General features: G+C 36.5%; 1 long non-coding RNA gene across 1 annotated transcript; it reads left to right on the forward strand.

Moving 5' to 3' along the window:
* Positions 1–13919: 13919 nt before the first annotated feature.
* On the forward strand, positions 13920–28065 carry LOC105733916 (uncharacterized). The gene is made up of 4 exons (XR_001111380.2): positions 13920–13975; positions 15922–15942; positions 16958–17039; positions 27628–28065. It is a non-coding gene; the product is annotated as an uncharacterized LOC105733916 (long non-coding RNA).
* Positions 28066–72089: the final 44024 nt, after the last annotated feature.

A 72089-nucleotide genomic window follows, 5' to 3' on the forward strand; every position in this document is an offset into this window, starting at 1 on the left:
GAGTAAAGCTAGCAATTTAACCCTTTATTGAAGTCACTGATTTTGTTCTACCCTGCAAGAGAACTTTGCCCATCAGAAAAACAGTTAAGACAGGTTTTGCCTATTTCTCTCCTCCCGGAAAATATAGTACCACTTTTCCCCATGTTTAAAAAAATGCATCAAAGAGAGAAACACCAGCTTGCTGACACCCTCATAATGGAGTACGGCCAATGCAATTGTTGATCTCTTACAGCTTTTTGAAGCAGTTAAGCTCTGAATAGGTCCACCCTTCTGTTATTTAGCCAGCAATCTGCTCCCTTCCAATGAATGAAATAAAAGCTGAGAGGCAGGATTTCATTTCTGTTCAGATTAGAAACCTGTCTCTTTAGGAGCTGAGTCCTTTCCTTCTCCATTAAATCTTCTAATACCAAGGAGAGAGAGAAAAAAATAAAATTGGATATGCAGCATAATGATCATTCCATCAGCTAGCAACTTTACTTTGTGAGTTTTTTTTCTTTAATTGAGTACTAGGAGATCCAAAATGTGAATGCTACAAGCAAATCCATTATTCTTAGTACTGCTACCTATAATTAACACCGCCCAATGGAATTTAAAAAATATTTATAAAAAAGGCAACAGAGTAACAATTACCATTATCCCGACTAAACTCCTCCTCTATGTTTTCATCAAGAGAGTGGTGTTGTTACTTCAACAGGCACAGTGTTGTGGTGACTTTTGTGATACAAATAAAGCAAGACTAAAATTTTAATTGTGAAATTTAAAAGGAAAGTAATTGCTTAGTGTTGGCTAATTCCATCTTTGTGCGATGACAGCAGCTGCGTTTCCCTGCCTTGTGTATTTTAACAGATGGCATTATTTCTTATGGAGTGTTACAGTAGCGACCGAGGTGACACTGCAGGAAAATTCTGTGACAGGATGTTAAGTAAGATATTACTGACAGCCCTGCGGAGCGGCGATGCAGAACTGCGTGTCGTGGGTCTATTCTCACCTCTTCAGCCCCTACCAAATGGTCTCCATTTGTGGCATGTGGAAGCAGAATGGAAAGATGAATGGAAAATCATGTCCTTTTTTTCGAATTCATTTATTTGCATTCCATTAATAGGGCTGGGATGGAGGCTGAAATCTGGAATAAAAGATGCATTTATCAATCCTGTATCATACTGTCATAACTTTCTACCAGAGGTAGGAAAACTAAGAGGCACCAGTAGGCCTGAGTTCTAGGCCAAGATCTGCCACAAGTCACTTTTCTCCAGGATTGGTTTCCTTTGCATAAAATGCTGGGTTTGGACTATGAAAACACAGTTTTTAGGGCCCGCCTTAGCTCCAACTTTCTGTGATACTGGAAGTCCTGAGCTTTGTGTTTTAATGGCAGAGAAGACAAAGCAAGTAAAATGCAAGATGGAAACTAGATTTTTCAGCATAGAGAAAAGATCAGTGGGTCACAGCTCAGGATCTCTGGTCATGGTGCAGCCATGAAACAAGTCGCTGAGCCACTCGGTGTCAGCTTCTTCACTTCCCTCGGAAGGCTGCAGTCAAGAGCTAATGCGATGCTGTCACTGAAAGATGCTCGTGAATCCAAGAAACATTGCACAGCTGACCTATGCTAAGCACTGTGCCAAGGACTGGGGATTCAAGGGTGGATAAAGTGCGGTTCTTATTTTGGAGGAGGATATCTAATGAAGGAGACAGATATGTACATGGGTAATTACAGTAAGTGTAGCAGAGACTTTGATGGGCACAAGTACCGGGTGATAGAAAAGCATACAGGAGGTGCAGCTCACCTGGCGGGGGCCACAGATGGCTTTCAGAAAGAAGTAGATTCTAAGTTAAGGCAAAGCATAGGTAGAGGCAGGAAGAACATATGACATGACCAGAAACTTCTTGCGTTAGGGTTCAGAAATCATTATGGTTTGCTTTTCCCTCACCACTGGTCTTAAAAGTAGGAGCCTACCAGCATTTTGGGTCTTGAAGATCAAGGAATGCTATTATTTAAATATTCTGCCTCCTTTCTAAAACAAATAAATTTGAATATCTGAGAAATGATGTTTAAGAGAATACTGTCTGCTTTCTCAGACTGTAAATATGAACTGGAAACATCCTCTCCAGAGCTTCCTCTTCACAAATGCTTGTGTGAGGCCCCAAGAGTAGTAGAGTGTGCCTTGAAGGCAGGTAAGGATAGATCTACTCTGATTGGTAGATGGAGAAATGGTGGTGGCTTTATATAATATGAAGTTTTAGCTTTTTAAAACAATCTTTTCTAAGAGAAGGGCTACCAACTTGCTGCTCAGTGACACATGAACCTGACTCATATCCTCTCCCTATCGGCTGCCCCTTCTCCATACTAACGTTTGACATTCTGCAGTTTTATTAAGATCACCCTCTAAGCAGCACACCAGTGAGAGAATCGTGGATTTTCTTCCTGGAATATGAGAGGAAGGACAGTTTGCCAAGTCTGCCGCTGTCTGTGCCACTTTCTGTGGAGCTACATGAAGATGTAAGAGTGACATGCTCGGTGAGAATGTGGTCAAGTGGTTGATATGATTTGGACGTTTGTCCCTTCCAAACCTCAGGTTGAAATGTGATCCCAGTGTTGGAGATGGGGCCTGGTGGGAGGTGTTTGCATCACGGAGGCGAATCTCTCATGAATGTCTTGGTGCTGTCCTTGCAGGAATTAGTGAGTTCTCACTCTATTAGTTCATGTGAGATCTGGCTGTTTAAAAGAACCTGGCATCGCCTCCTCTCCTTCTTGCTCCCTCTCTTGCCATGTGACACTCCTGCTTCCCCTTTGCCTTCCACCATGATTGTAAACTTCCTGAGGTCTCACCAGAGGCTGAGCAGATGTTGGTGCCATGCTTGTATGGCCTGCAGAACTGTGAGCCAAATGAACCTCTTTATAAATTACTCAGATTTTTTGGGGGGGGATTGATAACTCACTGTGGGATAATTCTACACCAATTCACTATACCACATAACTACTAATGATGAGGTTGAATAAAAAGGAGCACTGTGACTGCACTACAGCATCTCTAGAAGACATGACTGTAATGGATTAAAAGTGGCTGCAAGTTCTTTGTTGCAGCTCTCATCAAGAGCTGATGTGTATTTCCCCTTTCCTTGAATCTGAGCTGGTCCTATAACTAGTTTTAATCAGTAGAACATGGAACAGGAGTTGTTGCAAAATATCTGAGTCTGGACTTTGAAGGTCTGGAAGCTCCTTTTAGACTATTTCCTCTTGGAAGCCAGTCGCTTCGGAGCTACTACCGCTCCCTACGGTAGCTTTCTGATCTTTCTGAGATGATAATGCTGCAAGTAATCTCAGGCTAGTTACTTGGAGAAAGAGAATGTCATATAGAGGCGCACTGGGGCACTAGACATGTGAGTGAGGACTTCTTGGACTTTTACCAGAATCCATTCGCCAACCGAGTGCAGCCAAGGGAATGCTCTCGGTGAACACTACCTGGAGTAGAAGAGCCACTCAGTTGAGCCTTGTTCAAAATATTGACCCATAAAATTATGAGCAAATAAAATGTTTGCTGGTTAAGTCACTGTTCTGGGTACTTTTTACGATGATATAAAGGTGAAAGGACTGGACCACATAGTTCCAGAAAAGATGTTTTCAATAGTTCTGCTGATATTTGACCATCAATACCATAACCATCCAAGGCTATGTTGGACTTTACATGACACAGACTTCATTACTTCTATGATCACTCCAGAATTTTTAGTAAAAATTAACTATTGTAATAAAAAAGAGAAAAAGGTAATTGTATCAAAACTTACTTTGAAGCTGTAGTAATTATGGCAGTGTGGTATGGGGATAAGAATAGATGGATCAATGGAACAGAGTGGAAAACTCAGATCCACATGAGTGTAACGAACTGTTCGTTAACAAAAAAGCAAAGATAACATAATGGAGAAATAGTCTTTTCAACAAATGGTGCTGGAACAACTGAACATCCACATGCAAAAAAAAAGAAAAAAAGAAAGAAAAAGAATCTAGACACAGACCTTACGCCTTTCACAAAATGGATCATAGACCTAAATATAAAACACAAAACATAAAACTTCTACAAGAAAATATAGGAAAAATCCTAGAGGACCTTAGGTGTGATGATGACATCAGATAAAACAACAAAACATGATCCATAAAAACATAATTGATAAGCTGGGCTTCATTAAAATTAAAAATATCTGCTCTGCAAAAGACAGGGTCAAGAGAATGAGACGACAGGCTACAGACTGGGATTAAATATTTGCAAAAGGCATATCACAAAAATAAATGTAATGCAAAATATACAAAGAACTATAAAAATTCAACAATAAGAAAGCAAGCAATCTGACTGAAACATGGGCCAAATTAACAGACACTTCACTAAAGAAGACATACAAATGGCAAAGAAGAAGGTGAAAAGGTGCTCCATATCATATATCATTAGAGAAATGCAAATTAAAATGCAGCGACATACCACTAAACATCTATTAGAATGGCCCAATCTGGAAAAATGACAACAGTAAATGGTGATCAGAATGTGTAGCAAAAGGAACTCTTGTTCCTTTCTGTCGGAATGCAAAATGGCATGGCCACTTTGCAAGACAATTTGGCAGTTTCTTACAAAGCTAAATATACCCTTACACTGTGATCCAGCAATTACACTCCTTGATATTTACCCAAAGGAACTGAAAACTTATGTCCACCCAAAAATGTGCATGCAGATATTTATGGCAGCTTTATTCATGATTGCCAAAACTTAAAAGCAACCAAGATGCCTTTCACCAGGCAAATGGATAAACTATGGAACATCCAGAAAATGAAATACTAATTACTGCGAAGAGAAATGACTAATCAAGCCATGAAAAGGCATGGACGAAAGTTAAATGCATCTTACTAAGTGAAAGAAGTCAACATGAAAGGGCAACATCCTATATGATCCCACCTACATGACATTTCTTTAAAGGCAAAACTATGAAGATAGTAAAAAGATCAGTGGTTTCCAGGGGTTGGATGGTAGAGAAGAGGTATGAATAAGTGGAGCACAGAGGATTTTTAAGACAAAAGTAATCTGTATGATACTATAACCATAGACACATACCACTATATATTTTTTCTAAACCCAGAGAATGCACAACACCAAGAGTGAACCTCAGTGTGAACTGTGGACTTTGTATGAAATGCACCAATGTAGGTTTATCAATTGCCACAGACGTGCCCTCTGGTGGGGATGCCGGTTGCTGTGGAGGCTATGCATGTGTGGGAGTTGTGGGTATATAAAGAATCTCTACACCATCCTCTCAATTTTTCTGTGAACCTAAAACTACCTAAAAAATAAACTGTTAAAAACAACAAGCAGCAACAACAAAATTAATTATGGTCAAAACTATAGTCCTGATATTACGTAGCTATAGGACAAAGTGAAAAAAAAAAGAATATTAATGTTGTTTTCATGGTTTATTCAGCGCATTTCATTTAATTCTTCTGACAGTTCTCTGAAGTAGATTTTATTTCCATTTCAGGGATGGGTAAACTGATTCTCAAGGGCCACATAGATGCTATATTCAAAGCCATGTATTTTTCTTTTATTTGTTGCTTCCTAAGCAAGTTTGAAATCAGTCAAGGCAAGTCTTGAAATATCTCCCTATTAGTAATTTAACAGTTGTTGAACATGGAGTGGCATGAACTAGGCAAATCTCTCTCAGTACTTCACTAAAGCATATCCCCTAATCTATGCTATTGTAATCTTACCCATTGCTTGAACAAGAAATGGCACAGGTAAAATTGAATCTTTGGACCAAACTAAGTAAATTCAAAACTACTGTCAGTGTCTAGCTTGTCTGAAATTTATGTTCCAAATAATTGGCTCAAAAATTCACAACAGAGGTTTATGATGAAATTAGTTCTTTAAAAAGAAGCCTGTCATAATCAACAGAATCATCCTCTGAATTTTGAAAGTAATTATGACTTCTTAACTAAGGCTTCTTAGTTACTTTTCATGTTAGAGAAAATGTATCTTTTTTGGATCATGCTCAATAATGTGGCATGTGCAATTCTACTTTATTTTTACTATTATGATCAATTTCAGATCAAAATATCTTCCCTGTCCTAAACCTTGCAATGAATGCTTTCTAAGTACATTGCTTGTAGTGTGTGACCTAGATAATGTGATGACAGTCCTTTGGAATGATGTCAAGACTGCTCTATAAGTGTGCCCTTTAAGAACAGGCATTGCAAAATGACAGATTGAATTATACACAGCGTTTTCCTAGGTTACTATATACCCAAGCATCTCCCAAACCTACTTCAAAACATGGACCAATCTTGAGATGCTTCCTGCTTAATTATACAATTTGACCAACTGGGGAAGCTGGGCCAAGGAAGTAGTCTTAGGTCAAACTCTGAATGAAGGAGACAAGGAAATAATATTTGAGAAGTCAGGTAAGTCAAGCCATCATGTGCAGTAGACATGAAGACGGCACTTAATGGCTGTTACAAATATGGCACACAATTCAGTCTTCCTTGTGTGTTCCAAAATACAAGAGGTGTTAACCTGTGATTGTCAAATATTTTAATGGCATATCCATAAAGCATACTGTGGTACTTCTTCACCCTAGTGATGCCACTATTTCTATGCAGTTTGGTTCTGAAAATTGTCGTTTTAATGAAAATTAACATTAATGGATGTTAATGAGGAACATTTAATGTCTGTATTCAAATTTATTTATCTTGCTTCTTATTGTTTGGACATGTAACCTGCATTCATGATTTAAAAAATATTTTTCTGTTGAAAATAGTGTTATATTAGCATTTGTAAATACATTTTTATGTCTACCCAAGAATTTCTTTAGTAAAAATTTCTAGAATTAGAATGGCTGGGTGGAAGTATTAGGCATTTTGAAATGCATTGTGATATAGAGTATCTATTTATGAAGTGTCTGATATTGTTTAGGATAGTCATTATCTGCCATATTGGTTAAATTTACCCCATCGAGAAAATAATCCAGATTACCTTCAATATTTAAAGGCAGAGTTATGACCCAGACACTAATGTAAAAGACAGCTGACCTCCTTGAACTGACATTAGAAATGAAAATAAGAACTCTAGGATATTTCTTAAATCTTAGGGAGATCAGGATTAAGCATCATACAGTGCTTTCTGAGGGAAACAAACCTGGGTCAGAGTTGGAACAAGTCTCTGACAACATTAAGGCACCAATAAATATTTAACTTTAATGCTCATCTCAGTGCCAAATGTTGCACCTGGAGGTAATATCTGACTGGATTTGGACCAAAAGGATAAATGAATGAGCACTGGCTTTGAGCATTTGATTTACTTAAATCGTTCTTTTGGATGGCTCCTCCAAATTCATCCTATCCTGTAATTCTTGATTATGAATTTTCAATCGTTTTCTGTTTTCACCCTTACCCTTAGCATCTCTCATGGTTTCCAATCCACCTCCTCATGCTCAGGGCTTGTTATCTTGCTTTCTTCTGCCTCTTTCCCTTCCTTTCCATGCCACACTAATACTTTGCTTGAACACGAGTGATCCTTAGAAGATATTCATGACATATCTTTACCTTCTATTTTGTTTCTTTCTAAATATCCAAAAGAATGCTGACCTAAAATGAAATTCAGTTACTAAAACCACTAAAAAGAAAATGAAATAATGGTTTAATATTTGGATTTTTATCAAATTCTTCCTGCTTTCTGCTTCTCCTCTGTCTCTTCCAAAGTGAAGAGGAAAAAGAGTAAAGACATTGATCTTAATAGAAAGACAGCTCTGAGAAGATATGTTTTTATGCAATCACTCATATACTATTAAATTCTCATCTCACTGGATGACTCACATTTAAAAAGTAGCTTTATTGCTTTAAAACTGAGACATGCTCATTATTTAAAATATTCAAACGATTAGGGAAGCATAAAGGTTAATGTAATAATCACATAGAATTTTTTCATCAAGAAATGACCACTCCTAATACACTGGTGAAAACTCTTCTAGGTACCTCTTCATACATGCACACATGCACACAGGTGCCTACACACCCAATGTTTTGTAATTAGGATCACACTATTCAAACTATCATACACACACACACACACACACACACACTATACTTATAAACAATAGCGTGTATATTTTATACAGATTTTGAATATTCATGACAAAATATTCTACATTATCATTTTAATAGATGCAGGACATTGCCTTGTTTATTTCACTATTAATATTTGAGAGAAAGAATATTTATTTTTTATATTTTCTTCCTCTCTCTTTCTGTTCTCCCTCTCTCCTTCACTGATTCTCTTCTCCCTTTCTTTTCTCCTTTCTCTCTTGATGACTGCTAGGGGCCTACCAAAATGATGTCTAGAACAGGCACATGAATTGAAATTCTTGTCAATAAATCACATGTGTCTGATTTTCTGTTCCCTTTTTAATACAGATTTTGATATTATTCACCTTTGCCAGTCTACTAGTGTATTTATGGTTGCTTTTATTTGCATTTCTTTGTTTACAAGAAAGAACATCTTTTTATGATTGCTATTTCCAAGTTTTTCCTTTGAGTAATTGCCTGCTCTTGTCCTATTACATTTTTTAAATCCCATATAATTTGTTTGAACTCTTTGAATATTAAGGCTAATAATCCTTTGTCATATTTTTTACAAATGTCATTTCCCAGTATGCATTTTTATTTTAAAAAATATGTTGAATATGCTTTATTTTCCTCTTAAAATGATGTTTTAAGTTTATAGGGTCAGTTTATTAGTGTTTTTGATTTATGCTTCTGAGGTTTTATGATATGCTAAAAGAAATTTCTCATTGTATAATTTTTGTTGTTGTTGTTGTTGAGTAAGGTCTCTTTTGTTGTCCAGGCTGGAGTGCAGTGGCGTGACTACAGCTCACTGTAGCCTCCAACTCTTAAACATTCTCCTGCGTCAGCCTCTGAAGTTGTGAGGACTGTAGGTACATGGTGCTGTACCTGGCTAATTTTTAAATATTTTGTAGAGACAGGGGTCTCACTATGTTGCCAAGGCTGGTCTAAAACTCCTGGGCTCAAGCAATCGCTTATGGCTCTAATGACTTTGAATAATAATTAGAAATAGTTTTAAACTCCATTTTGCCAATTTTTCAAAATTATTATTTTGAAATTTTGAATGGGCATTTGAATACATCTTTAAAAGGTTTTAATTGAATTCAATATAAATTAATTTAGAAATATTTTTGTTTTTATAATGGAATATCTATTCAGGAGAACATTAATTAATTCATTTATTTATATATTTTTTTGACTGTGTCCTTTAGTGGACTGTTACAGGCTTGCTGGTAATTTTGTCAGTTTATTGCGATGATATCTAGTTGCTTGTTTATTTCTTTGATAATAAATGAGAAAGAGCATTGTTGATATTATTGTTGATCATTTTTCTTTGTGGACTTGGTAGTTTACGTCCTTTTGAATTAAAAAATAATTTGTAAGAATTATTTGCATATTAAGGTTAGTAACTCATGGTCATATGTTTTATAAATATTATTTTCCACTTTAATTTTTGTTTTTAAAATATGTTTATAGTGCTTTTAGTTTCCCAGTATATGGAAGTGCTTAATTTTATATGCTCAATTTGTCAGTCTTTTTGTTTACTATTTCTTGATTCTTGTGACAAAAGAACATTAAGTTTATTCTGTATGGTCAGACCTTTAAATTTTGTCCATCCTAGTGGGTGGGTAGTGGTATTTTATTGTATTGACTTTAATTTACAAGTCTCTAATGAATAATAATGTTAAGCATCTGTTTATGTGTTTATTTCCCATCTGCATATTTTCTTGGTGAAGAGTGTGTTCAATCAAATATTTTGCTCAATTTTTACTGAGTTGTGTTTGTCTTCTTATGATCGTTTTGTACAGCATTATTATATATTCTAGGTTACTAGCCTCTTTGTTGGGTATATATTTTGCAATTTTTTTTCAGTCTGTGCCTTGCCTTTTCATTTTCATTGCATTATTATTTGAAGAACAGAAGACTTTAAACTCAATTTATCATTTTTCTTCTTCCTTGGATTGTGATTTTTGGTGTACTACTTAAAAAAAATCTTTGCCAAGCTGAAGGTCTCTAACACTCTCTCTGTTTTATTCCACAGGTTTCATAATTTTAGCTCTTGGATTTGGCCCTAAGTTCTTATTTCAGTTAATTTTAAATATTTTGAGAGTTAAGAACTGAATTTCATTTCATTTTTGCACATAGCTATCAAAGTAATTGTTCTAGCACCGTTTACTGAAAAGATTATAGTTTCCCTCATTATATGTTCTTGACATGTTGTCAAAAATCAATTGACCATTTGTGTGTGAGTCTATTTCTGGGTTCTATTGATCTTTGTGTCTATGTTTACACCAACACCATACTGTCTGGATTACAGTAGCTTTTATAGTATGTCTTGAAATTAGGTAGCATAAGTCTTCTAACTTTATTCATCTTCTAAATAATTATTCTAAGACCTTTGCTTTGCTGTGTAAATTTTGGAATCAGCATGTCTGTTTCTCTGAAAAGGGCTGCTAGAATTACACCAGTTCACATGTTATATAACAATCTTACAACCGTATGCTTCTATTCTCGTCTCCTGGCCTTTGTGCTTCTTTCGTTACACACTTCTATATATATAACAAACTCACAATATATTTTACTATTTTTACTTTAAGCAATTATCTTTTAAGCTAATTTAGAAAAACATAAAACATCCTTCATATCCACCTTTATATTGACTGTTTCTTGTGTGCTTCACCCCTTTGCTTAGATCCAGATTTCCTGATCATTTGCTTGAAGGATTTTGACATTGCACCTTTTGCTTGAAGAACTTCCTTTAACGTTTTTTATAGTGCAGATTTGGTAGCTAAGCACTCTTTCAGCTTTCATACATATAAAATGTCTTTATTTTGCCAATGATTTTGAAAAATATTTTCTCTGGGTATAGGATTCTAGGTTGCAAGATGTTTTCTTTCAGTACCTTAAAGTTGTTGTTCCACTGTGTCTTGGCTTGCGTAGCTTCTGATAAATCTGATGATATTCTTTTCCCTCCACAAATAATAAATCTCTTTTTTTTTCCTCTGTATGCCTTTAAGATTTTCTTTGTTCCACTTTTTGGAAGCAATGAAACTGTGGGTTTGTAGTTTTCATCAAATTTTGAGAATATTTGGCCATCATTGTTTTGAATATTTTGTTTTTTTCCTCTTCTCTTACCTTTCTGGGATTTCATTTAAATGCATATTGAAATAATTGAGGTTGTCTTACATTTTTCTCATGTTCCCATGGTTTTTTCCCTATCTTTTTTCTTTTTCATTTCATATAGTTTCTTTTGTTATGTACTCAAGCTCACTAATGTTTTCTTCTGAAATATCCTACTGTTTATCCAATTTGAAATATTTTTAATCTTGTACATTGTATTTTTTCATTTTTAGAAGTTTGTTTTGTTTCTTTTTTTAAATTTTTCATATTTCTGCTTAGAGCACTTATGCTTTCCTCTCTGTAATTGAACATATACAGTATATTTATATTTGTAGTTTTATTATATTTTCCATTCTGTTATTTGTGTCATTTCTGGGTCTGTTTTTATTGCTCATTTTTTTCTCAGCATTTTGTGTTCAATTTTCCTGCTTCTTTGCATACCTGATAATTTTTTAAAAAGCTTTAATTTTTTATCCTTTTAAAATTGCACTGGCTAGGATCTCTTTTTTTCTCTCTTTTTCTTTTCTTCTTTTTTTTTTTTTTGAGACAGGGTCTTGCTCTGTCACCCAGGCTGGAGTGCAGTGGCACAGTCTCAGCACACTGCAACCTCTGCCTCCCCAGTTCAAGCAATTATCCCACCTCAGCCTCCTGAGTAGCTGGGATTACAGGCATGAGCCACTGTGGGCCCAGCTGTATGCCTGATAATTTTTATTATATGTCATATATTGGAGATTTTATGTTATGGGTTCTGATTCTTTCATATTTCTTTAAATATTTTTGGATTCTGGGACTTATCTAAGTTACTTGGAAGGCTTTTGATCTTTTTGAGGTTTACTTTTAAGCTTTGTTAATCAGGACCTGCATTTTGACATGAATTCTTTGACACCAAGGAGTTGTCCTGCAGTTCAATCCAATTCTGACACTATGTAATGTAGTGTCACACTGTGGCTACAAATGAAGTCCACAGGCTATCTGAACTTCTTCCTGACTTGGCTACAAATTCAGGGACTCCCACACCTCCAATTCCCCCTCACTCCCAGGATTGATAATTAGGTAGAAAGACATAATTCAGGATAGTGCTATACTTACCATTACAGTTTTGTCAAAAGGGCTGCAACTCAGAAACAGCCAAACAGAAAAGATACATAGGGCAGCATTGTGAGGGTGGGTGGTGCAGAGGTTCCATGCTTTTTCCTCAGGGAATCAGATGTGTCATCTTGCCAGCATACACATTTGTTAACCAGGAAGCACTCTAGAGTCTTAGTGTCCAAGAATTTTTATCAAGATTTCATTGCTTAGTATGTATCTTAGTTAGCTATGGCTGCTATAACAACATACTGTGGATTGTGTGGCTTATGCAACATACATTACTTTTCCACAGTTCTGGAGGTTGGAACATCCAAGATCAACGCACCAGCAGATTTGGTTTCTTGCGAGAGCTCTTTTCATGGCTTTTTGACAGCTCTCTTCTTGCTAGGTGCTCACATGACTCACATGTGCCTGGAGAGAGGGATAAATTTATTTTATTTTATTTTTTTCCTCATAGGGATACTGATCACATCATGAGGGTCCCACTGTCATGATATAATCTAAAGCTAATCACTTCCCAAAAGCACCACCTCCAAACACCCTCTCAGTGGGGTAACCAGTAAATATACCCCATACATTACATAAGGTAAAGCATAAGTGCTCTAAGCAAAAATATGAAAAATATTAAAAAAATAAAACAACTTCCAAAAATGAAAAAAACTCAATGTTTGAGATGGCATGAAGATCATTTAGTAAGGATTCATTAGTTATTATTTTAGTGTACTTCTAGATTCAACTTGCTAATATTTTATTTACATTGCTTTTGCATCAGTCTATGAATAGGATAGGTCTTTGTCAAATGCTTGATATACACCTTCATGAAATTTTCATACACAGTACTTTATTATTAGATAAATTAGCATTCTTCATTCTGTTTCTCTCCCAACCCCAGACCACTGTATTTTCGGCACTGTGTTGAGCAAGAGGTATTCAAAAACAAATATGTGCTGGTTTCTGCCTTGGAGGAACACACAGTCTAGTAGGAGAGAGAAAAGGAAATACACATTTACAAAATCATGTGAAAGTGAAATAATAAAGGCCTATTCCAGGTGACCTGGGAGTACAGGGAAGGATGTTTTTGGCATCAAAGTTATTCAATAAATATTTGTTGAACTGAATTCACCTTGTTCAGAAAAGGATTTTTAGGAGTGGTTTCATAGAGCTATTGACTTCTGATATTATTGATAAATAAAGAAATAGAAGCCAAGTTTTCTCCTCTGAGAAAAGTGAACTAGGTGGTAGAGGGACCTGATTTTAATGTATCTTTCTTTATTGTAAACAATACCTGCAATTTGATTTTTTTACTTTCATCAATTTGTCATAAGTCATAGCATCTGAATTGTTTCCAAACCCTTTACTAAAACCAGCTACACATGGGTATGCCATGAGTTCAGCAAAATATTTCAGAAACTCATTTAGTCTTTCAGTAATTTGAATGCCAGAGAAATTTAGCTTTGAGATTCTTCTTACCCATTCATTATTGGAAGTGATTTAGATTGAAAGAAAATGATTCACATGTTCTGGATATCATCATATGTTCATATTTCCTAGGATGTCAGCCTTTCTTTCTATTTACCTATTTCTTTTATTCTTTTTTCCACTGGTCACATTTCACAGGGTAAGAAGGAGGAGAAAGGAATTAACACGTCTTGACATTTCTCTTGTGCTCTGCATTGCTGGGTAGGTCACAGCGTTTCTATGAAGGGCATATTCTTGTTATCCTCATTTTCTTAGCTGCACAGAGGCTTTGAGTAGCTTACCCATGGTCATATGACTTAGTTTTGATGAAGCCAGACTTCTAATACACATGTATCAGAGTCCAAAGGCTACAGCCTTCCTACCATACATAGAAATATTTTTTTCAGACTGATATACATATTTGTATACATTTATGACATACTTATGCTTTTTTTAGATGTATGCAGTTCTAACAACTATTTAGCTGAAATGTAAGACTTGCTTGGGGGAGTTTGATAGAAATGCATATTACAATACTTTGTCCTCAGAGACTCTGATTCAATTAATACCTGTGGTGCCTTGAAATCTGTATTTTTAGGAAGTTCCTCCCCTAAAAGTCTTCTTCTAAAGTTCCTCAGTTGATTCTGACATCAGGCCAGTTTTAGAAATGAGAAATATATGCCACTGCTCCTAGTGGCTGACATTACATTGTGAATCTGAATTCATTAGTGCCTTGCAGCACAATTGCTGCTGTGAGAATGATCTATAGAGTTCATCCACATCAGAAGCACTGAAATAGAGATGGAGTGTCTCTATGAAGGAAGATGTTGACTTCTCATGGCACATGAGGATCTTTATGGGATAACCCAATATAAAGGTGTTATTCCATAGCTGGGACTCCTGTTTACCTTCTTGTAGGACAGGACTCTCAACCCAGGCTGCATATTAGGATGACAATGCCTGGGCCCCAACCCAGATCAATTAAATGGAAATCTCTGCTGTGGGACCTGAACAACATTTTTTAAAGCACTCCAAATGATTCTATTGTATAGTCATGGTTGAGGACACTCCTTTCTCAAGTAAAGTGAGAAAATAACAAACTCTTTTCTCTGCTGGAAATTGGAAACATTCCTACTTAAAAATGCTGACTATTTTCTTGTATTTATTTATATTATCAAAAATTTCAATATTAAAAGGAATCAAGGATAAAAGAATGACCAGTAAAGTAATATGTTTGACCTGACCATTGATTCTATCAATTTTACTCTTCTGCAATGAACACAAAACCACTCCCATACTTTTATACATTCTGAAATATGTCTTAGGTTTTTTAAAAGGCAGATTATAGGTAATCTAGAAGTAATTGTGAATGGCTCTATAAGGAAAATAAAGTTTATATCTGCGAATTTAGGCTTAAATTGATCAATTCAGTTTTCCCCCATTTGTGTATTGAACAAGTAGCTCATGCCAGCTATTAGATAGACACTACTGGGTACTTGGGAATGATTGGAAACATGGCACAGTTCCTGCCTTCATTGCTCTCTGATGGAACAGACAGAGACAAATGAGATAAATGTCACAGGAAGGTAACTAGACGATGCTATGAGAAAACTCAGGAGAAGAACCTCATACAAAGATAATTGAGAAATCTCCAAAAATCTATTATCTTGCATCTTCTGTGCAAAGGATAGAGAAGGAAGATAAAAATAAAGAGCATTTCTCTGTGACAAAGGAATAATACACACACAGATACAAATACAACTCAATGTATGTGTGTGTACATTCTTGAAAAGTGTCCTGATAATTAATTTCTTTTTGGTGTGGTAGGAATCTTTGTAATGATTTTTAGAAACTATTTTCTATTTACCTGTACCATGGTTTAATAGGATACTATTATTATTATTCCTTGTATACAGATAAGGCAAATAAGATGCTAATATTTGCACTACTTTTTCTTCCTTTCTCTCTCCTAATCATCTGAAGAATTGGCAGGTTGGGACTAGAATTCTTATTCTCTGAGTTTCAGATTTGAGACAAAGCTCATCGTGTTATATTGACTCACAAAATACAGTGTTAGGGCCCCCTTATTATGTGAATAAGTGTCCTATGTTTATTTTTATGATGTATTCTCTTTTATTTCATATCTGCTGACCATCTACGCATCAAAGAGACGTTGGATTGCTTATATGGTAAGTAATATTTGAAGATAGCTTTACTAAACGATACTTTCTAAGCATTGCAAGTATCCTTCCGTTTTCTTCCAAGCACAGTAATTGCCCTTTTGTAACATAAAATTCTCCTTAACAACCATTGAAATGTCATTTTTTCTCTAATTATTTTTATTGAAAGTTTGAGTTCTGCTTATTGGCTTAAATTTTTTTTAATGTTCTGAGGATTTTCCTTTATAATTAAAAAAAAAAAAAAGAAGAAGACCACATAACAAGGATGGCATTGTCTCTATGAATACCTGTGGCAAAAGAATAAAGTCAGTGTCAGGATTATCATTCTTGCCAATATCCTTTCAGGTATATTTTGTAGAATAAATTGAGAATGAAAGGCAAACAAAGGCTCGAAGGGATAAGCACATGTATTCTTTTTTGGCTTGAGATATTTCAAGCTAACTAGAGCAGAATTTTCTCCTAAAAAAAGTTTTTTCTGAAAATCTCTTTGGGCAAAGATAACTTACCAAATGATATCTAAAAACTTTTTATACTAGATCAGAGTGGAGTTCTAACCAATACAAATGAAAGAAAGTATTTTATCTGAAAAGGTCTTCATATGTATACACTTTGGATGTCTATTTGGGTACCCAGATAAATCTGTATCTTCTTTATTTTTTTATCAGTTAAAATTAAACTATGAATTTAAAATTCAACTGAGAATTTCTATGGGTTGGGGGGAATATTTTGTTGAGTTATGAAAAATAAAACCTACTCTTCTGATAGGTTTCAGGTAGATGCTTCTAAAATAAAGCATTTTGAACACATGCAAGATGCTTAATTGGTTTTGTTACATTGAATTTAAGGATAAAAGGATATTTATTGAACCGTGTTAAAGAGGAAATAACTATTAGAAATGTTTGCACCTCTATCCGAAAATTTATTTTCAAAAATTATTCGACCCCCAATCATGCTTGTTTGTTAAAAATTTATCAAATCAACTTGTTTGCTGGCTTAAATCTCTACACGTCTTTTACTTTCACAGCATGATTTTTAAAAAGTACAAAGGCATTTTTTTGTGATGCTGCAACTATGAAATGTTCTACAGTAAGGAGTTATCGATTGTGGTGAGTCACACAGGGACCACTAGGCTATGACTCTTTCCAGCCTTCCATGAGAATTCCTTTTATCTGTCCTCATTTAATGGAATGATACTGTCTCAGCATGGACACTGCAGACTGACAGAGGTGGCTACTTTTCCAACCTCTCCCCTGATTCACACCCTGAAGGGGAAAAGAAATGTTGTACAAATAGATTGAACCTCAGAGTTTACTCTGAGAGAGCAAAAGTTTACAATTGTCAGAGCAAAACGGAGTATGGGAGACGGCGAATGCTGGGTGCTTGGAGGTAAGTGCCACCCCCCCCAGCCTAATGGGTAATAGAGTCATTAATTCTGCTGATTAACTTGGCCTTGGGGTTCATCGAAATGACATCCATCTCTTTTTTTTTTGTTATAAGCTCACACTGTGGAACGAGGAAGCATAAAAAAACAAGCTAATTAGGGAGAAATCAGGAGAAAAGAAGCAGAGAGAAAAGAAAGACAGTTTGAGCATTAATGAGACTTGTTTGGGGAGAGACTGTGACAGGCTCTTCAAAAGTATTATTGTCAAATGTGTCACTGTTTCATAGATGGCTAGAGCTACCTTTGAGCTTCATGCTGATAGTTAATGATTTGAAACTATAAAAAGATTGAAAAGGTAAAAGGGAAAATGTCAGACTGAACTGGATTTTAATGAGCTTATTATTATTATTTCCTAAGAAAAACATTGCTGGAAAGTAGAGAAGGTCTGCATTCTTTCTATCCCTTGCGCTCTGGATTTCCGTTTCTTTCTTAGAGGTACAGTTGGCAAAAGAACAGTAGGAGAAGAATATCAAAAGTCTAAACTCAAAGACCTGGGACGTTTCCCTCTTCTGAGAGGATGGGTGGTGGTGAGGGCAGCACTGGGGTTTGGATGACAACAATAAGGAAAGATTGATGGAGAGGACAGCAATAGCGCTTGTTTGTTTTTTGGTGACGTGCTGAGCGGAAGCCATCTTCACACTGTGAGATGTAACAAAGAAATCCAAAGTGATTACGCAGGTTCATTTGTCAGTATCACTGCTCCAGCTATTGCTGTGTGCAACAATGAGATGACAAGGCATTTATGGCTGATGGTTGGTTATTAGTGGCATTATAAGAAACATTAGAGCAGAGCAGGATCCATAGACCAGGGAGACAATAGCTTTCTGGGCTCTGAACTCAGCAGGGTAGCCTTGTCATTAAATTTGGTAGTGCCAATTTAATTTTTTTTAAAAAAACAAACCTAGAAGAAACTTTGAAAATGAATTCTGTAACCCCATTTTTACCTTAATAGGAACTATCAGGATTTCACTCCCTGGGCTTTTAGTTATGTGTTAGCAGGCTGAGCACATAGAGAAAACTCACATATTTTCAGAAGAATTGAATGCTAGTAGGAAAATCAGAATCAAATTTCAATTATTTTCTAGATGATTTTCTTGTTGTCCTTGAAACATTAAATTCTGATTATGGTACAGTACCTAGGAACAACTTACTAAACAGGTATTAGGGTCAGACCAACAGTCTTACTAGTGAGTTTCTGATGAAGTCTTTTCAGATGTAAGACACCTAGTTTACAGATTTAAAAGTGGGTAGCCCAGTTCATTGAGAAGCAAGGAGGCTGCATATAAAATAGAGGACTGAATTCCTTTGTGTTCATTCAGAGTCTGTCAGCCGGAATCCAGTGATGCAAATATCCCTGAATTCACTGTGTGCATGTACCTTGGTTTGCTATATGCAAAGATGTATTTTTTTGATCCTCGTACTTGTAGAAAGATTGTAAACAGAACAGAAATAAAAATACCCATCTGAAGAATATCTGGGGTCAGCCTAAGCCATTGAGAATATGCAGGAGAGATTTTTTTTTTTTAAAGATACTTCTTTTCTTAACATTTTTATTCTAGAGCACTATTAAAGCACTAATTAGTTCTCAGACCAATTTCATTTAGTTAAAATTAATAAGATAATTCTGCTCTTGGGCAAAAGAAGGCATGGTGGTTTAAAAACATGTGGACAAGTTTGTAGTCATTAGCTAACTTATGACTCACAGCTTGGAAATATATTTAAGAACATCTTTTTTTTTTTCTTTTCTTTTTTTTTAATTCTTTTTTTTAGTTTTATATTTTTTGCAGTTTTTTTCCTTTTTTTAATTTTTTCAGAACATCTTTTATTTTTGCTCAAGACATTAGGTGTACACTCTTATTAGTTTTTCAATGGCTTTCATTTATACTACTGTGGACCATGAAAATAAAATTTCTGCAATTACAAGCAAGATGGAGGCACATGAGGTCTCCCCTTTGAGACGAATGTGGTTCCTAGAAGAACTAGAAGCCTTGGAAAAGTAATGAGGAAGGAAGAGAAGATCAGATAAGTGTACTGGAGGGTTCGCTTCCTTTTGTTTCAACACAGTGTGCTGTCTTCATTGGCGTATACCTTGTTACATGCTAGAATCCAGGCAGGAGGCTATAGATTGACTAGGCTGGTAGAGTGAAGTGGCATGGAGCAAATTACATTCATTTTGAAATATTCTTATCCTAACAACTCGAGTATGAGATGACACCAAAACATCACTACTCTTGCACCAACAACATTCTTAACTTGATGTGTTATTCTCAGATTACACATATCTTAAAAGTCAAATGTTCTCCTGATGGCAGGAAGCTTGATCTCTGACTTCCGGAAAAAAAGAGCAAAGAATTTTTTTCCTCTTTGCTAAAAGAGAGATGTACCCGAATACTTTTGATTACCTTAAAAGAGTTAGCACCTGGAACTGAACCATTTGTGTTCACTGAGGCTGAGCATAGAGAAAGATCAATGTGAAATATAGAAGATATTTTTACAAAGTTTATTAGAGGAAATAAAAGATGGATCTATCTGGAAAGGGGACTCTTTCTTGTAGAGTGCATTTCCCAGAGGGCTCAGTTTAGGAATTTCCTCTTTTAGAAGCTGTTCCTGATTCCTGTGAGCTATAGTATAACTCTTCTTTGTGCTTTTCTGTCATTACACTTAGTACCTTTTATTATAATTATTTGTTTATATGGCTGTGCCCTTCTATTTGAGGACACAATAATAAGAAATAGGTACAAGTGTTTAAAATGGTTTTTCTTGTCAGCACAGCTTTAAAATAAGAAACAATGATTTAGATAAATCAGTTTCAATCTATTATATTTTTCTTGTTGTGTTCATCTTTTTAAGCTTCCTTCATTTTTCCCAGTTTTTTTTTTCTCTCTCTCTCTCTTTTTTTTTTTTAATAGAGTCTCATTCTATCACTAAGGCTGGAGTGCAGTGACTCTGCTCACTGTCACCTCAATATGCTGGGCTCAAGCGATCTTCCCACCTCAACCTCCAGAGTAGCTGGGACTACAGGCGTGTGCCACTAGGTCCGGCTAATTTTTTTTTTTTTTTTTGAGAGATGGGTCCTTGCTATGTTGCCCAGGCTGCTCTGGAACTCCTGAGCTCAAGCAATCCACCTGCCTTGGCCTCCCAAAGTTCTGGGATTATAGGCATAAGCCACTGTGCCTGGCCTCCTCTGGTCTTACTCACAGAAAGTCTTAGAGACCTCCTCCACCTGTCATTGACCTTTAAGTGATTGATATTTAATGGATGTGAAGGAAAATGTTTGTTTGTAGAAACAAAATTTAATCTTTCACCAGTATTTTGTGCTTCACAGTCATGCTATAGAATATTATGAGAACATTTTTTGGGAACAAAAATTACTTGATTTTAGAAGTTACCAAGATAGGTCCCTATAAGGAAGGAAAATGGAGACCCACACATTGCCACTTTTTGGAATTGCTTTCAAAAGGTTTAAAATAAGATCCTGTATTAGTTAAACAACTTGGATGGCATATGTGAGGTGCTGTGTAATTTATAACCCCTTGCATGTGTATTTCATTAGTGTTTTTTTTTGGCAGCAATTCTATGAGCTAGACAGGGTAGGGACTATTTTCCTATTGTGCAGAGGTGTAACCTGAGGTATAGAGAGTGTCTTGTCTTCGGGAAAGCAGACAAGCAGTTACTAAGTGACTGGGTTAATGCTTAACCTCTAGTCTTCCTGCTCTAGTACTCTTTCTGTTAGTCCATTCTAGATGCCAAAATGAGCTCTTCTATTTGCAAAAAGTTTACTAAACGCTATGGCATTATTATTATTGCCACATTTTGCATTAGGAATTCCTCAGAAAAAGGAACTACATGGCTACAAAAATAAATCTCAAACCCTTGCCTTTTTAGTGCCTATTCCTGAAAATAGACAAACTCTTCTGGAGATGTACAGATGTTAAATGGAAGAAATAAAGGCACATGCATCATATAGATGACACTGGATTCAGGAGGAGCTCAATAGGGCTGGAGATAAACCTGTGTATATTTTCAAGTCAGAGAATAGAATAAAAATATTTTTTAAACTAGTTATAAAAGAAAAATACTATTTTGACCATTCCAAAGAGAGTGAGTTAGTGGTCTTAAGGATACAAGTTCAAAGCAAGTTTCGTGTGTGTGTGTGTGTGTGTGTGTGTGTGTGTTTAAGCTTTGCCAAATTTTTGCCAGTGATTCTAAATAGGAGAGTTATTGAGCAATCACAGTGAGGGTTCCAGCGTCCAACAGCTGGAATCTATGCAGGTGCAGCGTTCTGGTTGCAGGCCAGCATTATTTTGCAATACTGCTGGCAGTAACCATTTTTAAATAGAAACATGATTGCACTTTATTTTAATATTTCTCCCTTCCATTTTTTCCCCTACTGTAAATCAACTCTGCTCTGAGCATAACATCCCTGCCAAGGTTTCGGGTAACAGATTAGGCCCAGTGGGCTGAGCCTCTTTTCAGGGGCTGGAAACACAGTGAGTAAGTATACTGCAGATTGGTATAGCACATGTGACTGAAGGAGAAAATGTTAACCCACAAGCAAACTTTTCTTAGGCTTTTGCGACATTTGGAGATGAACTATTTCGTTACTTCCAACACCATAGTAGATAGTGAGCATACGTCAACTATGTGATTCATAGTAATTACGGTTTGCTCTCTTGCCTTATGGGTTCTGGGAAAATTGTACTATAAATGAAGTCATTGAGTGTTAAACAGATTTCTCTGCCAGATAGTAAGTAAAGAAGCTTACACTTATGTACCACTTATCTGTTCCAGACACTATTCTAAAATCTTTACATGTATTAATTTGTTAAATCCTCACACCAACTCTAAGAGAGAAGGTAGTATTCTTAGGTGAGTTTTGTAAATGGTGAAATGGAGGCACAAAGAAATCAAATAACTTGCCCAAGGTCCTACAGATAATAAGGGGAGGAGCCCAGATTTGGATTAGGGAGTCTAGGGTTAGAGTCTGTGCTGGTTACCACTTGGCTACAGAGCATTCTGTTTTCGAATTTTAAGGCCATCTCATTTCACGCCAAGCCAAGGCCAACTTCCCCACTCCCTTCAGGTGCTATTTGCGTACACATCTGTCTCCTCAATTAAACTGTGACCTTTGTAAAGATAAAAGCTGGGCTTTTAATCTTTATATTTGCTTTTGCCACCTAGAACTAGACTTTTCTATAATAAGTATTCAATAAGATACCTGAAGCAGACATTTCAGGCATTTGAAAATAATTTGTAGGCCGGGCACTGTGGCTCACGCCTGTAGTCCCAGCACTTTGAGAGGTTGAGGTGGGTGGATCACAAGGTCAGGAGATCGAGACCATCCTGGCCAATATAGTGAAACCCTGTCTCTACTAAAAATACTGAAATTAGCTGGGCATGGTGTCACGTCCTATAGTATCAGCTACTAGGGAGGCTGAGGCAGGACAATCACATGAACCCTGGAGGTGGAGGTTGCAGTGATTTGAGACTGCGCCACTGCACTCCAGCGTGGCAACAGACTGAGACTCCATCTCAAAAAAAAAAAAGAGTATGTACTAGAATGTTTGATCATACTACAGAAGATCAAAATAATTAAGAGATTTGTTTTCAAGTTTAAATACGTAAATTTAGCATCAAGTGATTTTCAATTTATAGCACATTTTCTCACAGGGCCAGGCCTCACATAGTTTCTTACCTCATCTTAAAAAGACACCACCAAGTTTTCTGTTCTTTGTAACATACATACAAGCAAATTGTTTCCATGCAGGAGTAAGCATCCTTAGCACATGGTCCTTGCTTTTGAAATAACCCTGTCTTCAGTTAGTCTCCTTTGAGACAAAGAGTCTGGCTTTGTCCAATAAGTACATGTTGACTTAGTTCTTTGGAATACTTATAATAAACCCCAATTACCCATAACTGATAGTAGTTTTCCAAAACAGCTAGTGTTTGCTCCTGGTTCTGTGACCTTAGGTATCAGTAGACATGACTGATTTACTGATTACAGCTCTGTTTTCCTAGAAGAGGTCACCAGGCCTGCCCTTTTCTGATAAGCCATTAGAAATGCAAATCTCTATTAGAACCCATTTATTTCATTTTTCTCTCAGGTTTTATAACTGGCGAATACTCATTGAAAACTAAAGGTTATAAATGGAAAGTCTTGCTTAATACCGTGGAAGGCAGACTAAGCAGTGAATTCGGAGCTCAGAGGTTGTGACGTTAGTCCCAGATTTCCAGTGATTAGCTAAGTGGATAGCTAGGTCACCCTGACCAATCAAAATGCGTTAAGTTTCCTCCTTACACTAGAGAGTGAAATTAGATAGCACCTTTTCAATTCTCTTCTTCTAATCTAGTCTGTATAGGAGGTCCCCTCTTCTGCATCCTGAGCACCATAACTTTCCACTGAAGATCTTGAAAGAGAACTTTAATAGGAAGCGTAACTTCATTTTGGAAAGTAAAATCTTTACCATTGACAAGTTGAACCATGACAAGTGTTGAAACTTTCAGGAAGCTGTTGGTGGATTTCCCACATACTAATTTACAGTTTGGATTTTACTATTAGGCTGGTGCAAAAGTAATTGGGGCTTTTGCCATTACAGCATTTAGAGTAGCATAAATTAAATTAATTTTAGAATTAGAAGTTAAAGGAAGGTTCCTTCCCATACTGGTGACTTTTTGAATGATCTCAAGAATGTGTGCATGCTTATGGTTGCTAGGGAACCTTCTAATTCTGTTCATTTGAAGCAGCACTAATATTAATCTGACTCCACCTGGAAACCGACACCATCCACCTTCACATGCTTGCTCTCCGAATGCTTGCTACTCAAAGTGTGATTATAGACCACCAGCATCAGCATCACCTGGGAGTGTGTTAGAAATGCAGAGCTACTGAATCAGAAACGGAGTTTTAACAAGATCCCTAGGTGATTTGTGTTCACATTAGTGTTTGAGATGTACTACTCTAAATCACTGAGATTGCTGAAAGTTTTTTCTCTTAAAATCTCACAATGTTCTGTTTAATGTGGGGCTACCTGAATCAAAATGTATTAGTATGCAAGAAACGCAGATCTTGAGTTTAATTCCATTACTTAAAGTGTGTGTGTGTGTGTGTGTGTGTGTGTATAGCAGTACTAGCAGTAATAGTAGTAATGGTAGTGGAGAAGAATAGCATTATCTTCAATTCATAGAAGGATAATGGTTTCTCAAGTTGGCACAGGCCCACAGGAAAATTTGGGTTAAGGATGTGTTATCACTCAGTCTACTCAAGTTGCATGTAGAGAGGCATAGCCAAGAAAGTAGAATTGTGGAGGAAGGTGTGTACGTGAGGGGCCATACGTGATCCAGTGTTCTACATAGGGTTAGAGTTGAAGAACTCTTCAAAAATTCAGGATAAATTAAAAGACATGATCACCCCTCCTCCCATGTTGCACACCTTTCATTGTGGACTAGTCTTGTAGGAGATTATTTCACTCTCTTAATTTTTGTAGTCAAGGCTTTTACAAAGGCAGTGTTCTCTCATGAGCCACAGGTGTGCTCCGACTCCTCTGCTAAGTGAGTAAAGAAAGGAAGACTGCTCATTAGCACACTGGGACTTTTTTGATGACCCCCTCACTCCAGTTTCAGACTTACTTTTTTTGTTTCTTTTTGGTCACTACTTTGTCAGATCAGATATTCAGTCTCTCTTGATGGTCCTGAGACCTGGCCTTACCTGTCAGGTGCCTGGTGCTTTTTCTCTCTTCCACTCCTCACCATTCTTCCACCCCTAAATCTCACTCTCCATTTTCTCTCAAATTGTGATATGCAAAATGACTTGCAAGGCTTGAGCATCTTCTCTGTCTCTTTTTGTCATATTTGAATTTGAACAACAGCAATTAAAAATCCTTTCTTCAAGTTATTGTCTCTGCTGAGGTCTTCCAGACACTAATACAGGTGAGTGGAGGAGATAATATTAATGGAGAAGGGTAGCAGCCTGTTCTGAATGCCTCTCAAACCCTCTGCCTGGATGTTACCACCTTTGTACCTGGCCCAGGTGTCTGATAGAGCCACACAAAGAGTGGGAAGCTTGCTTCATGAAAGTTAAAATGTAAGGTCTTAGGAGCATAAGAAACGTTAAGTTTATGTTGAAGATGGCCACTGTAGACTACGGATTTATATCTTGAACCACACTTCGTAATGGAAAACTAAGATAGAAGAGCATTAAGCAAAGTAGACTGTGGACCTAGGGGAAGTTGGCCTCCCAGGATGGTGATGAACAAGAGGCTGAGAAGCAATTCACTGCCTCCTTGGAATGGATTCTGCTTTCCTACTGATGTGCTCAGTTGGGCTTGAGGATCAGAAATAAGACGCATGTTCATTATTTCCATTAGTAACCTAGAGATGGTTTATGTATGTTAATATATGTTTTCTTCCTTAGTCCAAAGCAATAAAAGGCTTACACAATCTGTCAACACCCTTCCCTGAGCAGGCAGTGAATTGACATGAGTCACTCCCCACTAAGGACTCTGGAGTCCAGGGAAATAGTCTGTGTCTGCCTTTTCTCCCTTTGGCCATGCTACCCCAATAGATTTGTAAACTTGAATAGATAAATTGGGGTCTTAATCTGATCTTTCAGTGGAGTTGTGTGTGTGACTTCTGCCTGCCATTCATGGCCTGTCTGAGATGCTGAACTCCTCAGTTTTGAAGAAAATTATTTGGCTATGTGTGTGACAAGATACTTAGACAGATTTACAAGAAAAAACGACCCCACCAAAAAGTGGATGAAGGATGTGAACAGACACTTTTCAAAAGAAGACATTTATGCAGCCAACAAACCTGTGAAAAAAAGCTCATCTTCACTGGTCATTAGAGAAATGTAAATCAAAACCATGCTGAGATACCACCTCATGCTGGTTAGAATGGTGATCATTAAAAAATCAGGAGACAACAGATGCTGGAGAGGATGTGGAGAAATAGGAACACTTTTACACTGTTGGTGGGAGTGTAAATTAGTTCAATCATTATGGAAGACAGTGTGGCAATTCCTCAAGGATCTAGAAATAGAAATACCATTTGACCCAGCAATCCCATTACTGGGTATATACCCAAAGGATTGTAAATCATTCAGTTATAAAGACACATGCACATGTATATTTCTTGTGGCACTGTTCACAATAGCAAAGACTTGGAACCAATCCAAATGCCCATCAATGATAGACTGGATAAAGAAAATGTAGCACATATACACCATGGAATACTACACAGCCATAAAAAAGAATGAGTTCGTGTCCTTTGCTGGGACATGGATAAAGATGGAAACCATAATTCTCAGCAAACTGGCACAAGCACAGAAAACCAAACACCACATGTTCTCACTCATAAATGGGTGTTAAACAATGAAAACACATGGACACAGGGAGCAGAACATTGCGCACCAGGGCCTGTCAGGGAGTGAGGGGCTGGGGGAGGGATAGCATTAGGAGAAATACCTAATGTAGATGACGGGGTGATGGATGCAGCAAACCACCATGGCACGTGTATACCTGTGTAACAAACCTTCATGTTGTACACATGTACCCCAGAACTTAAAGTATAAAAAAAAGTGAAAAAAAATCTTTACATAGTTAAGAAATATTTGACATGTATTCAGTGTTTACCATGTTGACTAATATCTGAATTATTCAGCTCAGCTTCCATATGAGGCAAATACTACTTTCCCCATTTTACAAGTAAAGAAACTGAAATAAATGTTCAAACTCACCTGGAATCACCAGGCACAATAGGTTGTTTTACTTAGCCAAATTATTTTACTTCAGAGCCTTGCCCTAAACATCTATGCCACTCAAGTCAGAGAATGATTTTGTGTAACTTTCCTCTGTTGGCATAGAATGTTTTTGTCCTTATGTGGATTACATTAAGACATTTGCAACAAAAATTCTTAGTGCACATTATTTTAGTTCACTCTAGGGTCAGTTCTTACTCAGTTCTTCATATGTCAATCTCTGGGCATTTCTATGTCTGAAAAATTTTCAAGAAGGTAACCTATGCTGTCAAGAAACCTGTCTCTGCTCTTTATTTTCATTTTTTGGAAGCAATTATACCTTTCACTCAAGGCTAACAAAGTTAATGTAATTTATTTTAAATGGTTCATTTGGCTTGGAAACCACTTAGATATTTCTATTGAATACATTTCAGAATAAACATAGTTGGAGAAAAAAAAGCTGCATTCCTCATTCAGCAAGTATTTGAGTTTCTCTCTCTCTTTTTTTTTTTTTGATAAGATCCCGAGTTGAGAGCTATGGAGCTTGCAACATTCAGTATAAAGTTCTGTGACCAGAGGTGCGATGATAACTTTTGTGTGTCAACTTGCCTGGACCACAGGATGCCGAGACATTTGGTAAAGCATTACTTTGGGTGTGTCAGTGAGGCTATTTCTGGATGAGATTAACATTTGAGTCAGTAGACTGAGTAAAGAAGATTCCCTTCCCAAGTCCGTTGAAGATCTGAATAGAATGAAAAGGCTGAGGAAGAAGAAACTCTTGATGCCCAGTTACTCTGAACTGGGACATTGGCATTTTTCTGCCTTCAGACTGGAACTACAATTTTGGCTCTTCTTGGGTCTCAAATCTGTAGACTTTTTGACTGGAATGACACAATTGGCTCTCCTGAGTCTTCCACTTGCCCACTACAGATCTTGAACTTCTCAGCTTCTATAATTGCATGAGCCAATTCCTTATAATGAATCTTTGTTTATGTTATACTATGATGGTTAAATTTATGTATCAACCTGACTAGGTTGAGGGATGCCCAGATAGCTGATAACACATTATTTCTGAGTGTGACTATGAGAGTTTTACTGGAAGAGATTAACATTTGAATCAGTGGACTGAGTGAAGTAGATCTTCCCTCACCAATGTGCATGGGCATCAGTCGATCCATTAAGGGTCCTTATAGAGCAAAAAAGTCACAGAATGGTGAATTCTCTCTTCTTAAGCCAGGACATCCATTTTCTCTTGCCTTCAGACATTAAAGCTTCTGATTCTTGGGCTTTCAGACACCAGGATTACCAGACTTTTGGCCTTGAACTGAGAGTTATAACATTGGCTTGCCTTGTTGTTAGGCCTTTGGACTCTGAATTATAGCACGGACTTTCCTGGTTTTCTGGGACTTCTTGGCCTCCATAATCATATGAACCAATTCTCATAATACATTTCCTCATTCATCTATCTATCTCATATATGTATATGTATATATATGTATATTCATTTCCTATAGGTTTTCTTTCTGCAGAGAATCCTAATACACCAACTGATGCTAAGCACACCCTCCAAACATCCTTTTCTATGAAAAGTGTCTGTCCTTAAAAGCCACCTTATCCAAGATAATTAGATGAATTTCAAATAGGTTTTGTTTAATGAGTTTTGTAGCTGTTAATCACGTAATAAGTCAGTCTGGGGAAATGTACAATATCAATAATAATTGGACACACTTCAGTCAGTACATTGGACAAAAACCTCTTCATAGGGATCTTTCTGTAAGAGTTGTGACAAGTCTGAAAATGGAAGACAGTATTTCTATTGTTTTCTGAGCTTCAAAAGGAAGGAAGATGTTAAATGCCAACTGTCGGGCCCCAGAGGAGCAACCATTGTTGACTAACTGATTGCAGGCCAAAGCTTCCATGGTTTGGGAAGACGATTTTTTTCATGTCTCTGAGTGTGACTGTGATAGAGTTTCCATATAGGGACTACAGCAAAGAATGTGTTTTCCTATGGGCTTGGAGGTTGATTTTTCTAATGAATATAAACCTTTCCTTTTCAGAATTATCAATTTCATTCTAATATCTTTGTTTTTAATTGAGCGGAATTCATACAACGTCAAAGTAAACCATTCAGCAGCATTTAGTGTGTTCATCTCTATCTAGTTCCAAACATATTCATGACCCCAAAATGAAACTCCATACTTCTTAGAGTTGCTCCTGGTTCCTAACTCTCCATAGAGAGTTAGTTTCTAGGGTTCCCAAACCCTAGAAACTCTCTGAATTTATCTATTCTAATCTGCTTTTAAAATAATACTCTGTACAAAGAAAAGCTCACAGCATAGAACATAAGTTATATAATGGAAAGAGTATATTAAACTTATAGTTTTAATATTTGTTGCAAGTACTTATAGAATTTTTATTTTTTACTGTTTATTTTTCTTTTAAAATGTCTGATTGACATGTAGTAATTGTACATGTTATGGCATACAGTGTGATATGATATTTTAATACATGTATGAATTGTGTAATGATCACAGGGTAATTAGCATATTTGTCACTTTAATCATTTGTCTTTGTCATGAGAACATTTACAAAACTCATTTCTAGCTTTTTTGAAATATATAATATATTGTTGTTAACTCTAGTCACCTTACTTGCAATAGACCTCCAGAGCTTATTCCTGCTATCTAACTGTAGTTTTGTACCCATTGACTAATTTCTCACCCCCCCATTCCTCCCCTCCATCCTTCCCTCCACTATTCTACTCTCTACTTCTATAAGAAAAACTTATTAGATTCCACATATAAATGAAATCATGCAGTATTTATCTTTCTCTGTCTGGTTTATTTTATTTAACATAATATCCTTGAGGTTTGTCCATATTGCTGCAAATAACAGAATTTCATTCATTTTTATGGCTGAATAGTATTCATTATGTATATGTACTGTGTATGTACCGTATTTTCTTTATCCATTTATCTGCTAATCAACATTTAGGTTGATTCTGTATCTTGACTATTGCAAATACTGCTGCAATAAACATGACAGTGCAGCTGTCTCTTCAACACAATGACTTCATTTTTTTTTTTTTTTTAATATGTACCCAGTAGTGGGATAGCTGATTCCTATGTTAGTTATATTTTGAATATTTTGAGAAATCTTCATACTGTTTTTCGTAATTGGTGTACTAGTTTACATTTCTACCAGCAGTCCATAAATGTAGACTTTTATTTACACCTTCGTCAACACTTGTTTTCCTTTGATTTTTTTTTGATAGTAGCCATTCTGATTGGAGTGAGGTGATATCTCATTGTAGTTTTGATTTGCATCTTTCTGATTAGTAGTGTTGGAAACTTTTTCATGTAACAGCTGTTGGCCATTTGTATGTCTTCTTTTGAGAAAAGTCTATTCAGGTCTTTTGCCCATTTTAAAATTGAGTTAGTTGAATTTTTGTTGTTGAGCTATTTGAATTCCTTATATATTTTGGATATTAGCACTTTATCAGATATATAGTTTGCAGATATAATCTCCCATTCTGTAGGTTATCTTTGTTCTGTTGATGGTTTCCTCTGCTGTACAGAAGCATTTTAATTTGATGTAATCCCACTTGACCACTTTTCTTTTGTTGCCTTTACTTTTGAGATTTTATTTAAAAAAAATCATTGCCTGTACCAATATCATGGAGTTTTTCCCTGGTATTTTCTTCTAGTAGTTTCATAGTTTCAGGTTTTACATTTTAAGTTTTCAATCTATTATGAGTTTTCTTGCATGTTGTCATAGGTAAGGGCCTAGTATCATCCTTCTGCTTGTAATATCCAGTTTTCTCAGCACCATTTATTGGAGGCCATTCTTTCCTTATTGTGTGTACTTGGCACCTTTGTAAAAAATCAGTTGGCTGTAGATGTGAAGACTTATTTCTGGGCACTCCATTCTGTTCCATTGGTCTGTGTGTGTGTTTTTATGCCAGTACTGTGTTGTTTTGGTTACTATATAGCTTTGTAGTATGTTTTGAAGTCAGGTAGTGTGATGCTTCTAGTTTTGTTCTTTTTGGTCAAGACTTGCTTTGGCTATTTGGAGTCTTCTGTGATTCCATATAAATTTGTGGATTTTTTTTTCTATTTCTGTGAAGAATGTCATTGGTCTTTTGATAGGAATTGAATCTGTAGATCATTTTGGGTAGTATGGACATTTTAACAGTATTAATCATTTCAATCCATAAATGGGATACTTTTCCATTTTTTGTGTGTCTTCTATTTCTTTCATTAACATTTTAGTCTTAATTGTAGAGATCTTTAACCTCCTTGAGTAAATTTACTTCTAGATATTTTTTCGTAGTTATTGTAAAAAGATTGCTTTTTCAGATAAATTTGCTACTGGCAAATAGACATACTACTGATTTTTATATGTTGATTTTGTATCATGCAGCTTTGCTGAATTTCTTTATTAGTTCTAACAGGTTTTTGTCAGAGTCTTTGAGGTTTTCTATATATAAGATTATGTCATCTACAAACAGGGGCAATTTGACATCTTCTTTTCCAATTTGGATACCCTTTCTTTCTCTTGCCTAGTTGCTTAGACTTCCAGCACTATGTTGAATGTAAGTGGTGAACGTGAGCATCTTTATCTTGTTCCATATCTTAGAGAGAAAGCTTCCAGCTTTTCCACACTCAGCATGATGTTAGATTTGGGTTTGTTATATATAACCTTTATTATGCTGATGTATGTTCCTTCTATACCTAATTTGTTGAGTGTTTTTGTCATAAAGGGGTGTTGAATTTTATCATATGGTTTTCCTGCATGTACTGAGATGATAATATGGTTTTTGTCTTTCATGTTTTTAATGTGATACACTATGTTTATTGATTTGTATGTGTTGAACCATCCTTGCATCCTAGGGATGAACCCCACTTGATCATGGTGAGTAATCATTTCGATGTGTTGTTATATTTTGTTAGTATTTCTTTGAGGATTTTTGACTCTGTTCGTTAGATATATTGCCCTGCAGTTTTCTTTTTTTGTCATGTCCCTGTCTGGTTTTGGTATCACAGTAATGCTGACCTCTTCAACTGGGTTTGGAAGAATTTTTTCCCCTTCAATTTTTTGGAATAATTTGAGTAGAATTGGTATTAGTTCTTCTTTAAATGCTTGGTAGAATGCAGTAATGAAGCCATCAGGTCCTGGGCTTTTTTTGATAGGAGATTTTTTATTACTGATTTAATTTTGATATTCACTATTGGTCTGTTCAGATTTTCTCTTTCTATGTGGTCTAATCTTGGTAGGTTGTATGTGTCTGGGAATTTATCAATGTCTTCTAAGTTTTTCAATTGGTTTGCATCTAGTTGTTCATAATAGTCCTTAATTATCCTTTGTATTTCTGTGGTATCACTTTTAATTACTCCTTTTTTCTCTTAGTTTATCATTTGTGTCTTCTTTTTTCTTAGTCTGCTTAAAGGTTTGTCAGTTTTATCATTTCAAAAAACTAACTTTGTGTTGACTTTTTTTTTTGGTATTTTTAAGGCTCTATTTCATTTATTTCTGCTCTGAGCTTTATTATTTCCTTCTACTTGTTTTGGGTTTGGTTTGTTCTTGTTTTTCTAGTTCTTTGGGTTGTAATGTTAAGTTGTTTATTTGACATCTATTTTTGTAGGCATTAATTGCTATAAACTTCCCTATTCATACTGCTTTTGCTGTATCTCATAAATTTTGGTATGTTGTGTTTCCATTATCATCTATCTCAGGAATCTTTAAATTGTTTTGCTAAATTTTTTCACTGACCCATTGGTCATTTAGGAGCATGTGATTTAATTTCCATGATTTGTATAGTTTCCTAAGTTCTTGTTACTGATTTCTAGTTCTATTTCATTGTGGTCAGAAGATACTTGATATGATTTCAATTTTTGAAAATTTATTGAGACTTGTTTTGTGACCTACCATATGGCATATCCTGGAGAATGTTCCATGTGTGATTGAAAACAATGTTCCTTATGCTGTGTGTTCTGCAGTTGTTTGGTGAAATGTTCTGTAGAGGTCTATTAGACTGATTTGCTCTAGCGTGCACTTTTAACTCTATTGTTTCTGTCTGATTTTGTGTTGGATGATAGGTTATTGCCAAAAGTCAGGTATTATAGTTTCCTAATACTATTGGATTACAGTCTATTATCTTCCTTTAGGTCTATTAATATTTGCTTTGTATGTTTAAGTGCTTTGATGTCAGGTGCACAGATAAAAGACTAACTTCATGTGTGAATCCAGCACTTTCCACATTATGGCACAATATGAGTTTGCAAGGATTTCTCAACAACTCCTGGCAAGACAGGGAGGCTGCCGTTGGAGCAACTCTGACAGGTCCTCTCAAGAAGAAAATACAGGGAAGAATGCTCTTTTGGCATCCCTCTTGGCCACATTTTGGCTGCCAGACACGCCAACATACTGCACACAAGCTTCAGGATGGGATCCACTGCTTTCCAACCATTTCAATTTTGATTAGTACAGAACTGAGAAAATCTGTGCAAGGACTGCTTTTTATTTCTGACAGAGTCTTCTCATGGTCTTTTTTCTCTTTAGCCATCAGCTATCATAGTTGTGGTTTTGGCCCATTATCTATGTACCTTTCTTTTCTTACTTTAAAATATTCTATTCAAAGCAACTAGAAATTTGACTACAAAAATCACCGGTATTTTAATATATGTGGATTCTGGGATGTGATGAATTTGTTGCTCTATTTTCCAAGCTGAGGTGGTGATGAATAGATGAGGGATGTCCACCTATTTACCTCATTTCACACCGTAAGTGTGAGGGGCCATTTGTAGTCAGTGGCAATTTTCCTAGAACCACAGAAAAAGTTTGTTGAAAAGTGGGAATTGCCCACTCTGGAAAACTATTTCTTGAAGATTAGGAAGGGAAAGCAAGTATTCTTCACAGGCTGTTGCATGGCCATTTAAAGGGTGGTATTTGTAACTCTTGACCCTCTCTACAGATTCATGTACAGGAAAATCTGTCTTACTCAAATAGGGAGAAATGTCTTCGGCTGTATAGGGCTGTGCATGGTGTACCCTCTGCATCTCTAGGGTGGGCCTTTCAACAGAGAATTGATGACAAGGGCTTCTTCCCAATTACTTTCTTCCCTTTTCCATACTTAAACCTATAAAATATTGGATTTGAAAAACCACCAGAGATGTTTATAGTCAGTTTCTTAACCAGTTGAAATCTCCCTCCATGTAATTTCTATCTGGTTGTCTCGGTTCTTTGCTCTGCATGGATTGAGGCAAATGATCTGTCTTAGTTAATTTGGGCTGCTGTAATAAACTCCCATAGACTGGGTTGCTTATAACCAGCAGACATTTATTTCTCCCAGTTCTGAAGGCTGGGAAGTCCACGATTAAGACACTGGCAGATTCAGTGTCTGGTGAGCGCCCACTTCCTGGTTCATAAAGGACCATCTTGTTGCATCCTCACATGGCAGAAGAGAAAAAGGTCAGCTCTCAGGCCTCTCTTAGAAAAGCACTAATCCTATTAATGAAGACTCCCTTTCTAAAACCTAGTTACCTCCTAAAGTCATCACCTCCTAATAACATCACCTTGGGTGTTAGGATTTCAACATAAGCACTTTGGGAAGACACAATCATTTAGTCCATAGCATGATGCTTCTTCATTGCCAGTTTTTTCAGACATAGGAAGATAGAAGTCATGTCCTGTAAGGTCCTCTACAGGTGTTGCCTAACCAGTGAGGATGAAAAAAGAATCACTTCTTATTGCTGTTCAATCACCGGCATAGCTTTTGCATTAGTGACATCAGGTATTGATTCCCTCCTATTGAGTTGTTTATTGAAACCTTAAAGGTCTTCTTTTAATTGATAATACTGTCTCCTGGCTTTTCCATGATGCTTCACAGTTTGCAAAGTATTTTCACGTCTCATTTGGCATCAAAAATAATTCTGATGCAAGCAGTGAAGATGTTAGTGTATGCTTCTTATTGACAAGGAAACTAAGCATCAGAGAACTCCAGTGACCAGGGCCATGTCACTACCACATCTGGTGCTCAAAGAACACATAGTTTCTAAACTTCGTATTATTTTTTATCAGGAATCCATTTTGGGAAACTGTTGTGCAAGTCACGTTCCCCTAATTTGTACTTGTGCAGTTGATTTTCTGGAGCTAAATGCATCCTGTTAGATTTTAGTGACAACAATTTCATAATGCAATAAAATCAAGGAAACAAGTCTATTTTCCAGAACCAAACTTAAAATTTACTTTAGAGAACAAAATTTGTCCACCTCCAGTCTTCTTTCTTATACTATTTCTTGATATCACAACTACATAAATTTGTCCTTTCCTCTTTAAAGAAAAATCTAGTTACGTTAATTAATTAAATTTATTTGTTTATTTATTTTTTTGAGACGAGATCTCTCTCTGGCCCAGGCTGGTGTGACCGTGACTCACTGCAGCCTCAGCCTCCAGAGTAGCTGGGATTACAGGCGCACACCACCATGCTAATTTTTAAATGTTATTTTTGTAGAGACAGGGTCTCACTGTTTTGCCAGAGCTGGTCTCAAACACCTGGCATCAAAGGATCCTCTCGCTTCAGTCTCCCAAGCTGCTGAGATTACAGGCATAAGCCACTGTGCCTGGCCCACATTAATCTATTAAAATAACTGATTTATTCATTTCAATTTCTTTACTTCTTTTGCATTTCTGTTTTTTCTTACCTCTGTTTGTTCTACCTTTCTGAGTTTAAAGGCATAATCTGCATTAAAATGCATCAGCCTTGATTCATCTTTCTCTGGAAGCCCTGTACACCCACAGAGTTTTTCGCTCTTGTTTCTCTAGTTTCCCCCTCATTCCAACCCCCCTCACCATGTTTCCACTACCAAATTCATGGCTTTTTATACATGCATGTATCTCCTTTCCATAGAGTGTACAACCTCTAACACTTAACTCTATGCAAATCTGACAGCCTGTAAGCTAGATCATGATAAAAACATATGTTCACATGAAGAGGCCACAGCTTTGAGGATTTTAGAGTGATTATTAGAGGATTGCACACTTCTATTATTAGATGAAGTATCAGGTAAGTTAATTGTATGTTTTAAGCCTTATTTTGAAAATAATTTATTTGATGCCATTTGAAAAAACTTGAACACAAAAAATGACCTGAGAAGGTAAATGACATATTTACACGTTGATTTGTAGGAAAAATACCTAGTTGCTATGGATCTTGAAGGCCAAAATTATGTAGTTTCAGATGTCTGGATTTAAACTCTGGATTCAAACTTTGGGGCAAAATTGAAAGCCTTTGAAGTGTGTATAGTTTTGGCTCCAGAAATGTTAAGTTTTGCAGTCTATCTTCCCCTAAAGTCCACACTTACCACAATGAGAGAAGAATTTTGTCTTCTTACCTAGGCTGCCAAATACTTTTTTAGAAAAATAGGAATTTCTCAGGAAATGACGCTTTTAAGTTAAGGGAAAATAGTTTGCAAATATCTTTATCAAAAGTTGATGACACCAAAATTTACATAGATAAATGTCTTCATACCAAGACTCAAGATGTGTGGTTACATAACATCCCTTGACTAGGTGCTCATGTAGGTTATTGTATTCCTTTTAGATTAGTCTGAGCAGGTTCTTGCTTAATGTATTGTTTAATGTGTCAGATAAATGGTGTAAAGGTCTTAAAATCAAAGTATGTACCATGGAAAATTGTTATTTTTATTATAAATGTACTCTGTTATATACAAACTTTACAAGGTAGGTGTCATTCAATTAACTACCTTAAATGCTTTTATTCCCTAGAGTAATCAGATCGAGTGTTGGGGCAGGGCTTCAATCTGTGCCCTTTTTCATAGTTAAGAAGGCTGCATTTTCACACTGCAAAGGATTTAATTCTCTGAAGTATTTGTGTCGGGCATCTCTACTTAGAGCTTACAACAGGCTTAACATCTCTATTAAGAAAGGAAGTCAAAATGCAATACATGGAAAACAATTGATGATGGAGTATACTAAGTGAAGAAAAAGAGGCCACACTTTGAGTTCTTATGAGCAAAATGTGTTCTTATGAAACACATTTGCAGAATGTCCATGGCACAATTTTAGGAGGTTTGGTTGCTATCTTTGCCTCCTTTGCCCCAGGTGGAGACTGTAGCCTCCTCTAAGCTAAGGGAGAGGGGAGAAGGCAGGTGCAGACAGCTCCGAAGCCAGCAAGCAGCCTTTACATTTGGTTATACAGCATGCGCTCTTGAGTTCTTATTAGAGGACGTATGTAACATGTATTTTTTCTCTCAGAAATTTGTATTTTCTTTTCCAGGGAAAAGCAAAACTGCCTCAGTGATGTGCAGATAGAAAGAAAAACATGGTTTGAATAAAAATTCCTAGTTTTTCTGGTGGAGGTCATTGCTCATTCATCTTGGCTTTAGACACTTGACTAGCTTGCAAGCCTCTGCCTTTTTGTAATTCGATTAGTGATTCGGGTTCCCTCTAGCCCTTCTCTCTCCCTCACCTCCTGCTTCTGATTGCTATTGATTGCTTTCTCCCTAATGCATTGGAACAGGATCCAATAGGACTTTCCAATTTGATGTGGAGCCTGAGCAGGCATGCTTCAAGAACTTCCCTCTATGTGTCCCTGACTCTCTCTGGTTCCTCTCTCCCACCCTAACTCTCTTATTCGGTATCACCCAGATTTGTATTTACAGGAGCTCACAGGCTGTTCTGCAAGCTGCCTCACCCCTTTATCGTAGCAACTACCATCACACTATTTTGTTAAAACGATGCTTGGAAGCTAGGCCACTCGAGTGTGTAGTAAGTTGAATTGCAACTGCTTCCTGCTGTTCCTGTGATAGATAGTACCATAAAATGGATGTGATGTGGTTATTAGGCTGTGATTCGGTTCATACTGAGCTGTATTGATTGGTGTTGGTTCAGTGCTTGCTATACATTTTATCAATTGACCTTCTAGATGGTATCCTGCCTTTGCTTCTTTTACCTCTAATTCTACTTTATCTCCAGTTTTGTGGCTCCTAATTTTCTTTTGGTGGATTTCTCATAGTATTTCTTTAGTTTTCTATTACTCAGAAAGACTTTTCTAATGAAACCGTATTTTCCCTCTCACCATGCTTATTTACTTATTTATTTATATAGCTGGGTTGGCCTTTGTTATTCTGGGATACCATTTCTGTCATTTGAGTTTCCAAGTTTTAAACTATTTCTGACTGCACGCAGGGCTTTTTCTGTAACTTTCCAGCCCCTCAAACTAGCTGGCAGAACTCAGCAGAGGACGATTTGATTGCATAGGCTCAAAGTCCTATTTGCAGTTATTCTCCATAACAGGTAGTCACCCTTCTTTTGCCCTAGTGCTATCTTTTCATTTTTGAAGTTCTTTCTTATTTTTTTTTCTTTTTCTTTTTCCTTGAGAGAGAGAGAGAGAGAGTGTGTGTGTGTGTGTGTGTGTGTGTGGAGTGAGGGTTCTGGAAATTTCTACAGGTGTTTGTATAAACATATTAGATAATTAAGCAAAGATAGATGTGGAAAGTAGAAACTTTGGCTGCAGAGAGGAGAGGGGAAGATGCGAGGAGACAAGAAGAAAGGGAGTAGAAGATGGAAAATGGAGGAAAGGAGGAAAAATGTCAAGAGAAGAGGACCAAGCAAAGCTATTTGAGAGAGTGGGGAACAAGACAGATGTGATCCCTGTGTAGGAGGCTGGGGGATTTATTTTTGGAATGGAAATATAATATATATATATATATTCCATAATAAATGTATATATATGTGTTTCCATAATAAATGTATATATATATACATAAATATATTTATATATATATATGTATATGGCGAGAGAGAGAGAGAGAGAGATAAAGGGACAAGAGTGAAGATAAAGAGGGTAGGGGTTAACGAAGTCAGTGTTGGGAAAGTTCGGTTAACATACTTTTATAGATTGTAAACCCATCAGAGAAAGTGCATGTTTAGTATACTGCTGAGTACCTTGTCAAGTACCTTCTAATTAATAATAATTACAGCCATTATTTTTAAAGAATAAAAATCTGTGTACCTTGAGTAACAGTGTTGTGACATTGCATTACCTATGACCGGTAATTTTCAGACACTTGATTCTTACGTTTATTGCTTTTATTTCTCATGGAGGCAGTAATTAAATAAAATATATAACTATATGTTGCCTCTGACACCACACAAATGCTATTTGACCATTTTGTTTGAAAGAAATTGAGATTTTTATGGCTAGTTTTGTTGACTCTGAGCCAGGTTAGTTGTGCAAGGTAATTGCCATCTGAATACTTCTTACTGGCTCAAGTGGAATTGATATACTCACTTGAAGACCAATACTTGCTTACCTGAAATTAGTCTCTAAATAATAACTGCTAGGTAGTGTCCTTTGTAACAGCAAAGTGGGTAAGAAGTGATATCATGCAGCCAAATGATTCTCTGTTCCCAAGGAAGCACTTAAAAAATCTCATTAGTATTTATTTTTAATTTTTTTTATAATTTCCAACTTTTAAGTTCAGGGTACATCTGCAGGATGTGCAGGTTGTTACACAGGTAAACATGCCAAGGCAGTTTGTTGTACAGATCATCCAGTCACTAAGGTATTAAGCCCAGCATCCATTAGCTATTCTTCCTGATCCTCTCCCTTCTCCCACTCCCAGGCCCCAGTGTTTGCTGTTCCCCTCCATGTGTTCTCATCGTTTAGCTCCCTCTTGTAAGTGAGAACATGCAGTATTTGGTTTTCTGTTCCTACCCTAGTTTGCTAAAGATAGTGGCCTCCAGTTCTATCCATGTCCCTGCAAAGACACGATCTTGTTCCTTTTCATGGGTGCATAGTTTTCCATGGTGTATAGGTGCCACATTTTCTTTATGCATTCTGTCATTGATGGGCATTTAGGTTGATTCCGTGTCTTTGCTATTGTGAATAGTGCTTCAATAAACATATTCGAGAAGCACTTAAAAAAAAAACAGACTAAAATAGCCCAGGAATAAGGGAACATCTCCTGTGCCTTTATCATAACACATACATGCACAAAGCTTTGCTTTTCAATGACCAGCCCCCTACATGTGTGAAAACATGTGTAACTTTATGTTTCTTTGTAATGTGCCTGTGAAATGGTTAAGAAAGAGTCTTTGCTTTATCAATTGAGAGACATTTTAACCTCCTGTTTCACTGATTGTTCCATATCAAGGGACTCAAATGGGGAGCTGGAACACCAACGGATAGCCCAGATATTTCTAGAGATTTTTGGAAATTGGAGCCGTCCTTGGCCTTTGCAAGCACAGGACACCTCCTGCTTGGTTTAAGGTCAGCTACAAGGTACTTTCTTTACCTGGGCCTTTAACCATTCATTCATTTGACACTCTCCTTTTCTTTCTATGAGCATGGAAGCATTTTTTCTCGCTTCTTCCAATTAGCACCCCATAAAAAATGGGGGTAGCATCACTTTTTTCCCATTCTCCTTGGGGTTTGCTGATAATTGGACATTATCATTGTATATTTTTGTCAAATTGAAGAACTTGCGTATGCATTTTAAATAATCCCCTTTTATTATTTGCCACAATGACCTCTTTTGCCCTTGAAACTGAAGGCAAACAGCCTTTCTTATTGTGTGAGAACTTAGATGTCATCTTTCCGAACTTTACAATTCATCATCAGATCTGGCTTGTGGAGGGCTGAGGCCTAGCCAAAAAAAAATAAATAAATAAAAAAAAATAAAATAGTTTGAAGCATCTAAGTTGTGCTTCCTCCAGCAAAACTCCCTGGAAAGGACCAGATTACAGAACTGCTGGACCTCCAGGAGGTACCAAGGAATTTATCATAACATGCAACAAGGAACTGCAAGCTTACAAAGGGGCCTTGTTTTCACTCTGTCTAGGGAGAAGGGATTTGTAGACTACTGTGGGGGGTTGGCAGACATTTATGCATAAAACCAACCCTGGTTTTTTCATTCCTCAAACTGTTGTTGAAACTCCATGTTCCGCAAATAGAGTCAGTCCTGCTAATAACCCTTGGGGTGCAGCTCAAGACTAACCTTCATTGTCTTCATTCAAACCTATCTGAGGATGGACAAGCAAATAAATCTGGTCACTTTTCACTCATTTTAACTATAGGAAAGTTAATCTTGCTGAGAAGAATTCTGGAACTAGTCTACCACGTGACTTCTTTCTTGCCTTTATGGCTGAAGTCCTCAGGTCCATGTGTAAGTGAAAGGCTAAGATATACAGACCAGGGTGTATTATATTCTCAAATTGCTTCTTTTTAATTTCACTTAGATTTTCTAGCTGGGCACCATGGAATTAAAATGGGGTTTGTTCAAAGTTATGTTGTATAATGAGGAAATGCTAGTGAAGGCCTGATTGTTGCTTTATTTATAGTTGGTCCCACATCCCAAAATATTAGAATCCTTGGAAGAAAAATAGTCAAAACACAAATAAAAGAGATTTATACTTTATTAGTATGAATATAATGCTGCTGTCACACTTTTACTTCTCAAAACTATCTGTTTATTTTTAAATAAGTGATAACATTATTACTAGTTAATGCATTTTTATTGCTGAGATAAATCATTCCTTAAAATGTGATGGGAGTACTGCTATGAGCTATTCTCACTGCAAATATGATATCACAGTACTGACATGATGCGCTGGAATCACTACTAAGGAAGTTGATACAATTGTGTAAGGAAAAGACACAGACAATTGGCCTCTACATCCTTTCCAGATCTGCCTTCTGAGGTTCAAGCCAGAACCATTATTAGTGGGTCTGAGATGGAGTCAATAGTAGGATTCAGTATCATTCCTTGAAGTCAGTGTATACTGACATTGTATAAGATGTCCTGTTGGTAGCTGAAAGTGCTGTTTAAGATCTGATTTCACTCCATGTCATGATGGCCCAAACATGTTCATAGAGAAGAACCCCAGTTGTTTTAAAATAACAGTTTTCCCGGGACTTGTAGTGGAGCTTCTTAGGCTTTTCTGTAGAAAAACTGTAACAATTCTTCTCATATTGTGTTTGACTTTAAGAAATTATCACTATAACATAAAATATTGAGATGATGAATTTTGTGTTAACTTAGCTGGCCACAGTGCCTAGATATTTGGTTAAACATGATTCTGGACCTCACTGCGAAGGTGCTTCTTGGATGAAATTAACATTTAAATTGATAGACTTTGAGGGAAGCAGATGGCCCTTAAAATGTGGGTAGGGCACATCCCATCAATTGACGGCCTCATTAGAAAAAGATTTACCTCCCTGGAAGAAGAGGGAGTTCTGCCAGCAGACTGCTTTTAGACTTGGACTGAGTACTTCTCTGGGTCTCCGGCCTACTGGCCTGCCCTGCAGATTTTGGACTTGTATCTCCACGATTGTGTGATCCAGTTTTAAAAATACCCGCCTCCATACACATGTATGTGTGCACTTACATTCACATATACGTCTTCTTGATTCTGTTTCTCTGAAGAACCCTGACTACTAATGCAAGTATTATCAGAATTTAAAAAGAGCTTGAAGTCATCTAACCTAATGCTCTTACTTTTAGTGACGAGGAAAAGAGACATTCAGAGAAACAAATGAATTTACCTAAATTACACAGCTAAGGAGTTTTACTTCCTATATATCATATATACTGCGTATATAAAATAAGCAACAACCTCTCTTCTTTGAGCAACAATACCTAAAGCAGAGAGAATATATGCCTACAGGTGACTGTCTAAAGCTTTTAATATAAAGATGCTGTTAGTGGGTAGATTTGATGAGCGATCAAAGAGGGCTTACTCTAGTGTTGTTTGTGCACCATTGAAGTTAGCACAGTTATCATTGGTTGTCCTTGAAGAAAAGCAAAAAATTAGAAAAAGTTAACCTGCACTAAACTCTGACCTAGTTCAGAAATGCCTTCGATAAAATTTAACAAAACAATTACTTCAAGCATGTATCTGGGAGAACTGGCTTCATTTCAATTTATTTAGGGTTCTTGAAGCACTTTAAAAAATATGCCTTAAAATCCCATTTCAATTATCTTTAATAAGATCAACTTGTCTGATATAGGTGCAATATGAGAGGCAGAGTAAAAAAGACTTCCCTTTTCAAATAATTCTTTCTAAAACTATTATGGTCCATTTTCTTAAAACCACCTCAGGGTGGTGAGTCATGTTTGTCATTTTAACTTTCTTCTGTCTTAGGAAGAATGCAGATGGAATATCTCTTGGCTCCAAAATGATTTCTGTAATGAATATCTGATGGTGGAAACTTGCTAATAACACTATGATAAAAAGGCAGTATTTTTGTCCCAATCTCAAGGATACATTCCTGGTAGTAACTTGAGAGCATTTTTGTACGTGATGATAATTATTATTACTTTTTATTTTGTAATAACTTTAGATGCACAAAAAAGTTGGAAATATAGTGCAAAGAATTCCCTTAAACCCTCCATTCAGGAGGGTTACCAATGTTACAATATTTTTCTATATTTGCTTTATTTCTCTCTGTCTCTCTCTCTCTTTCTGTGTGTGTGTGTGTGTGTGTGTGTGTGTGTGTGTGTGTGTGTGTGATTTTTTTTTCGGAACTGATTGAGAGTAAGTTGCAGACATCAGGCTCTTTTTATCACTAAACATTTCAGTGCGTATTTCCTAAAATAAGGGCATTCTCTTAAATAACAATAATATGATGATCAAAATCAGGAAATTAAACTTGATATAGTACTATTATCTAACATAAAGAGCTCTGCCTCACCAGAGGTTCTAAACATGGAAAGAAAAGATCATTGTTAAATCAAGTTTGGCCTAAAGCTGCCTCCTAACATACTTTAAATTTGGGCTAAGAGCTTCTCTGTACATAGAGAGCTACACTTGTGCCAATCACTGAGTTTTGGCCAATCAAATGTAGCCAACTATTCAAACCATGTTCAAATAAGGCAAATGATGAGCTGTAACCAATCCAGTCGTTTCTGTACCTCACTTCCATTTCCTGTGTGTCACTTTCCTTTTTCTGTCCATAAATCTTCTACCACATGGCTGGACTGGAGTCTCCAAGCCTACTCTGTCTGGGAAGGATACCTGATTTGTGAATTGTTCATTGCTCAATCAAACTCCTTTAAATTTAATTTGGGTGAAATTTTTTTTAAAAATCAGATTGTGTCAGAAGTGGGATCTGAAGTAGACCTTCTGATGACCTTTAGGAGTGCTGAGTGACCAAGTGAGATACTTGCAGGAATTTTTGTGTCCAGTGATCTCTTGGAGCAGCTGGGGATCATGGTAAGTTCTCTTTCAGATTTTGGAGCTCCACAGATTTGTGTTTTGAGCTCTCCAAGTTTTTTGGAGCAAATTTCTGATTCAAATTGGGTTTCGAAGTCACAGTAGAAACTGAATCCAGGATTAGATTTAATCTGGCAATTAACTGGCTTGGATCCAGTTTGGGGCTGCTTACATATGACTGGGTCAGAAAGGAACTGGTAGTAAATGGTAATATTACAGGGGGTGTAAAATTTGACTTTTGGAAAATCAGGGGGACTTTTATGTTCTACTCCTTTGTTGAATTTTTCTTGCATGCTTAGGTAGAAAAAAAATATTGGCTAAGTTAATCAAGGGAACTTGAGAGCAAAGCCAATATCTTAGGTAAAAATGGGAATTTTTACCCAAAGTGCTAGACTCCTACATGAAATAATCTATACTCTTTAACAGAAATCAGGTGTCAGAAAGCTGGTTTCTGAGCATCTGTTCAAAATACTTTTTGAAATGTTACTTGGTGCATTTATACCATGAATTGTTATGTTCTCCTGACTTTAACATATTCCATGTCTTAAAGTCTCCTTTTCCTGATAATAATATAACTATACTTTTTGATTTATGATTGTTTGGTATAACATTCTATTGTCTTACTGTCAGCCTATGTGTCTCATATCTGTGATACATATTTACTAAGGTGTCTCCTGTGTAAAGTATATACATCTGGGGGCCTTTTTTTTTTTTTTGTAATCTAGTCTCACAAACTCTGGCTTTTTATGGACTGGTTATTTCATTTACATTTAATGCAAATATTGTTGAGTTTAAGTCTACCATTTTGCTATTTGTACTATCTATTCTTTGGTACATTGTTTCTCCTCTTTTGCCCTTTTTTGTTCTGGTTTCTTTGACAGAAGTGATTGTCCTTCATGACTTTCTATGTGTTACAGTTAGATTCCTGGCACTGTAATGAGATTTTGATTTAGAAAAAACTTTGGTTTTTCTCAGTGATATGTAAGCCTGTTAATATCATTCAATGAATTCCTTGTTTCAAGCACTATTATTTCTTAAGAAGAAATGTTATTATTGATTTTTGATTAACCAAATTTTTCATAGTTGTTGACTAGAGAAAAATTCTGTTTCTTCCAGTGTCCATTTAAAACTAATTTTTCTCTTCTGAGATCCCAACTTCAAGTTATTTCCTAGGTTTTATGCTGCAACTATTTCCCTTCCTTCCTCCCTCCCTCCCTCCCTCCCTCTCTCCTTCCTTCCTTCCTTCCTCAGAGCAAAGTACTTTTAATAGCCCATTTCTTTACTTAATAAGCATCTATTGGAGTCTACCCACAACTAAAAAGATTGTAAAAGTATATTATAATATTCCTGTGGACCAGATGATGAAATGTGAGATGTATAGTAATGAAACAAGGAGGTTCCATGGGCAGTTTAGCAGCTTCATCCATAGTGTTCCCATAGAGATTGATAGCAATCTTGACACAGTACACTAGCTAAATGCCACTGAGTATTTAGCTAGAGTACTCTGGGTATATCCCATTCATTATATTTTGGATTCAATAAATTAAATTAATACTTTAAAAATTATGGTTTTTTTTTTTCCGTAACCTGTGGGAAATCTACCTGCGTTTTAGGGGCATAACATGCTAATTTAAAGAAATATTTTTTGTAGGTACCTTGGGTAACATTAAACCTGATGCTAAAAAAAGCAAATGCAAGTATTTTTCCCCTAACCATGTTCATCTCCACTCCCATTGACACCCTTGGTTTTTGAGCTAAGATTCAAAATTATTTTAATAGTTAAGAGGAATTGACATTGACCAGGTAAAATTTAAGTAGAAATAGATCATATTTGATATTTAAGAAATTATCTATGTAAATATTTTTAGCAAATGTATATAGGTATCGATATGGAGAGAAATGTGTAGATATATTTGCATATGCACACACACACGCTCACACACACAAACACAAATCCTTATCAGAAATACCTGGGATTTTTAGCTTTATCCAAATAAAACCAATTGGTTTGCAGTCAAAACTAAACATGGGATTCAAGAGTTAAAAAAAATCCTAATTATGTGTTAGAGTACACACATAAAAGCATACATAGTTCAGATCATGCAAGAATATCTGGGAATATCTGGAGTATTATAGCTGTTCTATTACTTTTATTTTATTGAAAAATGGAAAGTAAATAAAAAAGTAAGACTGGGATAGTTAAGACTGAAACTATGTCATATACAGAATAATTAGGGAAAATTAAAATACTAATTATGAGGATCAGAAAACTTATAGGGAACATGAAAACATTGGAAATCATATGGACAATTTTATGTAGACTGCATGTTTTTTCCTGCAGATGAGAAGTGGTTTTCAGATTTTTCACCAAAGTATTCTTAGTGATACTTGTCAAATTTCTTTGAGAACTCATATTTCATTAACAATATTGGCCAGGTGCCGTGGCTCATGCCTGTAATCCCAGGACTTTGGGAGGCCAAGGCGGGTGGATCATGAGGTCAGGAGTTTGAAACCAGCCTGACCAACATGATGAAACCCCGTCTCTATTAAAAATACAAAAATTAGCCAGGCATGGTGACACATGCCTGTAATCCCAGCTACTCGTGAGGCTGAGGCAGGAGAATCGCTTGAATCTGGGAGGCAGAGTTTGCAGTGAGCCGAGATCATGCCATTGCACTCCAGCCTGGGTGACACAGCAAGACTCCATCTCAAAACAACAACAACAACAATGCAACCCACATAACCCACAATGTCAACCAAACCAGAAGAAAAATAATTGCCCAACTTTGAATTACCTGTAAGTAGAAACATATAAGCTGAATTTTAGCAGAACATTCAACTTAAGCTGGAGCCACAGGTCTTTGTGGAGAAGGAGCAGTATCCCAATTGACCCACCCCACCTTGTCAAAGTACATAAAAGAGAGGAAGGACTGAAGGGCCAATATTAAACCTGTACATCATAAAACCACCTGTTAAACTCTTGAGTGAAAGGGCAAAGAGAAATATAGAATTCTTAAGACATAATAATAATGAAAATATTGCACATCAGAATTTATAGAACACTTTTAAAGCAGATATCAGAGAAAAATTCATGGAAACATTTTTGTTAGTAAAAGTAAAATAGTGAAAATAAATAAAGTAAATTCTCAGCTGAAAAAGTTAAGAACCTCCCCCCCAGCAAAGTGAAGACAATTAAAAAACCAAAGAAAGAAATAGTAAAGATAAAAGTAGAAATTAATGAGCTATAGAAAAATAGTAGATCTAAGATACAATTAACTTGTTAAAATTCTGTTTCTTGAAAATAACTGGTAAATAGAAAAAACACCAGCTAACTTAGTCAAGGGAAGAAAAGGAGAAAGAATACACATACATACACATGAAGAGACTATAAGGGTGAAATAAACATTGAAATCAGAAGAAATAAAAAAAAACTCGAGATATTATTAGGTGTGACTGTTTTACATACTTCTAAGCCAACAAATTTGAAAACTTGGATAATTTTCAGGGAAAATTTCATTTACTAAAATTGGACTTAAAGAAGACAGAAAGCTTAGAAAGACGCTAGAAAAATAAGATAGGATGAATATCCAGAGACGGAATCTCGCTCCGTTGCCCAGGCTGGAGTACAGTGGTGTGATCTCGGCTCACTGCAACCTCCGCCTCCTGGGTTCAAGTGATTCTCCTGCCTCAGCCTCCTGAGTAGCTGGGATTATAGGCGATGGTTGACATCACAGAAAAAATAACAAATAAATTTTAAAAATTGAAAAAAATGTGTAAACCATGATATTACCAACAATACTAACTGCCCTAGTAATGACAATAAATGTATATTTGTTAATGTAAAATGCTTATGTTAGGTTTTAAACTAAGCTCCATTTATAAGAGATAATTAAAACAAAAAATCCCAAATTACTTTCATAGAAAAATGAGAAACTATATATCAGGAAAACACACACACAAAAAAATTAGGTGTGTCTGTACTGATTTTTAACTGGCAAGCCACCCTTAGTGTTTCTCTCTTCTCTCTTTAATTCTTACATTGATATCTAATAAAATTGATATTAGTTAAGTTGTATTTAAAGGATGCAAACTCACTAAAACTGGTATTAAGTTGTATTTAAAGGATGCAAGAATCATTTAGCATTTTTAAAGTATCAGTGCATCAAATTAATTGATTAAAAGGGAGAAACAAAAAAGCTTCCAAACACATTCTGAAAAGATATTTTCTAAAAGTCAATATATAATCCTCATCTTTAAAAAATGTTAGCAAATTAGATACCTTAACATTAAGAATATGTCTATTTTAAGCTAAAGGCAATAAAATACGTAATAATGATATGCTCCCAGAGAGTTCAATAACCGAGGCAAGGATACCTACTATTATCATCATTATTTTACATTATTCTGGGAGTTCTCATTAATGCACTGAGGTAGAACACCATACTAATTAAAATACCTATGGGAAAGCAAAATGCAGAATTCTTACAGTTAGAGGTGGTAAAGCTAGGAATTCGAAGAAAATAAAATGCTAATCAAATTGAAAGACATCTCAGATATTTGACCATATTGAAAACCACACAGAAACCAGTAACCTTCCTATAAACCAGAAATAACTATTTAGAAAATCAAATAAAAATCTTATTCTGAAGAGTAGCAAATATATAAAACATATGCAGGAGTGAATTTCTAAAAAGGTAGCAAAGCCAAAAGTTTGCTAAATGACACAAGAAATATTTGATAAATAGGGTAAAATGGTGTGGTAAAGATTTATAAAAAACTGGACCTCTCCATATTTATTCAGTGAATACAAATTCAATTAAAATGTAAGCCTGAATTTTTAAATAGACAAGAGACTTGAATTGAATTTCTCCAAAGAAAACATACAAATGGCCAGCAAGCATTTGAAGAGATGCTGGACATCACTAACCATCAGGGAAATGGAAATCAGAACAACAGTGAGATATCATTTCATACCTCTTAGGATGGCTATTACAAAATAAAAGCTAGTAAGTATTGGCAAACATTCTGGAGAAACTGGAAGCCTTGTAGATTATTGGTGGGAATGTAAAATGGTTCAGACTCTATGGAAAACAATATGGAGTGTCCTCAAAAAAATATAAAAAACATAATTACACATGATCCAGCAATCTCAGTTCTGGGTGAGGGAGGGGAATGGGGAGTAGTTCAGTGAGTATAAAGTTTCAGTTGAACAAGATGAGTAAGTTCTAGAGATCTTCTTTACAGCATAGGAATTATGGTTAATACCTTATTGTGCACTTAACCAATTGTTGGCGGGGTAGATCTCATGTTATGCTTTTACTGCAAAAACACTGTGACACACACACAAAAAAACTTTTGAAGGTGGTGGATATGCTTATTATCTTGATTGTGGTGATTATTTTACAGCCATATGCATATGTTCAAACTCACCAAATTGTATACATTAAATATGTGCAGTTTTTAGTATATCAATTATACCTCAATAAAGCCATTAAAGATCTAAGCATATTTTCCAAACAAGATACTTCCTATCTATGATATATGTATGTGTATCTCTTTCTATATATATACATATGTGTGTATATATATATATGTGTGTGTGTGTGTGTGTGTGTATGTATATATATTTAATTTATTTTTTTTGAGACAGTCTCACTCTGCCACCCAGGCCGGAGTGCAGTGGCATGAGCACTCACTGCAGCCTTGACCTCCTAGGTTCAAGTGATCCTCCCGCCTCAGCATCCTGAGTAGCTGGGACTACAGGTGCATGCTGCCATGGCCAGCTAATGTTTGATTTTTTTTTTTTTGTAGAGACAAGATCTTGTTATATTGCCCAGGCTGGTCTTGAGCTTCTGGCCTCAAGTGATCATCCTGCCTTGATCTTCCAAAGTGCTGGGATTATAGGCATGAGCCATCGTGCCCAACCCCAGAGAATATGTTGAATAATAAATTGCAAATAATATTAGGGAAATTTCTAGGAAAAGGCATAAAAAGGATAAATTTTCCCTATAAAATATTGACATTTTATATAAAGCTAAAATATTGAAAACATGGGATTTTTTGATGTTATAAGAAAATACACATCAAATTTACTAAAAATTAAAATAATTTTAGATCCTTTTTCTTGGACTTCAGAAGCAAAAAAAATGCTTTTTCAAGAGTTACTGAGCATCCATATCAAGCATGGAAAGTCATCTTCTAGAATAACTCTTTCCACAGTAGACAACAGCAAACATCAGGGTACTAACCATTAGGAGTATCTCCTACACTTTACATACCAAAACATGCAAGTCAAATGACAAAAAGGGAAATGTATTTGCAACATGACAAATGGATAATACCATTGACTTATTTGTGTTTATGTATATAACTAATACACAAAGATTACTCACAATTAATAAGAATAACTTTCTTTAAAAAAAGACAGTGGTCATTTTATCCTCACAATAATAAGTGGCTAAAAATTCATTTTTACAAGTAATATAAAAAAGCATGTTTACAACTTTTCATTATTTGAAAGGTTAATGTTCAGTAGTGGCAAAGTTATGGGGGAAATAGACACCTGATTTTGTACATTGCTGGTAGGAGCACATGTTTTATATATGTGTGTGTGTGTGTGTGTGTGTGTGTGTATATATATATATATATCTCCTTAAAATATTTGTACTTTCTTCTTGCTTAGTAAATTCTAAGAATTTCTTGAAAGAATAAAGCCAAGATGTTTTTGCCTTTTTTTAAAAAAAAGTATTTATTAGATTTTTCAAATTATACTAGTACATTTCTGTTGTAATACACTAAATTGATACAATATGAAAAAGTATAAAAACAAAGTTAATTATCACCCCCTGCCTGCTTTCTACCTACGCGTCTTATTCCCGGTGGAAACCAATTTACAGGTATGAGCCACTGCACCCAGTTGTTTATTCTTAAAGACGAAGTAAGAGATTGAGAGTGACAGAGACAGAAAGAGAGAGAGGAGAGAAAGAAAGGAGGTTAATTTTATAGTATGGTGGTTCTAAATGTCGATGGTAAGATGGTACATACCAGATCTAAGTTTGCTTTACTAACTTCCTAAGGTAGACAAAAGCAAACAAATATTGTGTATCATTATAATGGTATAACCATTTTTGTATTCAGTTGTATTATAACCATATGATTATGTTATGTTACATACATATTATTATATTGTATCATATATAATTATACATAATGTTATGCATATTTATATGTAACAGTTAAATCATAAATTCTTTTTTATCTTTTTCCTCTCTGTCCATTCATTGAGGAATTATATAGAATATCAAACATCCACAAAGAGATAACCATCCAGTAAAAGCAGAACTACTGCATCATTTGTGGAATACATTTTTATACAGTTTTGTGTAATTTGTGATGGAGTACTAGGCAGCCATGAAGAAGCCATGTCTTTTGCTCTGCATTTTCTTAGATTCTTTGTCTATTTGACATGTAGTCATCACAGGGCAGACAATATTAACCATATTTTCTTAATTTCTGTATTTTTGATGCTCTGGCATTTGTGGCTGACTAGGGAGAGACTGCCTCTCCCAGGGATAACCTTTTCTAGTGGCCAGGAGTTCAAGGCTAGCCTGGACAATATAACAGGATATTGTCTCTATAAAAAAAAATCATGGTGGCATGCACCTGTAGTCCCAGCTATTCAGGAGGCCTGAGGTAGGAAGATCACTTGAATCCAAAGCCCACTAGAATTCTTTAAACTAGCCAGTCCAAAGGTATTTCCTCTGCCCTGCCTTGCCATACCCCAGTGAATGCTCTGGCATAGACTTCCCTATCACTCCTGCTTCTACCTCCTGACCATCCCAGTGTTGTCTCCTGGACCCTGTGTGACCCCCGCCCCTGGAACCTCTAAGGATAGTAAACCTCTTCCTTCTAAGACTCATTCTCATCTTCTCCTGTGGACACGCTGACTTCACCATATCGTAGCCAACATTTACATTCTTAGAACAGTTGTCAATGATATTTGTGTAACAGGCAAATTTCACAAAACAGTATAAAAAGCAACACTCCAATTTCTAATGAATGTAGGTGTTTCCGTACTTAAGAAAAATGTGCTAAAAGGAATTACGCCCAAATGTTAATAGAGATGTGTGGGTTAATCAGGGGTGGTGTGATGCGCGATAACCTCAATGTTTTCCTTTACATTTTAATCTATTTTCCAAAGTTTCAACAAGTTTCATTATAAATGCAAATATGTCCATCTATATGTGTCTCTATCTTCATCTGTCTATTACTTTACATTCACAACCCTGAATTAAAACCAGCTTTCTAAGTTCTGAAATCTAATTCATATAACAGAATTTCAAAGCTAAGACTTTTAGAATGGCTTCTATGCCATGCCATGCCATTGTCTTATCCATCTTAGACTCTGATTTTTTTTTTTTTGTATTATGACTCTGACTTCCTAAATAAATAAAAGGGCAAAGAATGATACATATCTCCTGGCCCCTCTAATGCAGAAAAGATACCATTGTGAGTATGGTTTTTGTCCCATGAACTCAGTTAGTTTCCGTAACAAAAACTGAGTAACAGCAGAAAACATTACAAGCTCTGATGCAAGGGTTATGACTCAGTCTTTGACCTCCCTGCAAAATGAACTCTTTGTAAACTACAATCCATGAATGTTCAAGTACTCGGGAAATATTTTCATATGACTTCGGATTTAATTTTGACTTGTGCTTAGTCATTTTTCAGTCTACAATGAGGTAGAGCCTAGTGGCGAGTGGATGCCTACTGTGGAAAAGGGCTTTATCATTTTAATTGCAACCAACTGACGTAGAAACTTTAATAGACTCTCAAACTATTTGATATCTCACATCTAAAATGAACATAATCAAGAATTTTGTAGATGAACATAATCTATAATTTTATGCCACATTCATAACTTAAATAGAAATTTTTTGTAAGTGATGAGCTAACAAAGTATGCCAAGCTAAGAAATCTGGAACAGGGTGCACAGGGGATGTCTTTGTCGTCTCCCTGGTTATAGGCGCTCACTCCTTGAAAATCAGAGGCAGGGATATTTTTTATCATTTAAAATATTCATTGACTATAAGTCAATGAGAAATAAATATATATAAAATGTCAAACACATGTCAATATCACTCTGACTGTGAGATTCTATTTTAGTGAATTTCCAAAAGCTATATATAATTCTTAATAAATTTGCTTTTTTATATAAGAATCTAGGGATGTATGTATGTGTACATATTTATTGCAATATATAGTAGTAAAACTAATGAATGAAAGTGGGAAAAATAATCTTTGGTCATGAGTCAAACTCTTACAAAAATTTCTTTAATTTTTTTTCATAATAGCTCCTATCAAAAAAATAATGTTTATCTACTGCAGGTAATCTGTAATCTCTGGTCATAGTGGAGTGGTTTTCTATACATAAAATTACATATTTCCTTAAAAGCAGGATCTATGATTACAAGTGTTCTGTATTTGTGAAAAAAACTGTAAATAATTTAGAACATTGATAGAATTATAAGCCAATTATCTGTAGAGATGACCTGATTAAAAAAAACCTGTTTTAAAAGTTATTTTATATAAATATAGATATGATTTGTATCAACAGTATTGGAAAAAAGTAAACATATTGAAAACATTCATTTAAGATTCATATGATTTTCTGCTATAATAACCTAAATCTATCAATCTAGATATTTTAAAGTGCATCCTGCTAGGATGTTTATAACCTAAGGGAAAAATAAGTATGTGTAATTCTTTACAAATGAATGCGGTTAGCTTTGTTCTTCTGAGTACAATATTTTCCCACCATTCAGTCCTTCTATTCTCTCTTTAATACATTGAATATTGTACTAAAGAACTATGAAAAGTTTAAGTTTAAAAAAAAAAAGAAAAAGAAAGGTCTAAGATTTTAACTCTACTTGCAAGCTAAGCAAGTAAGTAAATAAGCTTGTTAGTTTGTCAGTTTTATGGATGCTGGTGGAAGACATGGAACTCCAGATCCGAGACAAAGAATAGTTCATTACTTGTAGTAATGGTAGTAGCAGGAATCTGACCATGTTTGGTCAGTTTCCTCTTGTTTCTGTGTTCCATAGGGATAAAATGAATGCACCCAGATAGATGTCTCATATCCAGTGAGCTGTATTCCAGGAGAAGAATCCTCCTTTGGGAAATCTGAATCTTTTATAATGGCAGGAAGTATGCTTGCCTTTTGCTTTGGAAAGAGGTATTACCTTTATTATACAGACTAGTAAGCAAATTTGTTCTTTGCTCTGGAGGAAGACACAATCTCTATCTTTCAAGGTTGTGTGTGCTGCAAATTGTCGTTGAAGAGATAGTCCAGAACAAAGGTTACTTCTGCTTTTAAGGTGCAGAAATGCAACAAAGCAGTAGGTACCTCTCGTTATAAGGTGCAGAAATGAGAGACACATGGAGAATTGCTTTCCAACAAATATGTGATGATCTCCCTAAGGAGTGGGTTTCCCCGTCCTAGGAATTCTAGGCTAGTTGGCATTAAGAATTTTGTGTTAAATACCACAGATGCCTTCTATGCTCTACCTCCGTGAATCATTGTTTGTAATAAAAGATGTTGTTGCCCTCAGCATGGAAAAACTATGAAGGGATATGGTAGGCAAACTCCTAAGATGATTGCCAATGATTCTCTCTGTCATATGATCCTCCAGTTGAATGTGGGTGGGACCTCTGAATACTATGAAATTTCACTCCAATGATTGTTATATTGCAAACAAACAAACAGAAAAGAGCTTGAGCTAATCGGGTGATCTCTTTAAAAGCTTAGAGTATTTTCTAGGGCTATTCATAGAGGAGGTGGTCAGAGAGAAGGAATACCTCCTGGCTTGGAAGAAATCAAACAACAATATTGTGATTATCTTTAGGGGCCATGTGACAAGGTACTATGGATGAACTCTAGGAGCTGAGAGCAGCTCCTGACCAGCAGGCAGCAGGGAACAGGCACGTCAGTCTCATACTGGGAGGAGCTGGATTCTGCAGTAAGTACATAACATTGGAAGAAGAACCGAGTTCCAGATGAGAATGCAACCTGGTCAACACTTTGATTTCAGCCTGTGAGAAACTGATCAGAAAAGTGAGCTCTGCTTGTTCTTCTACCCTACAGAACTGTAAGCTAATACACAGGGATTGTTCTAAGCCAGTAAGTTTATGGTAATTTGTTATGCTGCTTTAAAAAAGCTAATATAAGTGAGAAACTAGGAAGAGAATCCCTCGTTTATTGCACGTTAACTATAATTTCTTGCTTCTCCACTGAATGTTTTGTTATATAACCTATGGTGATGATTCCAATCAACTATTACACTATAATACTTTTTGTAGTCTGCTCTTGACTTTTCCTAAATTGCAAACTCTTGATCAATTCCAAATAAAATCCCCATTTATTGGACTTCCACTATGTCATAAGCACTAATATGCTTTTATTCATGATCTCATTTAAACCTCACAACGATCTCGAAAGAGAATGTCTCTATATTTAAGAAAAAGAAAACTGCAGTTTTGAGGGCTAAGTACTGTAATCAGAATCATACAAAGTAATGAGTTGTAAAGTTGTGATTTTCACCTCATTGTGTCTGACTTCAAATCATATTTTTATGTGCTGCATGCTATTATCTTTCAATACTGAAAACAATCGCTTATGGTATGTAGTTACTAATATCAAGTACTGCTCAACTTCAAAGTATGGGTACAGGGATTGTACTTCCCTGCCCTCTTGAAGTTTGGTGTCATCATGTAACTAGCATTGGACAATGAAATGTGAGCAATTGTGACACATATCACTTCTCGGCCAAAGCATTTAACTGCGAATGCTTGATTCTGCAGTTCTCTATTTTCCTGCCAGAACAATCCTGGAAGCCAAGGGTTAAGATGCTGCCCACAATTAGCCGTGGTTTCTACGTAGGTCTGACAAGCAGAACTTCCCATACTGGCTGTTACATGAGCAATAAATAAATATTTGTTGTTTTAAGCCACTGAAATGTTGAGGTTGTGTTGTTACTGCAGCACAGCCTTGTCTTTCTGACCAGTGTACGTGAATCAAAAGTTATAACCAACAGTGTCTGCAATTCTTACTGATAAATTTACACGTATTTTTGGCACTCATTACTCATATACTATACTTTAACTTCATTGATCTGCTTGCGAGTCCCTGAATGCTTAGTGTTTCGCTATATCTCAGCACTTTGAGCACCTTCTTTCTTCTGCTTGAAATAGGAAAGAGTTTATCATAGTGCATGGTGAGAAATGGGCTACGGATTCAGGCTAGTCTAGATTTACATCCCGACACTTCCACTCTCTGTCTGTACTGACTTGGGCAAATAACTTAACCCCTTTTTGCCTCTACCTGCTTATCTGTAAAATGGATAGTAAGAGGACGTTGATCATGGGGCTGTTGCAAATATTAAATAAAAAAAAAAGTGAACTATTTAGCATAACATTGTTGTTATTATTACTATTATTATTAAAAACTCCACTTAGATATCACTTTTTCCAGGACCTTTTTGATACTTCCAGGTTCGATTATGTGGCCCTTTGTTGTGCTTCTATAACAGATTGTCGAGACATTTATCCAATTACGTCATATACTCTTCTGTCTCTTCTCTAATGTAAACACCTGAAAAATATGGATTAAAAATAGAACAGTATTGTATTCCTAGCACCTAGTAGTCAATAAATGTTTTCTGAATGAATAAAGAAATTTAGAGTCAATAGCTGTGGGCCTAAGCTAGTAATTACTAAGGAAATAATTATGAGCCTCAAGTAAAATTAATCTTACAAATGATAATTGCGTGAGTTAATCTAGTTACAGAAATGTTCTTTTAACTAACTTGATTGATTGAAGCTTCATTTTTCTAGAGTTATGTTAAATGGAATGTAATTTTCAAAAATTGAGATCATTTTTGATTTCTCAAATTGCTGAAAGCACAACGTTTACATTATAAATAGTGTGAAATATAGCTGATCACTCTGGCATTAGCAACCTGGATTATGTTTAGAGAGGTACTCTGCCCATCACACTAATAATACATGCCAATAGTCAGCATTACTGTTTGTGAACACCCCAAATTCCTGCAAAGCAGAAATAAGGCTTAACTGTATCATCTTTATCATCTAAAATAATTGATGTTTTTTCTATTGTCCTACTGACAATCATGGATTGATTTAGACATTTGGGAAAACTGACCTTGTTAGCTTAGTGAGAAAGAAAACCCCCACATTTTTAGTTTTGATAAGTTTGTAATTTCTCAAAAGAAAATTGCCAACTTTTTGTTTTTGGTATCTGGTTCGAAATTTGATGACTTACCGTCTAGTATAATCAAACTCAGGATAGTCAATGATGCCTCCCCCCAAAAAACTAACTGTTCTAGTAGTGATTTTTCAAGTTAAAACTTTTTAAATATGGGAAATACATTTTATCCTGGGCATGAAACCTTTATCGTATTAAAGTTGGGAGATATTTTTCATTAATGATGTTTAGAATTTCTACCTCCGCCATTGCAGAGCTATCTTTCCTGTTGTCTGAATCCTGCACACATGCAGAGTAGAAAGCTCATTTTCTCATGGTTGAGCAAAAATTAAAGTTCTTATGGGAGATAAGTAAGTCTTCCTTTTCAGTATAGAAAGAAATAATAGTTGTAAATAAATTAAGAGGAGGAAGGGAAGCCAAGAATGAACTCAGAAGATGCCACTGTGCCCAGGTGTACCCGTGAGAAGGAGGGACAAGGGGTCATAGCCTCAAGGCATCTTACCGGTAGGCAGGGAGGGATGCTCATGTGGCTTCCTTAACTGTTCTTTCTGGGATAGAAGGGATCTGTGTATGGAAAAAAGAACTTCGGAATTTGTTTTTGTGGCCCCTCTGTTACATACATCTGTGCCTGTGATTTCTGCCACAACCTATGTGTATGCATTCCCTTTCTCCATCGCTGCACTTCAGTTTGGAGGCATGCTCCAAGATCGCTTAAAAGACTTTCAACGAACTGAATTCTATTCTCTCCTCAAGTATTCCTTTCCATGTACATTTGAAGGAGCTTACCATCTTATAGCAGAAGGCCTTTGTTTGCGACTTCAATAAGGTGGGAGACCACTGTGTTTGTTTCAGTAGTGAGGGGTGGTGATACTAAGCCCCTGGAAGGTGCTGAGCTCTACACTGGTGCAGGCTAAGGAGAAAAGGTTAGGGGCTGGGCTTGCGAGCTGCTCTTCTGGGTCCTTGAAGCATGTGCTCACCATAGGCAGTGAAAGCGTTCTATCTGCTCCTGTACAGAGAGGTCGTGGCTCTGGCTATGGGCATTTCTGGAAAATCCAGGCTTGAGGGCTTCCTCTGAATGTCTCTTTCCTCTTATCTAACATAAATGACATACAATCCAAAATTTTACAATAGAATAAGTGGGAGGCATTGGCAATTGTCAATAAGACAATTGTCTATGATAGTCCTTATGTAACAAACTGGATTTTTAAAAGCTTATTTATCTTTTTATTGTTATTATTACTATTTATTATTGTACTTTAAGTTCTGGGGTACCTATGCAGGTTTGTTACATAGGTATACACATGCCATGTTGGTTTGCTGCATCCATCACCCCGTCATCTACGTTAGGCATTTCTCCTAATGCTATCCCTCCCCTACCCCACAACCCCCTGCTATCCCTCCCCTAGTTCTCCACCCTCCCGACAGGCCCTAGCGTGTGATGTTCCCCTCCCTGTGTCTGTGTGTTCTCATTGTTCAACACCCACTTATAATATTTTAACCTGTGTTTTTTCCCTTCCAAGACATCTAAATATCTAGAAAATCTATGAACAAATTATTCATTCGGTCAGTAAAATAAAAAAAATTATACCTTTTAAACCCTTTTTTATGATAAATATGTAAAATGCCAAAGAACGCTGTCTCTTGACTTGTATGTTTGGTTGGGATTTATATGCAACTAAAAAGAAATGTATAAGGAAAAGCAGTTTTTATTTTCTAAACTTTCTTCTCAGTTAAGTTCTGCAAAATGCTCCCCAATTCTTACTAAGTCTAACAGCTGCTTTTAAAACATAGTTTAGATGCACGTAGTTAGCAGATATATGAAAAAGTTAAAAAAGTTAAAATGCCAGATATAGTTAGCATTTATAATTACAAGTATTTTATTTCTCCATAAGTAATTACAGGATTGGTTAAGTAGTAAAGTGACACTAGCCGATTTTCGGTCTTTGTTTTTGTTTTTTCTCACGATCCTCAACCTTCTTTCCTTTTCCTTGATTTTCTTATCGATTTTCTCTGGTATCTCCTAGTTCCATTCCTTTTATTGACTTTCTTCTTTTCTATATTCTTTCCCTTCCCAAGTTTTCCTCTATTTTTTCATTTTCTGATTTTCTCTTTCCCTGTTTTTTATTGTTAGTTTTCCTTCTCCTTTGTTGTATCTTAAAAGAAGGAAGAAATAAACTGTCCACCAGAGGGCAATCTGATCCTGCACGCGCGCGCGCGCACATACACACACACACACACACACACACACACTCTCTCTCTCTCTCTCTCTGACACACACACATAGAGCCATTTTCTCTCTTTTTTCTTCCTTTAAAACTTCCTCCCAGAGGAATATGATGGTTCAGAGAGTAGGTGGTAAAAAAAAAAAAAAAAAACCCTTTTATTTATAAACTCTTTTCATTATAGCTTCTGTGTGGGTGTGTAGTCTCAATGATTTGAATTGTAAAGACTCAAACTGTCTTAGGTTTGTATAAGGAATATATAGACCCTTATTCTAACAGCCCTAAGAAAACAATATAACTATTTGGGGTTCTCTTAGAAGCTGCCAAAATACATGGTGAAAATGAAAATTTGAACTGTGAGATTTTGGATGTATAAGACATGAAAAGTCAGTAGACTAATTTCTTGGGTCCTTTTAAATATATGTAACTCTAGCACTCAAGAATTTTTACACTCTCTTTTTAAAAAATGTGCAGGTCTTTATATTTCTATATTTAGCCATGAGAATATATAATAGGAATTAATACAGCATTGAACAACCAATTTGTGATGATCCTTATGAATAGTGGAGCTCACAGATAGAGTTGAACTCTGGTTAATAAAATACATTTTAAAAATATGATTCCTAAGTAGTTGCCGAGTGGCTTAATACAAAGTGTTTTTTTTTTTTTTTGAGATGGAGTTTCGCTCTTGTTGCCCAGGTGTAGTGCAGTGGCGTGATCTCGGCTCACTGCAACCTCCAGCTCCCAGGTTCAAGCAATTCTCTCCTGCCTCAGCCTCCTGCGTAGCTGGGATTACGCCCCCTGTACGCATGCGCCACCACGCCCGGCTAATTAGTAGAGACGGGGATTTCTCCATGTTGGTCAGGTTGATGTCAAGCTACTGACCTCAGAGAAGCTACCCACCTCGGCCTCCCAAAGTGCTCGGATTACAGGCATGAGCCACCGCGCCTGGTCCTACAGAGTGTTTCAGCGTCTTCTAGGGCCAGCTCTGCCTCTTGAGCTTAGTCCTGCCTCTGTTCTCAGGTAAGCTGCTGCAATGCTGTGAGCCTCGGTTTACTTCTTCATAAATGAAAGAATTTTCAACTAAGGTCCTCATAAGCTCTCTGTATGTTGATATGTAGTGGCAGGTCGGTGTCAAGAAGAAAGGGCTTGAGTCTGCCCTCTTCCTGACCTCCCTACGTCTGTGTCACCTGAAAATGCCTTTCTGGGTCCCTCAGAGGTTTGAGTAAAGAAAAGAAATTTTCTGCATAGAAGCTTGGTGATTTTGAATCCTAAATCTGAAAGAAAGTCTGTTTTAACTTCATTATCTAGTGCAATGAGAGACAAAATGAGGGGCTATATACATTCTATGAAGAAGGACAGGTGGTTGAGAGACCCACTCAAATGCTGAAATGCTGGGGGCAGAAAGGAGAAGAGAGTTTCATGGTTTGACTTTTAGTTTCTTAAAACCTGTGCTATACTGTTCTCAAAGACAAATGCCAAATTGTCCAGGTGAGTGGGCTTAAACATTTACTGGCCTGTCAATACCCTTTGTCTATCAGCTCAACAAGTTCTCAGTTTTCTGTTTGCCAACATCATAAGCGACTTGGAATTACAGCTCTGTGGTGTGAGAAGCCTGAAACTATTATAAAAACTTTGAATGAGGGCTTCAACTTTTGCTAAAGCTTTTACTTCTCCTTGCTAATTTCATATGCATTAGTTGAGCCTAAAGGAGAAAAATGTGTGTTGGTGTGTTGAAGATAACACTGTTACTTCTGAAGAAACATTTCTAGAAATAGTATTAGACCTAAAGAAAGTAGGTAGACCTACACCAAGTGGATAGAACTATTTCTCTACATGCTCCGTTTTGCCAGTTCTGATTGAAGATACCTACCATGAACAATTCATGACTCCATGTTTCTAAAAATTGGATTGAACTCATTAATCCAAGGCTTAACTAGCAGTCTTTCTTATGTAATCAGCATAAACTTTGAAATTTATTGAAAGCTCCCGACAGGTTTGATGGTACAGAGAATATTTAGAATTCGCTAATTTGAGAATACTAGGCTGTTAATAAATGTGGCCGTTCCAGTATCACATCTAAATAAAGTAAATGGGGAAAGTATCTATGAAAGTAAATTTCCAGTTGAATTTGAATGTCGTGACTTCCTAGCATTCTTTCCAAGAATTTCAATGGACAATTTCTGCCATTGGCTTAGTTTATCAGTATATTTCATCTTTCTGCCAGGCAGAATGTGACCTTTTTCCACTGCATGATTTATCCTGGAAGTATCTGGGTTGGTAGACATTTTGGAATGTGAAATGTGGTTGTGAACTTCAGCCTGCAGAAACACTGAGTAGATAACAAGGGGTATTTTCAGTATGGTGCTGATCCAGATTATAAAACGTGCTAAAGGGACTGAGCTCAGAATTTTAAAAGTTTACTTCTAATCTGAGTGTCACACCAGGTGCTAAACATGTTGACTCAAGTAGAAAATAGGGATCCGTGTCATACAATTTTAAAGCTAGAAGGAACCAGGATTTTTAAGTGCACTTCCACATCTCACAGATGAGTAACTGAGGTCTACATAGATTAAAGCAAGTTGCTCAGTAATTGTACTGATCATGCATAATATTTGGTCCTGAAAACTTGAGATAAATCAAGAGCCGAGATACCTAACTAATCTGTAGCATAACCACACACACATAGTAGACTGCTTCGAATATTTTTCAGGTTACTGTTTTATGGTTCAGCTGATGGCTAGTTATCTTTCACTCTGTATAAATTAAGTCTGAGTTTCTTCAGGTAAGAGGGTGGCATTAAAGAGGTATATCCTTAGGGAAGAGAGTGCTTTTTACTCGGCAGTGAACGCCTTAAATATTCTTAAACAATTTACCAAACCCCACCCCCATATATGGTTATGATTGATTAAATGTTGATGTTAATATATGCAGGGTTTCACGCTCACGTTTCAATGACTGACTTAGGTGATCATAGGTAACATATCTTTGTTTTAAATGGCAAGGGGTAATTATTTCTTTTGGGCACTCTATCTGCAATTTGGGTAGCTGCCTCTAGGAAGGCAATTATCTAAGTATGGTCATCTCGCATTCATTAACAACATCAGCATCACCTGGGAACTTGTGAGAAATGCAAAATCATCCAGTCCTGCCTCTGACCCAATGAATCGGAAACTTGGGGAGAAATGGTGCGAGCCCAGCAATCTGTGTTTTAACCACCCTCTAATGATGTTGATGCTTACTCCATTTAAAGATCATTGCCCTGGGAGAATCATAGTGTTGGTTCATGAGAATAAAAGTCTTCTGACTTTGGTATTTTAGACTCTTCTGCTAAAGGAGTGATTTTTGCCAAGGCTCAACCCGTTTCTCTTTGTAAGAGAAAAATTATGAAAACCATGAAGACAGTTCCCTTTTCAGATTTTTAAATTCCTTCTCTTTGTTTCTTTATTTGTGGATTCAAAGACTGCTTGCTCACTGCATTCTTCTTTGCATGGATGTGCACAGACCTCTACGCAGGCAGGCCAGGCTGTGGGGTTACCATCCCACATTTATCTTGCCACTCTCCTTGCTACTCTCTATGGTTTTCTTACTGGAAACTCTCCGTCTCCCCTTGTGGTTCTCTGACTGGTTCTGCTACACACACACAACTCTCAGCAGGGCAAGATTGTCCTGTTCTAAGCAGCCCGCTAAGTCTTTACCCACAGACTGGTGTCATCAAACTCCATTACTAGAATGTACAACATTTCTTCCAATTAGTGATGTGAAATGTAAAAGGCCTTACTTGAGTTTCTCCGAGCTCAATAATGAAGCTCTGAAGATGTAGTAAAGGCAATGGGCTAATTAAAATGCAGCAGTGTATAGAAGTAGAGGTAACCGCGGCTCGCTACGCCGTGTCCCTGGTAATCAGCGGTCCCCAGTCTCCCCACACTAATTGACAGGAGATGCAGTGCTCCTGAGTGCACACACAGTGCAAGTTAATGGAGCCGGCACATGCTGCTCTTCCTGCCTGACTCCTTTCATTATCGACCTTGAACTGGCAAAGGTCAGAGGATGGTGCTGCCTTCATCAACATGACAGGTGTCTGAGGAGCTTCCCTTTGTAGTCTAATAATTTGGCAGTTGTCTTATCCTGTACATGAATTAGTGATCTGATGCTTGAGGTATAATGGATAAAAAGAATCTGTCAGCTCTGGGCAGGGGACATAGCTCTGGGCATCTGTATTAGTGCCATCACTAACAGACTGGAAGGTGTGTGTTGTAAGGGTGCCTTTTTTGTCCTCTGCAGAGAAAGAATAAGTCTGTTTGTGGCCATTACATCAAAAGAACATTTTTTTTTCCAGAAAACTGGTATCTGTGGAAAAATATTTCACCAAGGTATTAACATTCACAAGTCAATTTCTTTCTACCAAGTAGACATTGACATCTGACACTTCTCCAGTGTGGGCATAATGATAATGATAATGAATGTTCTTTGAGAAGACTTAAAATCAATTAGTAATATCTCCTGAGCATCCCCATGTGCTGGAGATGATTGCAGACACTGTGTGAGGGTACAAAAGAGACAAAAGGTGGTACATGCAATGCATATATGTACCACATTATATACACACCCAGCACCAAGATATGCCAAACATAAAATATTATAAGAAATAAAGACTGTACTCAAAGAAATATATGTGTATATAGTTATGTAAAGGGGATAATGAAACACAGCATCCTCACTTGGCAAAGATATGACAAGTTTTTTTTTTGAGATAGAGTTTCATCTTGTTCTCAGCTCACTGCAACCTCCACCTTCCGGGTTCAAGCGATTCTCCTGCCTCGGCCACCTGAGTAGCTGGGATTACAGGCATGCACCATTATGCCTCGCTAATTTTGTATTTTTGGTAGAGATGAGGTTTCTCCAAGATGGTAAGGCTGGTCTCGAACTCCCAGCCTCAGGCGATCTGACCACCTTGGCCTCCCAAATTGCTGGGATTATAGGTGTGAGCCACTGTGTCTGGCCAGATCTGATAAGCAACTTTTCAGTGAAATATCTTCTTGTGGGTGAGCTCACAGAATTAACCATCCTATTTAAATTTCTCTGAGCCGATTCCAAAGAACAAAGTTGACCATGGCTTCTTCTTTGACATTCATCTATGTGGCAGATATTTTTCGTATATTTTTGTAGTGGGTTGTAATTATTTGTTCCCATGCCTATTTTTATTGTGTAATACAGTGTAGTATAATTCAATATATAATTCAAATGGTAAGATTGGAATCAGGTGAATGGGTGGAGGGGCTGAAATTCTCTGCTTTTTGTGAATTGTCTGTCTCTTGGTGATTTACTTAATCTCTCTAAACCTCAGTTCCCTCATCTGCAAAATGGGGAATAATAACAACTAACTCACAGACAGAGAGTGAGGTTCACATAAGATGATGTATTCAGGTTTTCAGTATAATGCCAGTTCTTCTCTCAGCCTCCACTTATTCCAACTAGAGTATTTACAATCCTAGAGGATATAGTGTTTTGCTTCTCTCAATAACCTCATTACTTAATACCATATCTGGCATAGACAGGCGTTCAATGAAAGTTTGCTGAATTAAACCAAGTGGCCTAAAATATTCATGTAGACTGATTGCATTATTCAAATTTGACTCCAGTTTGTTTCGTGGACTTGGAAGAATTTATTCTCTGCATTGTCTGTTGTTCCTTTTACCTTTATTTTACTATATGTATGGTTGAAGGAGTTTTGTGGACATTTCAGACTTATGATTAGCCAGGTCTGAAATAACTTATTTTGCAGACAAATGTTTCTTCAAAAAATATGGATAAATGAAATTTGTATCAACTTATCTGAGACAAAAATAAAATACCCCAAGATTTCTGTTCTTATATTTAAAGGTCATTAACTATTATGTTTAATGTAAATATATGGGTATCTGAGAAAATACATGAAATACTATAGCAATGTGAGTATTATTAATGTAGTCATCATATAGGAACTATTCGCTTGTTCCATTTATGTTTGCACATATGAGAAATTTCTAAAACAAGTCTTTTGAAATAATATTCACAACTTGTGTAACATTTTAACATTTTTTATTGTGGTAAAATACACATAACATAAAACTTATCATTTTAACCATTTTTAAGCATGCACTTCAGTGACATTAATTACATTCACATTGTTTTGCAACCATCACCATTATCTATTTATAGAACTCTTTCCATCTTTCAAAATGAAACTCTATACCCATTAAACAATAACTCCCTATTCCCCTCACCCTGTAATCCTTAATAACCTCTAAGGTACTTTATACCTCTCTGAATTTGACTACTCTAGATATCTCATATGGGTGGAATCATGCTTTATTTGACCTTTGCAATGGGCTTATTTTACTTAGCACGAAATCCTCAAGGTTGTTGAGCATGTCCTCAACATGCTCATTCATATTGTAGCATGTGTCCAAATATTCTTCCTTTTAAGACTGAATAATAATATTCCATAGTATGTTTATACCACATTTTGTTCATTTATTAAAGGTTACTTGGGATCCTTCCAGCATTTTGGCTATTGTGAATAGTGTTGCTATGAACATGAATGGACAAATATCTCTTTGTGTCTCTGCTTTGATTTCTTTTGGTTATATACTGGGGATTGCAATTGCTGGATCATATGGTAACTCTCTAATTTTGAACAACCTCCCTACTATTTCCCATAATAACTGCCCACTTTACATTTCCACCCATAATGCCCGAGGGTTCAGTTTCTCTACGTTTTTACTGATACTCATTATTGTTTTTCCCTTTAATAGTTAGCTTTTCTAATGGGTGTCACAGAACTTGTATAATATTGATTATCTTCAGTGGTCTTTGACCCCAAAGTAATGATATTAGAAGGTACAGCCTTTAAGGAAGTGATTAATTCATGAGGGCTGTTCCCTTATGAATGGAATTAGTATCCTTATAAAGGAGGCCCCAGAAAGCTGCCTTGTGTCTTCTACCATGTGAGGATGCAGCAAGAAGATACATTACATGAATGAGAAGAAAATAAATCTGCTAATGCCTTGTTATTGGATTCCCCAGCCTCCAGAACTATAAGAAATAAACTTCTGTTGTGTATAAACCACCCAGTCTATGGTGTTTTGCTATAGCAACCTGAATGGACTAAGAAACACCTCACATACTCTTGACAACAGTCCAAACTATTTAAAATTATGCTCCCTTCCTGCCTTCTCTCCCTCCTGATTAATGTAGTTCAAAAGCAATTAGGTGGGGCTAAGCAAAGCAGTCATCCAGGTCTGGGGGTAGTGTGCACAGCACTCCAGCATGGGCGTTAGTGCCCGAGTATGGCGAGGAGGCACCATGCTATGAGTGTCGTAGTCGGGGAGGCCCACTTGTCTTCTGAGCAGAGTGGGATGGCATCTACATGGCATTGGACCAGAGTGCAAGGTCCAAGGTCAAAAAGGTATAGAGGATGGGTGTCTGCATGAGTTGACAGTGGTGGCGGTGATGAAAAGTTATCCACATTTAAGGGGATTGATCAAATAAGTAAATATATTAAGCATAATTGGAGCCAGTTGCTCACTGTCAGAGAAGGGAATGGGAGAAAAAGACCATAATAATGTAAGGTTGGATTGTAATTTATGGTGTCCATGTGAACTCATGTGGTATCCCGGGAACACGAACACCCTAATAGCAGTGGGCACACTCAGTGCCCACATCACAGCTTTTAAATCTCTTTCACCACTCTGCCGCTCTCTGGAACAGTGACTGATTTTAAGGCAGGGACAGGAAAATATAACATGAGCCTAGAATATTTTGTTGTACTAGCAAGTAAGAAAGTACTCAAAGAATGTCATAGACATATCAAAATGTCACAGAAGCCAACTTGAAGAGCACCACTGGTCAAGGCTGGGACAGTCTGCGCAACAACAACAATAGCAAATTGTGACAGATTATAACCAATTGGATAAAATAAAAGTCTGTGCATCTATACTGATATAAACAAATAAGACTAAATGGGGAGAAGAAAAGTTTTTTATGGCAGAATGCCAATGGATAAATGTAGGAAAAAATGATGGAGTTAGAAAATAGCCACTTGGTAAGTAGCATAGTGATAATTAATTTAACCAAGAAACGCCAATGGATGCCAAGACTAATGGGTGAAAGTCTGATGAAGAACTGGATAATTCACAGACTCAGAGTCCCTCCCCTAACATACTTTTTTTTCACAGGAGACACATAGAAATTTTCTAATGGAGAAACCCGACAGACTAGGTTAGCAGCCCCAGTAACGTAACATAGCAACATCATGTGTCACATGTCAAGAAGCAACCAGAAGAATCCGGCATTACTTTTGTACTGGTCTTGACAAAATGCATAACCTGAATTGAGGTGTGAAGAAAGGTCTGGTAAACTTAAACTAAGGAACCTTCTGCAGATTAACTGGCCTGTAATGTTCCAAAGTGTCAAGGACTTGAAAGTGATGGAAAAACTGAGGGACCAATCCAGATTAGGTGACTAAGCAGGCACAATAGTGAAATATGCTTTGTTTCCCTGGGTGGATCTTCTGTTTGGAAAGGGTCTCTTTGGCTAACTTGATTAGAGTCTGTGAATTATTATTATTATTATTTTGAGATGGAGTTTCGCTCCTGTTGCCCAGGCTGCAGTGCAATGGGAGCAATCTCAGCTCACTGCAACCTCTGCCTCCTGGGTTCAAGCAATTCTCCTGCCTCAGTTCCCTGAGTAGCTGGGACTACAGTCACACAATACCACGCCCAGCTAATTTCTGTACTTTTAGTAGAGACGGGATTTCACCATGTTGGCTAGGCTGAACTTGAACTCCTGACCTCAGGTGATCCACCCGCCTTGGCATCCCAAAGTGCTGGGATTACAGGCATGAGCGACCGCGCCTGGCCACTATTATTATATTTTTTATTTTTGAGGTGTGGTTTGATTCTCATTGCTCAGGCTGGAGTTCAGTGGCATAATCACAGCTCACTGCAGCCTCAACCTCCTAGGCTCTGATGAACCTCTCGCCTTATCCTCTCAGATAACTGCACTACAAGTGTGTGCCTCCACACCTGGCTTATTTATTTATTTATTTATTTTATTTATTTTTGAGACAGTCTCGCTCTGTTGCCCAGGCTGGAGTGCAGTGGTGTGATCTTGGCTCACTGCAACCTCCGCCTCCTGGGTTCAAGCAATTATCCTGCCTCAGCCTTTCAATAGCTAGGATTACAGGTGCCTGCCACCATGACTAGCTAATTTTTTGTGTTTTTAGTAGAGATGGGGTTTCACCATGTTGGCCAGGCTGGTATCGAACTCCTGACTTCAGGTGATCCACCCACTTCGGCATCACAAAGTGTTGGGATTACAGGCATGAGCCACTGTGCCTGTCTGAATTTTTTGTATTTTTAGGAGAGGCCAGGTTTTACCACATTGCCCAGGTGGATCTCAAATTCTTGGGCTCCAGCGATCTGCCTGCCTTCAAAACTGTGAATTATTAATAGATGGTCACAATGTAGCAATGTCAATTTCTTGAATTGCATGGTTGTAGTGTGGTTATGTAGCAGAATGTCCTTATTGGTAGGGATTACACACTAATATAATTAGCAGTGATGGAGCCCTATATTGGCAACTTACTCTTAAGTAGTTCAGGAACAAAAGTTATTTGTACAATACTTGCAACTTAAAAAAATAATTAAAAGTAGGTATATAAAACTGTGAAAATGAAATGATGGTAGCTTCATTGGAAAATGAAGTCTCTAATGGAGACTAGTTTGAAAAGAGTAGCATTTAAAATGTAACTACTCAGATGTTTTAAAAACGTTATTTGTATTCAAATATTGCTATTCTTTTTGTCATTTTTGAAAGATCGTTAGGTAAGAAGAAAAACCATAGATAAACCAATAACAATCTAAATAAAAATATAACCAAAGCCATCTATAATAAGTCATGTTGTCAACAAGTGCCCTCTTCTAGAGCCTTGAGAATGCTACTTCATTTCTGTAATATTCTTCCCCCAAAACTATAACTCCAATCTAATCACAAGGAAACATCAGAAGATACAAATTGAGGGACATTCTGCAAAATGCCTGACCAGAATGCTCTTTGGAAGTGTAAAGGATATGGAAGACAAAGACTGAGAAACTCACAGATGAGAGGAACCTGAGGAGAAAGGTCCCTAGCTGTGATTGTTACCCGGGAGTAGATTCTGGGATAGAAAGAGAACGTTAGTAGAAGAACTGGTATAATCTGAATAAAGTCAGTAGTTTTGTTCATAGTATTGGATGAATGTTAAATACTTAGTTTTGGTAAGTTTTCTTTGGTTATGTAAAATATGAAAGTTAGGGAAGCTGGATATTGGAATTATTTGTGCTGTCTTTCTGCAAATCTAAAACTATTTCAGAGTGAAAAGTTAAAAAGTCTATATGCCCAAAAATGCAACTATCCTCTCAAAAATGCAAATATACCGATAGAGTATATTCATGTCATCAATTAGCCAATGTATATGTTGGCCGTACTATTTTGACCTACAATGACAAGAAAAGTGCATAGACCCAGTTCATCACTGGAAATAACACAAGCTTGTTTGCCTTGTGTCTTGGAAGCCAGATGATAACATAAACATTTCTGTGAAAGGAATATTTATAGGAGGCAGAAGGTAGGATCAGTGAAACTGATCTCAATTGGTCTCCTATGTAGGATAGAGTCCACCTACTTTGGAATTTGGCCTCCGATGTCTATTGTTCTCTATCCTTCTTCCTTTGGATATCTGCTTCATCCTGCTGTAGCCCCTTGCATTCAAACAAACAGGCGCAGTTATTCTGAATGCTCACATTGTTTAGACTCAAAGAACAAATAAGCCGCCTAAATATATCTTTTGCTATTTAAGTTTTTGTCTCTCATAGCATAACCATGAAGCATATTCCCATTCAGGAAGATCTTTTAGCAATGAGAACAAGGAAAAACAAAGATGGCGAAGGTAAAATGTCATCTTGCTGTGAGTTTGAATTTCCTTGTTAGGTAGGTGTTGGCCCACTAGTAAAAGGAAATTCTGCAAATAGAGAGAAATTGAAATTGGAATTTTACTTTCGAACATAAAAACACTACCATTACCGCTGTATACCCTAAATCAAAGGACGCAAACAGAACAGCAAACAAAAAACATCAAAGAAACAAATAAACAAAAAACAAAATAACAGCAAAACAACTCTGGAGAGCTAATGCCTAGGAAGCCAGAAAAGAAGTCGGGGAGGATGGAGATTGGTATGGCTGGCACTGGGGTATACTCAGTGAAGCTGGCTCACACACATTGCTGAAGGCAGGGTAGAAATCACTCAACATTTTTGGAAAGCAGCTTGAAAATGTGTACCAAAACTCATTACTGTGTTTGAACCTTTTACGTCAAGCATTCCACATCTGTGAGAGTAGTCTAATTAAATACTAATTCAAAATATGGTAAAATACATCCATTGCTGTATCATTTATAATTGTGAAAAAAAGTGGAGTTAACTTGGATGTTCAATAAAATGTGAACAACTAAATAAACCCAATAGCATATTATGAAAGTTTGAAAGATAGTAATTGCAAAGGTGAAAACTTTTAGAAACATAGAAAGGCACCCTTGCTGACTACATTGTCCAGGACGGTGGCTACTGGTACAATGTGGCTTTGAGCACTGGAAATGAATCTTGTCCAAATTGAGATATGCTGTGAAAGTGAAAGATATTAGACACTGGATTTCAAAGACTTAGTACAAAAAAGATTAAATATTTCATTAACAAATTTTCATTGATTACATGTTGAAATGATAATATTTTAGATATATTAGGTTTGATAAAATATAGGAGTAAAATCAATTTCACTCATTTCTTTAAAATTTTGAACTTGCATATTTGACTTGTGTTATGTTTCTATTGAAAAGTCCTTGTCTAGACTGTGAGCCCTTTGAAGACGGGGTTAACTCTTGGTCCGTGGCTACCAATTTATTCTCATCAATTGTTTTATTAATCACCTGCTAAATGAAAGATTATAACATTTATTTTAAAATGTATGTAATTACATGTGCAGTAAGCTTACACCTATGAAAAATATTCATATTATAGAAGACAGAAGGTGATATACAAAATTAAAGATGTTGGTTATCTTGGGATGGTGTGATTATGGGTCATTTTTTTTCATACTTTCTGTAGAATGATTTTCTTCTCATAAGGTAAAGATTTTTTTTTTTTAAGAATGAAGCCAGGACTT

This window comes from Aotus nancymaae, unplaced genomic scaffold (assembly GCF_030222135.1).
Source record: "Aotus nancymaae isolate 86718 unplaced genomic scaffold, 86718_ANA_hifiasm-v0.15.2.pri h1tg000051l, whole genome shotgun sequence".
NCBI classification, from domain to species: Eukaryota; Metazoa; Chordata; class Mammalia; order Primates; family Aotidae; genus Aotus; species Aotus nancymaae.